Source organism: Oncorhynchus masou, unplaced genomic scaffold (assembly GCF_036934945.1).
Source record: "Oncorhynchus masou masou isolate Uvic2021 unplaced genomic scaffold, UVic_Omas_1.1 unplaced_scaffold_1509, whole genome shotgun sequence".
Classification (NCBI taxonomy): Eukaryota; Metazoa; Chordata; class Actinopteri; order Salmoniformes; family Salmonidae; genus Oncorhynchus; species Oncorhynchus masou.
In genome coordinates this window covers 1-65,000 of record NW_027005108.1, presented here as the reverse complement: position 1 = coordinate 65,000, position 65,000 = coordinate 1, and the positions used below count along the sequence as shown (strand labels likewise).

Below are 65,000 nucleotides of genomic sequence, written 5' to 3'. Positions count from 1 at the left end.
TGCCTCTGGTGCAAAAGGTTTGAATCAAGTGATAGAAAGTTGCTTTTGAGATTTTAGTTTAAAGCCAATCCCGAACCTTAACCCTTACCTTAACTATTATAAGTTAATTCCTAACCTTAAGATTTCGTCGTCAATACCTAAAGTTAACCCAAACCTTATCCATTATGAATTAATGTCTAAACTTAACCTTAAACACTTCGAAATTTGACATTTGGAACATCTTCTAAAATGGATGAACGTCTGATTGCGATGTGAGACTGTAAAAGCTTGTTGATATTTCAGTTGCCTTCCATAGTTTCCCACATTGGCTTGTGAAGATTGGGGCAAACGTGGGGTGTTATGTGGGAAATGTTCATTTGTGAGTATGTACTGAATAAGTGTGTTGGATATGTGTGTGTGTGTGTGTGTGTGTGTGTGTGTGTGTGTGTGTGTGTGTGTGTGTGTGTGTGTGTGTGTGTGTGTGTGTGTGTGTGTGTGTGTGTGTGCGTGCGTGCGTGCGTGTGTGAGTGAGTGCGTGCGTGAGTGAGTGTGCGTGCGTGAGTGCGTGAGTGAGTGTGTGTGTGTGCGTGCGTGCGCGCGCCAGTGTGTGTGAGTGCATGCGTGTGTGAGTGCGTGTGTGAGTGCATGCGTGTGTGAGTGCGTGTGTGAGTGCGTGTGTGAGTGCGTGCGTGAGTGCCTGCGTGCCCATGAAAAAGAGAGCCTCTACTCACCCCCTTCTCTCTCCCAGCTCTGATTACTGCTGTTTTGGCAGCTGACTCTAAGTAATGGACGCCTGGCCTGTCAGGGAAATTTGTAGCTGTCTCCTTTACAGAGGCTCTTCATTCCAATCAGCAACTGTCACCTCAGCCTGCATGTCTCATTATTAATGACCACTGGCCAAGAAGTGCAGCAACCCAGTAGACTGAGGCCAGCAGAAAGACAAAGGCCCTCTGCTTAAACCAACGGTAGAAGTCAAAGACATTGGAACATGGAAGCAGTTAGTTTGCTCAGTGTGTTCGTTTCCACGTAGATCTACAGTAGGATGACGTAATGTCAGGTGATATACTCTGGTTTCCACACCTGATATTTGGTCAAGGCCGAGGAGTTCATCGCTGAACAATGTCCTTCGTGAATCCTTATCTGATGTGATTGTGCTAGTAAATCTAAGGGTATTAATGAAAGATGGCCTTCGAGGGAGGAGACTACTAAAAGAAACGTTTGAAAGGCCAACATTTGTGCCTGTGACAGAAAAAGAAACAGTTGAGTAAGCGACTGGTGAGAGTGTGTGTGTGTGTGTGTGTGTGTGTGTGTGTGTGTGTGTGTGTGTGTGTGTGTGTGTGTGTGTGTGTGTGTGTGTGTGTGTGTGTGTGTGTGTGTGTGTGTGTGTGTGTGTGTGTGTCTGTGTGTGTGTGTGTGTGTGTGTGTGCGTGCGTGCGTGCGTGCGTGCGCGTGTGTGTGCGCACGCGTGCGTACGTGATATGGGGGCCATATTTCGACCAGGACATGGGCCCACAGCTGCACTGTAAATCACTCACCTCCGCTCATCAGGAGGGACCAAAATGGCTGCCATCCTTACCATGAACTAAGGAGGGGGGGGGCTCTGCACCTGTCACTATATAACAAACACCTTTCTTCTCAAGTCCTTTCAACAAGTCACACTTATGGCTAAGAAAGACAAGACACACACCTAAACAGTACTAGTGTTACTCATTCACAATGGAGTTTCTAAAACCCCCACCATGATGTGGATTTATCATTGTGCATTATCAAAATACTATGACACTAATGTTTTCAGAATTCCCTACACTTGACAATCATGGACTATCACACGAGACACTGTTAATTAAATGTATCCTGATTGGTGCATTCAACTATGTAGCACAAAACACTTCCTGTCCATTTCCTGAATCAAGACGTAGCTTTTAGGACAGCTGAAATGAGTTGTATAAATGATACATAACACCATACCCTTGAAAACGTGTCACAGGGTAGTTTAATCCCCCACAGGCCTCAAATTCAAATCTGGACGTCAAAGCCAGTTCCACTGCTTTTGTTCATTCTTCCCCTCTAATCAGGGACTGATTTAGACGTGGCACACCAGGTGGGCCATTAACTATCAAGTAGAACAGAAGACCAGCAGTACCCGGGACCTCGTAGGGTGAGATTTGAATACCCCTGCCCTACAGGTATAGAGGGCTCTGTAATTCTACTAATCTGATTATACATACAGTACCAGTCAAAGGTTTGGACACACCTACTCATCTTTATTTTTAAAATGTTCTACATTGTAGAATAATGGCAAATATAGAATATATTTTGATTTGTTTAACACTTGTTTGGTTACTACATGATTCCATCTGTGTTATTTCATAGTTTTGATGTCTTTAGTATTATTCTACAATGTGGAAAATAGTAAAAAATAATGAAAAGCCCTTGAATGAGTCGGTGTGTCCAAACTTTAGACTGGTACTGTATACGTCAACTGAAGTTGACATATACACATTTAGGTACTGCAATGCATTATGGTATTTAGGCATTGTGGGTCGCTCATTTGCGGTGGAATCTTCAAAATAATCAGAGTCCTGTTTAGTACAAAGGCTCATTAGATAACGACGTTTACATTTTTAGGAAGTCTTTCATCATTTACATTCCACTCCAGCTTCCTCATACTATTGTACTCAGGTTTTCCCTTTCCTCTAGCCGAATGTTTTGTAATGAGTTTCAATAGAGCAGAACTCGAGTTCACCCACATCAACGTTACGCCTACCAAACATCAATACTGGTACTTTATCTACGTGGGGTTAAGGACACTGAAAACACGGTCTGGTAAAATAAGAGGAAAGAGACAAACAGGTCTGTCTGGAGAATGTGTCTGCTGACAGACCATACGTTTGTGGGGAATCTGTTCTACTGCTGACAGACCATACGTTTGTGGGGAATCTGTTCTAATGCTGACAGACCATACGTTTGTGGGGAATCTGTTCTAATGCTGACAGACCATATGTTTGTGGGGAATCTGTTCTAATGCTGACAGACCATATGTTTCTGGGTAATGTGTTCTAATGCTGACTGACCATAGGGGCACGTAGGGTGATTGTTTGTGGGGAATGTGTTAATGCTGGCAGACCACGTAGGGTGATTGTTTGTGGGGAATGTGTTAATGCTGGCAGACCACGTAGGGTGATTGTTTGTGGGGAATGTGTTAATGCTGACTGACCATAGGGGCACGTAGGGTGATTGTGGTGGATGTGGTGCACACGAGATAGAGTCGAGCAATCAGAGATCCTTGTAGTCAGCTTGTGAGTGGTGATAAGATACAAACATTTCTACAAAAGTCTCCGTAGAAATAGACTATTTTTTTTATTTAACCTTTATTTAATAGGCAAGTTAGTTAAGAACAAATCCTTATTTGCAATGACGGCCTTGGAACAGTGGATTAACTGCCTTGTTCAGGGGCAGAACAACAGATTTTTACCTTTTATCAACTCAGGGATTCGATCCAGCAACCGTTCAGTTACTGGCCCAACGCTCTAACCACTAGGCTACCTGCTGCCACAGACATCTTTATTTAAAGGGTTTTAATCCTGTGTGTAAATACTTGTTTTTTAGGTTGAGTATCCAGAATGAAGGCGGTGAGTATAAGGTATGCATTTGTTCACTGATCTGTCGATGGGATTATCACAACCTACTATTAGGCTTTTTACCATTGATTACCCCACAGAAAAGGTTAAATGACACAATTAAGCATTGTATTAAGCCAAGTAATAAAGGCCTCATCGTAGGGTTAAACCCTTCCTTATATGGGTTTAAATCTACAAATGAACATCCATCACACTTTTGAGTGACTTTCTGTTAAATTGTTAAATCCAAGCAGTCCCTTCCATTCATTGTAATTGTTGTATTTCTTTGTGTGTTTACCTGCAGTGGAGCGGTCGGTCTGTGTGGGCCGCTCCTCCCACTGCCAAGTCATCACTCATTAGATAGAGCAAGGCGCTGTTTTGGCAACCGCCGCCTACCAGCAGCCAAACAAACTCATTTAATAATAGAAAACAAGACGAGAGAGGGGGAGGAGGGAGCAGGGGGCTGATGATAATCTGTGTGGGTACAACAGCAAACCCTCCTCTAGAGGGGACTCGCCGCGGTTCAGTGAGATCTGAACCGGCATCAGTCAACAAGCGGGGCGCATTCCAGCGTGCTTCCTAGCGTTTGTGTTTATCAGTGGTTTTGGGTGTGTGTGTTTGTGTGAGCGTCAGTGGTGCATGGCCAGATAGCACATACCATGTTTCTATGGAATATCGCTTTAAGTTGAGTGGCCATTGTGTGTGTGTGTGTGTGTGTGTGTGTGTGTGTGTGTGTGTGTGTGTGTGTGTGTGTGTGTGTGTGTGTGTGTGTGTGTGTGTGTGTGTGTGTGTGTGTGTGTGTGTGTGTGTGTGTGTGTGTGTGTGTGTGTGTGTGTGCGGCAGTGGTGCAGGGCCAGATAGCACATACCATTTTTCTATGGAATATTGCTTTAAGTTGAGTGGCCATTTATGTGTGTGTGTGTGTGTGTTACTCACAGCAGACAGAGCAGTGTGTTTTTCTTCAGGGGCGTTGGTGACCTCAGCTGACGCGGGCCAGGAAGTGGTGTGTGACCATTGTCACCTGCATGTGAGAGGCCAGGAAGGGTGTGAGTGTGTGTGAACGCGCACACATGTACTGGGAATCACGCTCCTGTTCTAAACACAAAACAGTTATGGTGTCTTTCCCTTCAGCCATGTTGTGAAAATCACAACAACTCATTCACCTCTCTGACACCTCAATCACTCCATTTTTCAACAACCATTTTCCTCAGCCATTGAAACCAACGCTTTACGACAGAGCTCAGTATCCAACTACATTGAAAAAAAGAGACATTCTTCCCCCATAGGCCCAGGGCCACTCAGAGGTCAGGGTCACGCAGAGGTCATGCAGCAGGCTAATGGGAGAGTTATGTGGAGAGAGAACATACTCAGAAAGAGCCAGCAGGAGGGCAAGTCTGGACAGGTCCTCTGGGAGGGAAACTAGTGTAGGTGGAGAGAGCAGGGAGGACAGGTAAGGGGAAGGTTAGAGTGCAGGGAGGACAGGTAAGGGGAAGGTTAGACTGCAGGGAGGACAGGTGAGGGGAAGGTTAGACTGCAGGGAGGACAGGTGAGGGGAAGGTTAGACTGCAGGGAGGACAGGTAAGGGGAAGGTTAGACTGCAGGGAGGACAGGTAAGGGGAAGGTTAGACTGCAGGGAGGACAGGTAAGGGGAAGGTTAGACTGCAGGGAGGACAGGTAAGGGGAAGGTTAGACTGCAGGGAGGACAGGTAAGGGGAAGGTTAGACTGCAGGGAGGACAGGTAAGGGGAAGGTTAGACTGCAGGGAGGACAGGTAAGGGGAAGGTTAGACTGCAGGGAGGACAGGTGAGGGGAAGGTTAGACTGCAGGGAGGACAGGTAAGGGGAAGGTTAGACTGCAGGGAGGACAGGTAAGGGGAAGGTTAGACTGCAGGGAGGACAGGTAAGGGGAAGGTTAGAGTGCAGGGAGGACAGGTAAGGGGAAGGTTAGACTGCAGGGAGGACAGGTAAGGGGAAGGTTAGACTGCATGGAGGACAGGTGAGGGGAAGGTTAGACTGCAGGGAGGACAGGTAAGGGGAAGGTTAGACTGCAGGGAGGACAGGTAAGGGGAAGGTTAGACTGCAGGGAGGACAGGTGAGGGGAAGGTTAGACTGCAGGGAGGACAGGTAAGGGGAAGGTTAGACTGCAGGGAGGACAGGTAAGGGGAAGGTTAGACTGCAGGGAGGACAGGTAAGGGGAAGGTTAGACTGCAGGGAGGACAGGTGAGAGAAAGGTTAGACAGCAGAGAGGACAGGTAAGGGGAAGGTTAGACTGCAGGGAGGACAGGTAAGGGGAAGGTTAGACTGCAGGGAGGACAGGTAAGGGGAAGGTTAGACTGCAGGGAGGACAGGTAAGGGGAAGGTTAGACTGCAGGGAGGACAGGTGAGAGAAAGGTTAGACAGCAGAGAGGACAGGTAAGGGGAAGGTTAGACTGCAGGGAGGACAGGTGAGAGAAAGGTTAGAGAGAAGGAGGTCTATTTATGGTGAAGGGCTTTCCTCTGATGTACAACATTAAGCTAATTTTGTTAACCAATCATTAATCTACTTATACTCGGAGATTGTACCCCAAACAATAACTGTTAGGCCTTCCCATAATACCTTACCAAGTACCATAGCCAAGACCTTCCAGACCACACACTGTACTGTGGGTATTATGCATATACATGATTGAACATATCGTTTGTACACATTAAACCCACTCACCTTGAATTAATCCATGTAAAACTCAAATGTATGCCAGAAGGCTCTGTCAGTGCTGTGAGCCAGCGTTGGATTGATTTACAAGTGATGTTTTGCCAATTCCTTAATGTGTTGTGAATTAGAAAAGGGGAAACAAGATGGCCCTCTCTGGGGAGCTGTTCCTTTGTCTGACCAACGATAATGTTTAACACGTGTTTCAGTTTGTTATCTTCCGTCAGCATAGTTGACTGTGTGACCAATAATAATGTCTGTTCACTTCAGCTTTACCTCCCTCTGCTAGTCATCTGAGTGGAGAGGAGGAACAGCTGGGCGTGGTTTTATTCTCACTCACTCACCCTCACACACTAACTCACTCACTCACACACTCACTCACTCACTCACTCACTCACTCACTCTCACACTCACTCACTCACACACTCACTCACTCACTCACACACTCACTCACTCTCACACTCACTCACTCACTCACTCACTCACTCACTCACTCACTCACTCACTCACACACTCACTCACTCACTCACTCACTCACTCACTCACACACTCACTCACTCACTCACTCACACACTCACTCACTCACTCACTCACACACACACACTCACTCACTCACCCTCACATACTTACTCACTCACTCACTCACTCACTCACTCACACACTCACTCACTCGCTCACTCACTCACTCACTCACTCACCCACACTGACATTTGTGGTGAGACACACACAGACAGATACAAGTCAGGTTTGGTTTGGGTCTGTTTGTGCACAGCTGAGATGACGTTACAAGGCCAACAGTAAGAAAGTCCTGGCAGGTCGTACCTTCAGGGAGGAGAGGAGGACTGGAAGAAGGGAGGAGGAGGAGAGAGGAAAGGGTGTGGGGCCCTCCAGACTTGTGTAACCTGTGGTTTGCACCATGTCGACATGACAGAACAGAACCACCTCTTGGTATTAGGTACAGTATCTCACATTTCATCAGAGTAACCCTACCTGCTCTTCACCACGCACACACACACACACACACACACACACACACACACACACACACACACACACACACACACACACACACACACACACACACACACACACACACACACACACACACACACACACACACACACACACACACACACACACACACATACATATACACACACACACCTCTTTGCACCTTCACTCCGTACACACACAGCTCCTTCATCCCCAAAAACCACACCAGCACCCTCCACACCCCTCCTTTTCACACTCTGTCTCCCCTCCCAGATTTCAGGAATTACACACTGTTGTCTTTAGTTTGTAGAATGTATGCCTGGCTGCCTCTGGCTGGAGCAGAGAGCTAGTGATAATAAGGTCAATATAAATTCATTATAGTATCAGTTGACGCAGCAGACAGCAGAAGAGTGTATGTCTGTGGCAGTGGTCATCTCCACGGGGCTGGAGAGTGGAGGAAGGATAGGTGGGTTGAAGTGTATGGCAGCTGGCCCCGCCTCCTGCACAAGGCCAACCAGAAAACTCATCTCTTATGCCTTGTCCGGGTTCCTCCGTGATTTAACTAATCATCATCACTCTTTTATCCAGAGCTTGTCAGGGGACCAGCAGAACCAGCTTTCATTGGTTGTCAGCGCTACAATAATTAATGCCGTCTGTGTCATCAAACTGTTTTTCCTGTTATCTCTCCTCCTGTTATCTCTCCTAAATGTCGGCAGAGAGGACAAGATGGTTGTTGGGTTTCGGGGCTCGACCACAGTGTTGTCCTTCTGGAATGGGTGTAATAAATGTCAGTGTGGGTCTTTATTCCGATGACTGAGCGTGGTGGTTTCAGAAGGTCATTTAACCTTTATTTAAGCAGGCAAGTCAGTTTTAAATTAAGAACAAATTCTTATTTACAATGACGGCCTACCCCGGGTGACACTGGGCCAATTGTGCGCCGCATTATGGGACTCCCAATCACAGCTGGATGTGATACAGCCTGGATTTGAACCAGGGACTGCAGTGACACCTCTTGCACTGAGATGCAGTGTTTTAGACTAGTGCACTACTGGTGGTCAGGGTTTATACACATACTGAGTATTCATAGATAGATATGGGACACACACACACACACACACACACACCCAGTCACATGGTGTTACCAGATATGTGAATGTGTATGTTACTGTTGCATACATTGTACAGTATACATTGTACAGTATGTGTGGATGCACACTGACATGTTTATGGGTGAGCATACATCTCCTTTCTCTTTCTGGTCTCTCTGCAGTGTCCCTCTCTCCCCTTCCCTCCCCCCTGCATTCACACTTTTTCAAATGAAGGCTGCTCTTTGGCCCTCACATTTATCCGGCAGCTTCCCCACAACACCACACCCCACCACACCACACCCCACCACACCACACCACACCCCACCACACCACACCCCACCACACCACACCACACCACGCCCCACCACACCACACCCCACCACACCCCACCACACCACACCACACCCCGCCCCACCATGCCCCACCACACCACACCACACCACACCCCACCACACCACACCACACCCCACCACACCCCACCACACCACACCCCACCACACCCCACCCCACCACACCCCACCACACCACACCCCACCACACCCCACCCCACCACACCCCACCCCACCCCACCACACCACACCACACCGGCCGCCAGGAGACGGATAACATTACAGTGACAAATCCTTTTCTTCCACTTGCCTTTGTGTCTCCGTCCAAACAGTCCCTGTCAGTGGTTTTATGAGAGGGATTACCCATAATCCTCAGAGTCATCTGGACGCCTGCAGTCCCTGTTCCACAGTCCTCTGGGCTCCCATGGTGCCGAGTGGCTGGAAACTTCCTCAGCAGCCAGCCAATCAGCTGTCCTAATGAAGATTAGCATGGCAATGACATTGTAATCAGACTGGCTGGATCTCTTCACATCTTAGTCCGGAGCCATTGCTGGAAATAAGAGCCTGTTATTGGGCACTTGTTAGACAGATAAAGAAGATATTTAGGTTAATTACAAACACACACAATCACATTCAGACGCATGCACAGTACAAGTAAATACACACACACACACACACACACACACACACACACACACACACACACACACACACACACACACACACACACACACACACACACACACACACACACACCTCTACGGAGTGATATAAATACATGGTCCAGTACAGTATTGAATATAAATGTATTTTTATTGACAGTACCGTCATGGATTGGGGTTATAATGTGGTATTTCTATTGACAGTACTGTAGTGGATTGGGGTTATAATGTGGTATTTCTATTGACAGTACTGTAGTGGATTGGGGTTATAATGTGGTATTTCTATTGACAGTACTGTAGTGGATTGGGGTTATAATGTGGTATTTCTATTGACAGTACCGTAATAGATTGGGGTTATAATGTGGTATTTCTATTGACAGTACTGTAATAGATTGGGGTTATATAATGTGGTATTTTTATTGACAGTACTGTAGTGGATTGGGGTTATAATGTGGTATTTCTATTGACAGTACTGTAGTGGATTGGGGTTATAATGTGGTATTTCTATTGACAGTACCGTAATAGATTGGGGTTATAATGTGGTATTTCTATTGACAGTACTGTAATAGATTGGGGTTATATAATGTGGTATTTTTATTGACAGTACTGTAATAGATTGGGGTTATAATGTGGTATTTCTATTGACAGTACTGTAGTGGATTGGGGTTATAATGTGGTATTTCTATTGACAGTACTGTAATAGATTGGGGTTATAATGTGGTATTTCTATTGACAGTACTGTAGTGGATTGGGGTTATAATGTGGTATTTCTATTGACAGTACTGTAGTGGATTGGGGTTATAATGTGGTATTTCTATTGACAGTACTGTAGTGGATTGGGGTTATAATGTGGTATTTCTATTGACAGTACTGTAGTGGATGGGGTTATAATGTGGTATTTCTATTGACAGTACTGTAGTGGATTGGGGTTATAATGTGGTATTTCTATTGACAGTACTGTAGTGGATTGGGGTTATAATGTGGTATTTCTATTGACAGTACTGTAGTGGATTGGGGTTATAATGTGGTATTTCTATTGACAGTACTGTAGTGGATTGGGGTTATAATGTGGTATTTCTATTGACAGTACTGTAATAGATTGGGGTTATATAATGTGGTATTTCTATTGACAGTACTGTAATAGATTGGGGTTATAATGTGGTATTTCTATTGACAGTACTGTAATAGATTGGGGTTATAATGTGGTATTTCTATTGACAGTACTGTAGTGGATTGGGGTTATAATGTGGTATTTCTATTGACAGTACTGTAGTGGATTGGGGTTATAATGTGGTATTTCTATTGACAGTACTGTAATGGATTGGGGTTATAATGTGGTATTTCTATTGACAGTACTGTAATAGATTGGGGTTATAATGTGGTATTTCTATTGACAGTACTGTAGTGGATTGGGGTTATATAATGTGGTATTTTTATTGACAGTACTGTAGTGGATTGGGGTTATAATGTGGTATTTCTATTGACAGTACTGTCATGGATTGGGGTTATAATGTGGTATTTCTATTGACAGTACTGTAATAGATTGGGGTTATATAATGTGGTATTTTTATTGACAGTACTGTAGTGGATTGGGTTTATAATGTGTTACTCGGTAGGGTCATAATTGTTTTGGACAGTTCCGAGCTGTATTGCTGACAGCTGCTCTTGGGCACAGGTTTGGGGCTGGATGCAAGCAGGCTGTTAGGAGGGCTGTCAGCTGAGGGACAATAGACTGGTAGACTGGAGCCCTTCTCCCTGAAGGAGAACAAATCTTCCCTGTCAGAAAGAGACAGCGCAGAAAACTTCATCCCGGGCCCTGACAATACACTCTTAACAGCTATGTCTTCTGGCCCTGGCCTGTGGAAAAATCCCCCATTCGGTCATGCATGAATGAGTCTGAATTGGCCCTGAAATGTGGATTTATGAAATGTGAGGGAAAATGCTGAATGATACTGAGGACTTTGAATGGAGCTGTGTAGCTGTGTAGCTGTTTTGGATGTTAATGGTTTGGTAATGATTCTGAGTGAACCAGGTGGCTGTCAAGGAATCTGCAAGGGAACAGAATGTCATGAGGGAACCAATCTGATGAAGTCCCTCTCGGAGGGGGAAGACTAAGGCCCATGCTCTCAATTGAGACGGCCGTGTGCCGAGCCACAAGCTGGGCCAAATGGAATTAAGGGAACACGGAAACGTTTACCGAGAGGTTGGTTTAGGCAGCGATGTCTGTGTGGGACTCAACAAAAATCAATTTGCCAACTTCCAAATCTAGTCCATGATTAATGAGAGGTTAATTTCATGGTCGCAGCGTCAATTTCCTCTCCGAAAATGAGATCTATTCCCCGATGCCAGCAGACTGGTGGAATATAGAAGTGTTCTGAAACCTTTGGGAACTTACATGATATGTCTTTCCACCACACATTGCTCTTGCTCTTTCTCTCTCAACCCGTGGGAGGGCGAGGGAAGAGGGGGGAAAAGGTTCTTGGATCAGGTTGTATCCTGTTTAATATTAAATCCTGCACCTTCAGAAAGTATTCACAACCCCTTGTGTTACAACCCCTTGTGTTACATCCCCTTGTGTTATATCCCCTTGTGTTATAACCCCTTGTGTTACAACCCCTTGTGTTACAACCCCTTGTGTTACAACCCCTTGTGTTATAACCCCTTGTGTTACAACCCCTTGTGTTACAACCCCTTGTGTTATAACCCCTTGTGTTACAACCCCTTGTGTTACAACTCCTTGTGTTACAACCCCTTGTGTTATAACCCCTTGTGTTACAACCCCTTGTGTTATAACCCCTTGTGTTACAACCCCTTGTGTTACAACCCCTTGTGTTACAACTCCTTGTGTTACAACCCCTTGTGTTATAACCCCTTGTGTTACAACCCCTTGTGTTACAACCCCTTGTGTTACAACCCCTTGTGTTACAACCCCTTGTGTTACAACCCCTTGTGTTACAACCCCTTGTGTTATAACCCCTTGTGTTACTACCCCTTGTGTTACAACCCCTTGTGTTACAACCCCTTGTGTTACAACCCCTTGTGTTACAACCCCTTGTGTTACAACTCCTTGTGTTACAACTCCTTGTGTTACAACCCCTTGTGTTATAACCCCTTGTGTTACAACCCCTTGTGTTACAACCCCTTGTGTTACAACTCCTTGTGTTACAACCCCTTGTGTTACAACCCCTTGTGTTACAACCCCTTGTGTTACAACTCCTTGTGTTATAACCCCTTGTGTTACAACCCCTTGTGTTACAACCCCTTGTGTTACAACTCCTTGTGTTACAACCCCTTGTGTTATAACCCCTTGTGTTACAAATCCTTGTGTTACAACCCCTTGTGTTACAACCCCTTGTGTTACAACCCCTTGTGTTATAACTCCTTGTGTTACAACCCCTTGTGTTACAACCCCTTGTGTTACAACCCCTTGTGTTACAACCCCTTGTGTTCTGTTAAAGCCTGAACTTAAAATGGATTACATTTAGATTTTTTTGTCTTTGGCTTTAACACAATGCCCCATAATGTCAAAGTGGAATTTCGTTTTTTGAAATTTGTACTAAATAATAAAGAATCAAAGCTCAAATGTCTTGAGTCAATAAGTTCAACCCTTTTGTTATGGCATGCCGAAATATGTATGTTTAACATGATTTATGAATGACTACCTCATCTATGTGTGCCACACATACAATTATCTGTAAGGTCCCTCAGTTGAGCAGTGACTTTCAAACACAGATTCGACCACAAAGACCAGGGAGGTTTTCCAATACCTCGCTGATTGGCACTGATTGGTAGACATTGAATATCCCTTTGAGCATTCACTTTGGAAGGTGTATCAATGCACCCAGTCACTACAAAGATACAGGCCTCCTTCCTAACTCGGTTACCGCTCAGGGATTTCACCATGAAGCCAACGGTGACTTTAAAACAGTTACAGAGCTTAATGGCTGTTATGGTGAGAAATCGGAGGTTGGATCAACAACATTGTAGTTACTCCACAATACTAACCTAAATGACAGAGTGAAAAGAAGGAAGCTTATACAGAAAAAACATTTTCCAAAATATGCATCCTGTTTGCAACAAGGCACTAAAGTAATACTGCAAAAAATGTGGCAAAGCAATTCACTTTTTGTCCTGAATACAAGGTGTTATGTTTGGGGCATATCCACTACAACACACTACTGAGCACCACTGTTATCACGACTTCCGCCGAAGTTGGTTCCTCTCCTTGTTCGGGCGGCATTCGGTGGTCGACGGTCTACTAGCCATCGCCAATCCACCTTTCATTTTCCATTTGTTTTATCATGTTTTCCCACACACCTGGTTCACATTTCCCTCATTACTTGTTTTACCCCCCATGTCTGTGTGTGATATTGTTTGATGTAAGTTCTTGTGCACATTGTGACTGGTGCGCGATGGGTTTTGTACCATATTTAGTTATTCTGGATGCCGTTGGTTTATAGAATTAAACTGCTCCTGTTATTACCCAGTTCTGCTCTCCTGCGTCTGACTTCCCTGCCACCGGTTACGCACCCCTTACAACTCTCCATATTTTCAAGCATAGTGGTGGCTGCATCATGTTATGGGTACACTTGTTATTATTCATTCTGAGGAGTTTTTGAGGATAAAAAATAAACGGAGCTAAGCACAATCAAAATCCTGTAGGAAAACCTGGTTCAGTCTGCTTTCCACCAGAAATTGGTAGATTAATTCACCTTTCAGCAGGACAATAACCTAAAACACAAGGCCAAATCTACACCGGACTTGCTTACCAATAAGACAGTGAATGTTCCTGAGTGGGCAAGTTACAGTTTTGACTTAGATCTGCTGGCAAGACCTGAAAATGGTTGTCTAGCAATGATCAACAACCAATTTGACAGAGCTTGAAGTATTTTGATAGGAATAATGGGCAAATATTGTACAAATCTGGTGAGGAAAACTCTTAGAGACTTACCCAGAAATACTCACAGTTGTAATCGCTGCCAATGGTGATTCTAACATGTATTGATTCAGGGGTGTGAATACTTATGTTAATGAGATATTTCTGTATTTTATTTTTAAGAAGAAAAAAACAACAATGTTTTCACTTTGTCACTATGTGGTATTGTGTGTAGATGGGTGAGGGGGAAAAAAACAATTCAATCCATTTTGAGTTCAGGCTGGAACAAGTAAATGTGTAATAAATCAAATGGTATGAATACTTTCTGAAGGCCCTCTACGTCATGTGGCGTCGCACACGAAAACACGGTTAATTAAATGGAACCACTGGCACGTTCATGACTTCCCCTCTTCACAGCTGGAGGAAATATGGAGTGCTGCTGTTACACCCCGGACTACAGGTCCAGAGTAAACAGGAGGGTAAGTGTGAGAGTAACACCATGGATGGAACGTTTCAGTGTGACGGGGAGAATGAGTTCATACAGAACGAGGTGGCTGATTACAGAAGGAACACAGGAATAAAAACATGCAATAACTCAATATCTTCCTGTTTTAACCTCCAATAAGATCCAAGACGCTGATCCTCTGATCATCAACACGAGGGCCCCACAGGGGTGCATGCTCAGCCACCTCCTGTACTCGCTGTTCACCCATTGCTGTGTGGCCACGCACGTCTCCAACTCAATTATCAAGTTTGCTGACAACACAACAGTGCCAGGCCTGATTACCAACAACGACGAGACAGCCTACAGGGTAAGAGGTGAGAGCCCTGGTGGAGTGGTGTCAGGAAAATAACCTCTCCCTCAACGTCAACAAAATGAAGGAGATGATCGTGGACTACTGGAGACAGCAGAGAGAGCACACCCCCATCACATCGACAGGGCCGCAGTGGAAAGGGTCAAAACTTTATATTCCTCGGTGTGCACATCACTGACAACCTGAAATGGTCGCTTCACAACCAACAGCATGGTGTAGAAGGCACAACAGCGCCTCTTCAACCTCTGCAGGTTAAAGAAAATTGGCTTGTCACCTAAGACCCTCACAAACTCCTACAGATGCACTATCGAGAGCATTCTGCCCGGCTGTATCACCGCCTGGTATGGCAACTGCACTGCCCACAACCACAGGGCTCCTCTAGAGGGTGGTGCTCTCACAGTTGATTTCTTCAAACCAAGCTGCTTACCTATTGCAGATTCAGTCTTCCCAGCCTGGTGCAGGTCGTTCGCGTGGTGGCTCGTTAGCTAACTAGCTAACTAACTAGCTAGCTAACATTGAACCTATTTGGTTAGCTCTTTAGCTACCTGCAGATTCCTACTACAGCTATGAACATGTTTGTATTGGTAGGAGTATGAGTTGGGATTATTCCAGTTCATTGTTTAGCTAGCTAGCTACATGTTTGAACAAAAGACTCCACTTTGCCAGATGATTGATTACATAACCCATCAAGTTTGCCAGGTGTGTCTGGGAGTGATTACGGCCATCTACTGTATTTCATAAACACGTGTACATGTCTAGACAATAGTGACCCATCCACTTAGCTAGATGTGGCTGGGGGTTGGTTATCGCATTTCCTTCACATGACCCATCGATTTATACAAGTGTGTCGGGTAAGTGTCATCTAATAACTATTAAATATTTTTATCTGGACACTTTCTGTTTTTGATATTTCTACTATGTAAGTAACCGTTTCACTGTACCATTTCCACCTTCTGTATCCTGTGCATGTGACAAACATCGTGTGTTTACCAGAGACAGTAATGTGAAGAACAACATGACCTAAATCAAAGTCAGATTAGGATATAGACCAAGGACTAGATAAAGTGTATTTTTACCTGGAGTTTATCCTTATTGTAAGCTACTACTTTTATCACTTTTAGTCTTGAAATCTGCGGATGTTTACTAAACTACTCACTCTGTTTAGCACATGGCCTCACATGTGAATTGCTTAAAGAGATTGGTGGGGATAAGGCTTAAGAGGGTGTGAATGATGCTGACTGGGTTTAGACAAAGAAGGGTTCACCATATACAGTGAGGGGAAAGAAGTATTTGATCCCCTGCTGATTTGGTACGTTTGCCCGCTGACAAAGAAATGATCAGTCTATACTTTTAATTGTAGGTTTATTTGAACAGTGATGGACAGAATAACAACAAAAATGTTATGAATTGATATGCATTTTAATGAGGGAAATAAGTATTTGACCCCTCTGCAAATCATGACGTTTCTTGTAGTTGGCCACCAGGTTTGCACACATCTCAGGAGGGATTTTGTCCCACTCCTCTTTGCAGATCTTCTCCAAGTCATTAAGGTTTTGAGGCTGACATTTGGCAACTCGAACCTTCAGCTCCCTCCACAGATTTTCTATGGAATTAAGGTCTGGAGACTGGCTAGGCCACTCCAGGACCTTAATGTGCTTCTTCTTGAGCCACTCCTTTGTTGCCTTGGCCGTGTGTTTTGGGTCATTGTCATGCTGGAATACCCATCCACGACCCATTTTCAATGCCCTGGCTGAGGGAAGAAGGTTCTCACCCAAGATTTGACGGTACATGGCCCCGTCCATCGTCTCTTTGAGGCGGTGAAGTTGTCCTGTCCCCTTAGCAGAGAATCACCCCAAAGCATAATGTTTCCACCTCCATGTTTGATGGTGGGGATGTGGTTCTTGGAGTCGCATGAACTTTTCCTCCTCCTCCAAACACGGCGAGTTGAGTTGATGCCAAAGAGCTCCATTTTGGTCTCATCTGACCACAACACTTTCACCCAGTTGTCCTCTGAATCATTCAGATGTTCATTGGCAAACTTCAGACGGGCATGTATATGTGCTTTCTCGAGCAGGGGGACCTTGTGGGCGCTGCAGGATTTCAGTCATTCACGGCGTAGTGTGTTACCAATTGTTTTCTTGGTGATTATGGTCCCAGCTGTCTTGATCATTGACAAGATCCTCCCGTGTAGTTCTGGGCTGATTCCTCACCGTTCTCATGATCATTGCAACTCCACGAGGTGAGATCTTGCATGGAGCCCCAGGCCGAGGGAGATTGACAGTTCTTTTGTGTTTCTTCCATTTGCGAATAATCGCACCAACTGTTGTCTCCTTCTCACCAAGCTGCTTGGCGATGGTCTTGCAGCCCATTCCAGCCTTGTGTAGGTCTACAATCTTGTCCCTGACATTCTTGGAGAGCTCTTTGGTCTTGGCCATGGTGGAGAGTTTGGAATCTGATTGATTGATTGCTTCTGTGGACAGGTGTCTTTTATACAGGTAACAAACTGAGATTAGGAGCATTCCCTTTAAGAGTGTGCTCCTAATCTCAGCTCGTTACCTGTATAAAAGACACCTGGGAGACAGAAATCTTTCTGATTGAGAGGGGGTCAAATACTTATTTCCCTCATTAAAATGCAAATCAGTTCATAACAATTTTGACATGCATTTTTCTGGATTTTTTTGTTGTTATTCTGTCTCACTGTTCAAGTAAACCTACCATTAAAATTATAGACTGGTCAATTCTTTGTAAGTGGGCAAACGTACAAAATCACACATATATATATATATATATATATATATATATATATATATATATATATATATATATATATATATATATACAGTACCAGTCAACTGTTTGGTCACACCTACTCATTCAAGGGTTTTCTTTAATTTTAGTATTTTCTACATTCTACATTGTAGAATAATAGTGAAGACATCAAAACTATGAAATAACACATATGGAATCACGTTAGTAACCATAAACATTTTAGATTTTCGATTCTTCATAGTAGCCACCCTTTGTCTTGATGACAGCTTTGCACACTCTTGACATTCTCTCAACCAGCTTCATGAGGAATGCTTTTCCAACAGTCTTGAAGGAGTTCCCACATATGCTAAGCACTTATTGGCTGCTTTTCCTCACTCTGCGGTCTAACTCATCCCAAACCATCTCAATTGGGTTGAGGTCGGGTGATTGTGGAGGCCAGGTCATCTGATGCAGTGCTCTATCACTGTCATTGGTCAAATTGCCCTTACACAGCCTGGAGGTGTGTTTTGGGTCATTGTCCTGTTGGAAATTCAAGTGCAAACCAGATGGAATGGCATATCACTGCAGAATGCTGTGATACAGTAGCCATGCTGGTTAAGTGTGCCCTGATTTCTAAATAAATCAGTGACAGTGTCACTAGCAAAGCACCACCATACCATCATATCTCCTCCTCCATGCTTCACAGTGTGAACCACACATACAGAGATCATCCGTTCACCTACTCCGTGTCACAGAAAGACATGGCGGTTGGAACCAAAAATCTCAAAGACCAAAGGACAGATTTCCACCGGTCTAATGTTCATTGCTAGTGTTTCTTGGCCCAAGCAAGTCTCTAATTATTATTGTGTCCTTTAGTAGTGGTTTCCTTGCAGCAATTTGACCATGAAGGCCTGATTCACACAGTCTCCTATGAACAGTTAGTGTTGAGATGTGTCTGTTACTTGAACTCTGTGAAGCATTTATTTGGGCTGGAATCTGAGGTGCAGTTAACTCTTATGAACTTATCCTCTCCAGCAGAGGTAACTCTTTGCCTTCCTTTTCTGTGGCGGTCCTCATGAGAGCCAGTTTCATCATAGCGCTTGATAGTTTGTGCGACTGCAATTGAAGAAACTTTAAAAGTTCTTGAAATTTTCCGCATTGACTGACCTTCATATTTTAAAGTAATGATGGACTGTCATATCTCTTTGCTTATTTGAGCTGTTCTTATCATAATGTGGACTTGGTCATTTACCAAATTGGGCTATCTTCTGTATACCACCCCTACCTTGTCACAACACAACTGATTGGCTCAAATGCATTAAGAAGGAAAGAAATTCCACAAATTCACTTTTAACATGGCACACCTGTTAATTGAAATTCCAGGTGACTACCTCATGAAGCTGGTTGAGAGAATGCCAAGAGTATGCAAATCTGTCATCAAGGCAAAGGGTGGCAACTTTGAAGAATCTAACATTTGATTTGCTTAAAACTTTTTTGGTTACTACATGATTCCATATGTGTTATTTCATAGTTTTGATGTCTTCACTATTATTCTACAATGTAGAAAATAGTCAAAAATATTGAAAAACCCTTGAATGAGTAGGTGTGTCCAAACTTTAGACTGGTCTGTATATAAAAATATGTTTTAAGTGAGAAGTAGGCATTTGTCTGAAGCCTAAAAAGAAAGTAAATTCACATGAGCACCCATGCTCTACCAAAGTTTTCCAGCACACAGCTTTGACCTACTACAGTAGCTATGTTGGTTTATTCTACTTCAAACAATGTGCATGCAGGTTGCTTGGGATTCAAACCTTGATGAGTAGAGGTGTCCAAACCTTTGACTGGTATAGTATATATTTACACTACCGTTCAAAGGTTTGGGGTCACTTTCCAGAGTCGCCTCTTCAATGTTGACGTTGAGACTGGTGTTTGCGGATACTATTTAATGAAGCTGCCAGTTGAGGACTTGTGAGGCATCTGTTTCTCAAACAGATGTCCTCTTGCTCAGTATAGTAAGAGACTGAGGTGTTTCAGAAGAAAGTGCTTTGTTTCTGGCCATTTTGAGCCTGTAATCGAACCCACAGATGTGATACTCCAGATTCTCAACCAGTCTAAAGAAGGCCAGTTTAATTGCTTCTTTAATCAGAATAATAGTTTTCAGCTATGCTAACATAATTGCAAAAGGGTTTTCTAATGATCAATTAGCCTTTTAAAATGATAAACTTGGATTAGCTAACACAACGTGCCATTGGAACACAGGAGTGATGGTTGCTGATAATGGGCCTCTGTACGCCTATGTAGATATTCCATTCAAAATCAGCCATTTCCAGCTACAATAGTCATTTACAACATTAACAATGTCTACACTGTATTTCTGATCAATTTGATGTTATTTTAATGGACCAAATTTTTCCTTTCTTTCAAAAACAAGGACATTTGTGACTAAGTGACTCCAAACTTTTGAACGGTAGTGTATATATATTACAGACTCTAACATTGCTCATTCTGACATGTCTAATTTCTTGTTATTTAAAAATAAATGTTTGACTGTGTGTGTATTGTTATTGTATTGCTAGATATTACTGCACTGTTGGAGCTAGAAACATAAGAATTTGCTGCACCTGAGATAACATCTACAAAACTGTGTACTGCAAAACCAATAAACTTTGATTTGAATTGACACCAAAAAAAAAAAGTCAACATTAACACACGGTTTATCAAATCAAATCAAATTTATTTAAATAGCCCTTCGTACATCAGCTGATATCTCAAAGTGATGTACAGAAACCCAGCCTAAAACCCCAAACAGCAAGCAATGCAGGTGTAGAAGCACGGTGGTTAGGAAAAACTCCCTAGAAAGGCCAAAACCTAGGAAGAAACCTAGAGAGGAACCAGGCTATGTGGGGTGGCCAGTCCTTTTCTGGCTGTGCCGGGTAGAGATTATAACAGAACATGGCCAAGATGTTCAAATGTTCATAAATGACCAGCATGGTCGAATAATAATAAGGCAGAACAGTTGAAACTGGAGCAGCAGCACGGCCAGGTGGACTGGGGACAGCAAGGAGTCATCATGTCAGGTAGTCCTGGGGCATGGTCCTAGGGCTCAGGTCCTCTGAGAGAGAGAAGGAGAGAATTAGAGAACGCACACTTAGATTCACACAGGACACCGAATTGGACAGGAGAAGTACTCCAGATATAACAAACTAACCCCAGCCCCTGACACATAAACTACTGCAGCATAAATACTGGAGGCTGAGACAGGAGGGGTCAGGAGACACTGTGGCCCCATCCGAGGACACCCCCGGACAGGGCCAAACAGGAAGGATATAACCCCACTGACTTTGCCAAAAAGCACAGCCCCCACACCACTTTATGTTTATGTAGCCTATGGAACACATCAATGGGAATCAACCAGTGGAGGCTGCTGATGGGAGGATATAATAATGTCTGTAATGGAGTACAGTGGATGGAATGGCGTGTAAGGGATGGAATGGAGTGTACGGAATGGAATGGACTGTAATGGAGTGTAAGGGATGGAACGGAGTGTAAGGGATGGAACGGAGTGTAAGGGATGGAACGGAGCGTAAGGGATGGAACGGAGCGTAAGGGATGGAACGGAGCGTAAGGGATGGAACGGAGCGTAATGGATGGAACGGAGCGTAAGGGATGGAACGGAGCGTAAGGGATGGAACGGAGCGTAAGGGATGGCGTAAGGGATGGACGGAGCGTTAGGGATGGAACGGAGCGTAATGGATGGAACGGAGCGTAAGGGATGGAACGGAGCGTAAGGGATGGGACGGAGCGTAAGGGATGGGACGGAGCGTAAGGGATGGGACGGAGCGTAAGGGATGGGATGGAGTGTAAGGGATGGAACGGAGTGTAAGGGATGGAACGGAGTGTTCACACAATTGGCCCAATTGTAAATAAGAATTTGTTCTTAACTGACTTGCCTGGTTAAACAAATAATAATAAAAGAGTAATTTAAGTGTAATTGCTAAGGAGTCGACAGGAGCCAATGAAGACCTGGCCAACTTGTAATAAGGATGTCTGTTTGCTCAAATGGAGAATGGCTGAGTCAACATTGTGGTGTCCATGGATGGTAGCACATAGAAAGGTAAGCACACAAACTTTTCTCTCACACACACAAACCGTCATGTTGGGAGGGCCATAATTCCCCATGTGAAGCGGTCCCTCCAGAGTGCTTATTTATATCCCTTGTCACTTCAGACCAGGGTCGTAAATCCTGCCATGCTTACCAAGCACAAATTTCCCCTTCATCAGGGATCCACACCCTGTGGAAGCACCAGTCGGAGCCCTGAAATACAGCCCAGTGACTAGAACAGGTTGTAACCTACTGGGAGCAATGCAGCAGACACAACATGTGAACACACACACACACACACACACAAAAGATGGATCCTATTACTAACTTAACCTGATTGTTACAGTGGAATTATAACTCATTATAACCTACATATTAAATACATATCTTTGTTATTACTATGGAATAGCATCACCTCCATATCATTGATAGTAGTGATTAAGTATTAGCTTATTCACTGTGTCTATCCTGCATGATCCAGAGGGTGGAGTAATGAACCACATCATTTATGGTCAAGTGTAACATAGTATATGCTTCTTCTCATGCCACACACTGCCGTCCTCTTTCTTCCCCACACCCCATAAAGGTTCCTCTCTGTCTGTGTGTGTGTGTGTTTAACTATACTTGTGGGGACCAGAAGTCCCCACAACAATAGTAAACAAACACAAAATTGACCAAATGGGAACATTTCGTTAGTCCCCTCAAGGTCAAATGCTATTTCTAGGGGGTTTGTGTGTCCACAGAGCTAATAGGATGTATCACTGTAATTAGCCATGAGAGAGAGAGGATGACTGCATTCAGTCAGACCCAGTTGTTGGTCTTAGCTAGCAAGCAAGCAAGCAGGCAGGCAGGCAGACAGGTCTCTGGCCTGGCAACAGTAAATATCTCCCAGTTACAGCTCTGCACTGTGGCTCACCTTCCAGTCTCAGCTCCCAGTCTCAGCTCTGTGGCTCTGCATCAGCTTTATCTGGCGCGCACACACACACACACACACACACACACACACACACACACACACACACACACACACACACACACACACACACACACACACACACACACACACACACACACACACACACACACACACACACACACACACACACACACACACACACACACACACACACACACACACACACACAAATGTGTTAACGCATACACACACACCCACACATAGCCTATACATATACACACATATGTACATTCTGTACACATTACAAACATGCAAGTGTGCAAACACACACACACACACACACACACACACAAACACACAGGAAAAGGTGTGAGCAGGAATCACACAAATATAATAATGCAATTCCTTCCACACGACTTACTTGCTGTGCTATCAGGGAGGTGAGAAAGCAGCTTGTCAGCACAGGCCGGGGGAGCAGCCTGGGGCTAGAGTTGGAGCTGCTCGGGCTTCCTGACGCTGTCTGGATCCAGTGTGACAGGTGAGGCCCCGAGGCTAACGGCAGCACCGGGTACATGTTTCCACAGAGGCCTGAGGGTAATGCGAATGTAAATTGACTTGGGTGAGCGTTAGATCAGCTCAGTGCTCATAATGTACTGCTGGAAGCACAGTTTAGTCCATCGACATGGAATGGTTGTTGCATTGCTATTAGCAGTGGTTAGCTATTAGCTTGTGGCAAACCAGCTGGCTTTTTTTATATTTTATTTACTTGAGTAGCATGAGTACTCAGTCTAAGGGAACACAGGCCTAATAAAGACCATTAGAAAAGGCAATTAACAAAGAGGAAAGTATGTAAATAGCACTCATTAAGAATAAAGATTGGATATTCTTTTCAAACAGTTACTGTTTAGTAGCTTAGTTGCTAGTGGATCTGAATCTGAGAAACGTCCTATAGCTTTGTGTATTGGATGGCAGGGCTGCTTTCCACGGGAGTTGGTTGTCACTGTGCTGTATTAACATCAGTGCGTTGCTGTGAATTGATGACAACATTTTAGACGAGGACAAACATGGACCTGTTGATGTTCAGGTACAGTTGAAGTCAGAGGTTTATATTTTGTAATTTTACCTTCATTTTACTAGGCAGGTCAGTTAAGAACAAATTCTTATTTTCAACGACAGCCTAGGAACAGTGGGTTAACTGCCTGTTCAGGGGCAGAATGACAGATTTGTACCTTGTCAGCTCGGGGATTTGAACTTGCAACCTTTCGGCTACCCTGCCGCCCCATGTAAGCTTAGGTTCCAGTGGGTCAGTGGTTCAATTCCAGTGGGTCAGAAGTTTACATACACAGCATGAAAAATTCCAGAAAATGATGTCATGGCTTTAGAAGCCTCGGATAGGCTAATTGACATAATTTGAGTCAATTCGAGGTCCTGTGAATGTGTTTCGAGGCCTATCTTCAAACTCAGTGCCTCTTTTCTTGACATCATGGGAAAATCAAAAAAGAAATCAAGATCTCAGAAAAAGAATTGTAGAATAAAATTGTAGACCTCCACAAGTCTGGTTTATCCTTGGGAACAATTTCCAAACTCCTGACAGTACCACGTTTGTCTATACAAACAATAGTACGCAAGTATAAACACCATAAACGCAGCCGTCATACCACTCAGGTTGGAGACGTGTTCTGTCTCCTAGAGGTGAATGTACTTTGGTGCGAATAGTGCAAATCAATTCCAGAACAACAGCAAAGGACCTTGTGAAGATGCTGGAGGAAATGGGTACAAAAGTATCTATATATATCCAGTAAAACGAGTCCTATATCGACATAACTTGAAAGGCCGCTCAGCAAGGAAGAAGCCACTGCTCCAAAACCGCTATAAAAAAAGCCAGACTATGGTTTGCAACTGCACATGGGGACAAAGATCGTACTTTTTGGAGAAATGTCCTCTGGTCTGATTAAACAAAAATAGAACGGTTTGGCCATAATGACCATCGTTATGTTTGGAGGAAAAAGGGTGAGGTTTGCAAGCCGAAGAACACTATCCCAACCGTGAAGCATGGGGGTGGCAGCATCATGTTTTGGGGGTGGCAGCATCATGTTGTGGGGGTGCGTTGCTGCAGGAGGGACTGGTGCACTTCACAAAATAAATGGCATCATAAAGAAAGAAAATTATGTGGATATATTGAAGCAACATCTCAAGAAATCAGTCATGAAGTTAAAGCTGGGTTGCAAATGGGTCTTCCAAATGGACAATGACCCCAAGCATACTTCTAAAGTTGTGGCAAAATTGCTTAAGGACAACAAAGTCAAGGTATTGGAGTGGCCATCACAAAGCCCTCAATCCTATAGAAGATTTGTGGGCAGAACTGAAAAAGCATGTGCTGGCAAGGAGGCCTACAAACCTGACTTAATTACACCCGCTCTGTCAGGAGGAATGGGCCAAAATTCAACCAACTTATTGTGGGATGCGTGTGGAAGGTTACCCAAAATGTTTGACCCAAGTTAAACAATTTAAAGGCAATGCTACCAAATACTAATTGAGCAGGAATGTCAGGAATTGTAAAACAAAAACAACAACAATAAAACAGAGTTTAAATGTATTTGACTAAGGTGTATGTAAACTTCAGACTTCAACCGTATATGTTCTATATCTTTGATGTTTTGGGGTTTCCATGAACTAAGCCGGTTGTTGCAGAGTGAAGAAAGAGGCATGCACTGTAAGCTATACTATCCAGATGTTACACTTTATTAATAGATTCAGCTCATTTCAATACTTTTCAACAGAGAAGTTGTATGTATGTACAGTATGTGTCATTGATATTATACATACAGTAAACAAACCATGAATAAAATAAACGGAGGCAAATTGAATAATATTACGAAGTATCGTTACATTTCACATTCTAATAAAAAATATTGTATATATTTCATGTTAGCTTATGAGATAAGTACTGTTATAATGACGTAAGAAAATGGCCAAAACACCAAGTAGGCAAACAGAGGCAAAGTGCTGCATAGACTCTTGATTTCCTCTAAAGAACATTCATCTAACACTTACACTAGTGAGTCATTTAATGGCAACAGAAAAGTCAAGCCAAGATTTCAGAAGTTAGTCAGTGTTAATCTTCCAAATGTCAGAGTCATTATCTTACATCTTCTCTGTGAAACCATTTCTTCAGACTACTTCTTGAATTCCACTCCATTTTCTTCGCAAACTTGTATACGCATCCAAAGAGATCAGGGAACATTGTCAATATGTCAACAGAATCCACATCCTCAGTGCTTCAGAGAAAGAGAGAGAGAGACAAAATATTCAACCACCTTTAATGGTAAGAGAGTAAATAAAGTTCATGTACATGTTTTTAGACAAAACTATTAATATGTCTTACTGGTGCTCATGAAGGTTGCGTATGAAGCGCAACAAACCCAATGTGTTGTCTGGGTAGGCCTTCTTTTTACCATCCAACTTGTTCATCAACTCAGGCGGCATCTGTGTACACAAATAAATAACAGTAAGTGTGACTACTACTAGACTAGACACTACACTAGGACGAATGTACATGTAAATAAAATGTATAAAATGGCGTCTTGCTCACCTTGGACTTCCACTTTGTGAACGACCTCGCCTCAGCACACTGGTCCAAAGCATGAAGGAGTCTTGGGTCTGCTTTGCGACAGTTCTCTGCTTCCTTCTCGTTACCAATTTTTCGTAAGTACTCCACTCTCCTGAAAAACAACAGTATACCTTTAAATGCATTCAACTGTGTCAGTGTCAAACGGTGATCACATTTGCATTGAGATAAATCGTCGTTAGAATCTGAACCCATTAAAAAAGGTAAATGTCCAGTGGAAAAAGTGAATCACTAATCTTAACTAACCTTCTGATTGACAAGTGTTAGCACTGCTTCTCACCTCTCCTCTGACCAGAAGTATGGGTGGGCCAGTGTGTCCTCCACTGTAGGTCTCTTCTCTGGGTCTTCATTGATCATCCACTCAATGAGGTCCTTGGCCACTTCATCCTCAACATGTTCCAGTGTGTACTTCCCTTGAAAAATGTTAACTTCACAATGGATGCCTTTGCCAAATGGATGATGTCCACCAGAGATGATGTAATACATTAACATCCCGGCCACCTGAAAAGTATATAATCATAATTTATAATGTATTACATCTCTATAGCGCTTTTCATAACAATATCAAAATGATTCAATAGCAAAAAACAAACAACCAATACATCATCAAGAGTAGCCTAGCTATAGTCAGCTAGGTCAACCAATACATCATCAAGAGTAGCCTAGCTATAGTCAGCTAGGTCAACCAATACATCATCAAGAGTAGCCTAGATATAGTCAGCTAGGTCAACCAATACATCATCAAGAGTAGCCTAGATATAGTCAGCTAGGTCAACCAATACATCATCAAGAGTAGTCTAGCTATAGTCAGCTAGGTCAACCAATACATCATCAAGAGTAGCCTAGATATAGTCAGCTAGGTCAACCAATACATCATCAAGAGTAGTCTAGCTATAGTCAGCTAGGTCAACCAATACATCATCAAGAGTAGCCTAGCTATAGTCAGCTAGGTCAACCAATACATCATCAAGAGTAGCCTAGCTATAGTCAGCTAGGTCAACCAATACATCATCAAGAGTAGCCTAGATATAGTCAGCTAGGTCAACCAATACATCATCAAGAGTAGCCTAGATATAGTCAGCTAGGTCAACCAATACATCATCAAGAGTAGTCTAGCTATAGTCAGCTAGGTCAACCAATACATCATCAAGAGTAGCCTAGATATAGTCAGCTAGGTCAACCAATACATCATCAAGAGTAGTCTAGCTATAGTCAGCTAGGTCAACCAATACATCATCAAGAGTAGCCTAGATATAGTCAGCTAGGTCAACCAATACATCATCAAGAGTAGTCTAGCTATAGTCAGCTAGGTCAACCAATACATCATCAAGAGTAGCCTAGCTATAGTCAGCTAGGTCAACCAATACATCATCAAGAGTAGTCTAGCTATAGTCAGCTAGGTCAACCAATAGAGGCCGAGTCTTTGAGCGCATGCATCCTCCAAAGATAGAGAGACCGTTCATGGCTTGATCAGAAGGTGGTGGTCAGGGAGATGGTTGATGAAGTGTCTGGTGTCGATCTTGTAGAGGGCTACTCTGGGAACCAGAGTAGCCACTGGACTTCTCCTTCACAACATAGTTTAGTATGCATTCTATGAATTTGGCAAATAGGCCTGGTAATCAAAGTATAGTGAATTATTTAAAGTTGAAAACTAACCTGAATATCGGTGCTCCTCTTATATCCGATCCCACTGTCTTCATCTAAAGTTTCTCTGGCCTTCCAACATTTTGTTCCTGCACTGATTGTATGTAGAGTTGTTTGTCCCATGTTCAATTGTCGACTTATACCGAAATCGGCTAATCTCGCTCTGCCTGTAACATCTGAAGAGAAGATCATATAAAGTGCAGCATTGAAATGTAGGTTAATAAATAAAACATCAAAATAATATTTCTTTAGCCCACATTTTTGTTGAATAACTACATGGTCTGGTCTTACCTATTAAAACATTCTGGGGTTTGATATCCCGGTGCAGAATTTTTGTGTTTAGACTATGCAGAACACTTAGACTGCAGAGCACCTCGTGCACTATTTTCTTCAGGACAGGGGTCTTGTCCTCTGGTAGGTGGTCTTTGATGTATTCATCAAGGGTGTATTCACAGAGCTGAAGAACAAGGTAACCGAAGTGCTCGTCCTCTGCAAAGTCCACGTATCTCACAATGCAGGGACTATCCAGCTGAGGTAGTCTTAAAAAACCCTCTTCTCTCTTCAGATCTTGGTAGTTTGACTTGAGCATTCTCTTCACGGCTACCTCAGTACCATCATCCTTCAAGCCCAGAAAGACTTCAGTTCCATCACTTCCTTTGGCTATTTGGAAATCTGGATGGACGACAAGATTGAGATTTCCCAATCTGTAAACCTTGCCTGCATCTATGTTGCTGAGTTCCTCCAACTGAGGCCTCCACCGCTCACTAACTTTGTGCCATTTCCGAGGTTTCAATTCTTCGGTGGTGGAGGGAAATGGTTTAACACTGGAATGTTCACCATGTACACCAGATTCTTCAACTGGAATTGATGAAGCATCAAGATCTGGCTTCTCAGTCATGGCATGTGTACTTTTCTCTACCGACAACTCTTCCTGAATTGTCTTCTTCTTTTTCTTCTTCTTCTTCTTCTTCTTTGATAGATTCATTCCCTGCAATTGTTCAGTTGTATCCGTTGGTGGGACTGGACTTCGTAGGGACATATCTAATTTCCTTAGCTTTTCTTTCAGATCTTCATCCATCTCCATTTCGGCAGTAACAAGTATTTTCTCCGGCACAGAGGTTATCCCTCGCGATGTGATAATCGCAGGTACACAGTTGAAGGTGTACAGATCTGCAAGCAGACCAAAAGTTAAAACACCTAAGTTTGAGGTCTGAGGATTGGCGAGATATGCTTGATCAGTGAATGAGATGATCCTCTTGCATAACTCCTCAACAAAAGGGAGGGTCCAGCCATGTTTGTGATTTGAAGCTTTCTGAGTAATCACATACAGTAGTCTGACAACTGAAATGTTGCGATTTAGTCCTTGAGGGGTACTTTTGGATTCATGTGTGAGGTATTTCAGAAGAGGGGGTATTACTACCAGTGACAGTCCAAGAGATATTTCTTTCATAATGTTAAAAACAGCTGTCAAGCAATTCACTACCATATCTTGTAAATGTTTGGGAATTTTAGGCAAACGATTGGTTGCCTCCTCAATGTAGAGATCAATTTTCTGAGATTCTCTCAGCCACTTTATGGATGCTTGACGATACTGATCCGCATTTTGTCCAATGGCGTTAAAAGACATGTCATATAGTGTGAGATGATTCACAGGGTTCACCACCAGCATGTGTTTGCCATATTCATTGAAAACATCCTCCACTGATTTGAGTCCTATTGCACAAGAAAAATCATAAAAAATCTTCAATTTGACAAAATTCTCACTCTCTGAAGAGAATTTCTGAATCATGCTTGCTATCTTTTGGTCAGTAGCGGGATATGCTTTGAGATTTCTTTCAGCAAATGCTCCAGACATCATCAACTGTTTCACAATGTCTTCTCTGTCATTGTTAGCTGCCAATTGAAGTGGAGTTAACATTTGGATTGGTGCCCCTTCTGGATCTGCTTTTGCTGCGATTAATCTACTCACTAAACTGACAGGAGCTTTTGACATTGCGGCATAATGCAAAGGAGCCCAACCATTTGTTGATTGGATGTTGGGGTCAGCACCTTCTTTCAGAAGAAATGTACAAATATTGTCATTTGTAAATGCAACAGCAGCAATTAAAGGGGTAACATCGTCATTCCACTCAGCACAAGGGTACTGTCTATTCAAGTCCTTGCCGCCTCTGATCAATTTCTTTAGTTTCTCCAACTTTCTGTCAATAATGCATTTTATAATTGGATCCGTTTTCCTTGGAACCACAGATACCGTTGGTAATTGTAATTGGAACTGGATTTGACCTGGGACGATATTCATTCTTCAAACATCTGCTTCTACAGGTACAGTAGATCTGTGGGATGACATCTCTGTTATTACCTCTGTTAACATGTTAAGTCAGGTACAGTCATAAGCCTTGCCCTATTCTTGTTCATAACAATTGCAAAGACATTGGTAACGTTGTACTGTAGTCAACTTTGTTCTGAAGTGATCGGCGGCCGTAGAGACAGATAAACGTCTTGATTCTATGTTTGGTGGAGAACTTCTGCTTATAAAGTGATGCTGAAGGGCAAAAAAGCATCTAACGACCCAGTTAGCTGTTCTACTAGAGGTTTGAGAAAGTCGGTAAATAACAAGTGTTGGGAAACAGGTCTGAGATTTTACGATGAGACTATGAAGGTTCTAGCGATGAACTTAGCAAGATGCTTTCGGGAAACCATACCCTGGACAATAAATGAACACAATTTGAAAGACACCTTTTGCATGTGGAAATGTTATATAATTTTGTATAAATCACCTTCCGGTGAATAAACCATTGAATAAACCACCAAAAAACATGTTTTAAGTGAGAAGTAGGCATTGGTCCGAAGTCAAAAAAGAAAAGAAATTCACATGGGCATCACCATGCCTACCTCACCCATGCTCGTCCAAGGTTTTCCAGAATACTGCTTTGGCCTACTACAGTAGAAATGTTGGTCTGTTGTACTTCAAACGATGTGTATGCAGGTTTCTTAGGATTCAAATCATCTCAAACAGCCTAATTCATACTCTTCAGAGGAATAAAGGACTTTACAGTGTTCTGCTATTAAAATAGTGTACAGCGCATTCGGAAGTATTCAGATGCCTTGACTTTTTCCACATTTTGTTACGTTACAGCCTTGTTCTAAAATTAATTAAATGTTTTTTCCCCCATCAATCTGCACACAACACCCCACAATGACAAAGTAAAAACAGTTTAGACATTTTTTCAAATTTATAAAAAATGAAAAAAATTGAAATATCACATTTACATAAGTATTCAGACCCTTTACTCAGTCTTTTGTTGTAGCACCGTTGGCAGCGATTACAACCTTGATTCTTTTTGGGTATGATGCTACACGCATGGCACACTTGTACTGGAGGAGTTTCTCTTCTTTGCAGATCCTCTCAAGTTCTGTCACGTTGGATGGGGAGTGTCGCGGCTCAACTATTTTCAGGTATCTCCAGAGATGTTCGATCGGGTTCTAGTCCGGGCTCTGGCTGGGCCACTCAAAAGATATTCAGAGACTTGACCCAAAGTCACTGCTGCATTGTCTTGGCTGTGTGCTTTGAGTCATTGTCCTGTTGGAAGGTGAACCTTTTCCCCAGTCTGAATTCCTGAGTGCTCTGGAACAGGTTTTCATCAAGGATCTCTTTGTACTTTGGTCCATTCATCTGTCCCTCAATCCTGACTAGTCTCCCAGTCCCTGCCGCTGAAAAACATTCCCACATCATGATGCTGCCACCACCATGCTTCACCGGATGGATGGTGCCAGGTTTCCTCCAGATGTGATGCTCGGCATACAGACCAAAGAGTTCCATCTTGGTTTCATCAGACCAGAGAATCTTGTTTCTCATGGTCTGAGAGTCCTTTAGATGCCTTTTGGCAAACTCCAAGCAGGCTGTCATGTGCCTTTTACTGATGAGTGGCTTCCGTCTGGCCACTCTACCATAAAGGTCTGATTGGTGGAGTGCTGCAGAGATGGTTGTCCTTCTGGAGGGTTCTCCCATCTCTACAGAGGAACTCTGGAGCTCTGTCAGAGTGACCATCGGGTTCTTGGTCACCTCCCTGACCAAGGCCCTCCTCCCCCCTGATTGCTCAGTTTAGCTGGGCTGCCAGCTCAAGGAAGATTCTTGGTGATTCCAAACTTTTTCCATTTAAGAATGATGGAGGCCACTGTATTCTTGGGGACCTTCAATACTGCAGACATTTTTTGGTACCTTTCCCCAGATCTGTGCCTCGACAGAATCCTGTCTCAGAGCTCTACGGAAAATTCCTTTAAGGAATGATTTGTACCAAATACAATGCTCTTAGTTTTAGAGATGTTCAAGAGCACTTCAAAGCACTTCATGATGACAGAAGTGAGTGCTACGGGATGAGAGTCATTTAGTTCAGTTACCTTTGCTTACTTGGGTACAGGAACAATGGTGGACATCTTGAAGCAAGTGGGGACAGCAGACTGGGGTAGGGAGCAGCCAGCTGGTCTGCGCATGCTCTGAGGACACGGCTAGGGATGCCGTCTGGGCTGGCAGCCTTGCGAGGCTTAACACATTTAAATGTCTTACTCACATCAGCCACGGACAACGACCTTCTATCTTTGAGGATAACACAGTGCCATAAACGCAGCCCGCTCCACTGTGTTATGTTATCCTCAAAGATAGAAGGTTTTGCCTGTTTGATTGCCTTACGGAGGGAATAACTACACTGTTTGTATTCAACCATATTCCTAGTCACTTTGCCATGGTTAAATGCGAAGGTTCGTGCTTTCAGTTTACCGCGAACGCTGCCATCTATCCATGGTTTCTGATTTGGGTAGGTTTTAATAGTCACAGTGGGAACAACATCCGCTATACACTTCCAAATGAACTCAGTCAACGTGTCAGTGTATACATCGATGCTATTCTCAGAGGCTACCCGGAACATATCCAAGTCACCGAGCTCAAAACAATCTTGAAGCATGGATTCCGATTGGTCAAAACAGCATTGAATAGACATAGCTACTGCATTAGGTCAAAGTCGTGTGCTGGAAAACCTTTGTAGAGCATGGGTGCTAATGTGAATTTCCTTTATTTTTCGGCTTCAGACCAATGCCTACTTCTCACTTAATACACATACATACATACATACATACATACATACATACACACACACACACACACACACACACACACACACACACACACACACACACACACACACACACACACACACACACACACACACACACACACACACACACACACACACATACACACATACACACATACACACATACATACATACATATACACTACCGTTCAAAAGATTGGGGTCACTTATGGACATGTTTTGTCTATTACAATAACATCAAATTGATCAGAAATACAGTGTAGACATTGTTAATGTTGTAAATGACTATTGTAGCTGGAAACGGCAGATTTCTAATGGAATATCTACATAGGCGTACAGAGGCCTCACAAGTCCTCAACTGGCAGCTTTATTAAATAGTACCCCGCAGTCTCAACGTGAACAGTGAAGACTAGACTCCGGGATGCTGGCCTTCTATGCAGAGCTCCCCTGTCCAGTGTTCTTTTGCACATCTTAATATTTTCTTTTTATTGGCCAGTCTGAGATATGGCTTTTTTTTTGCAACTCTATCTAGAAGACCAGCATCCCGGAGTTGCCTCTTCACTGTTGACGTTGTTTCTGGCCATTTTGAGCCCGTAATTGAACCCACAAATGCTGATGCTTCAACTAGTCTAAAGAAGGACAGTTTTATTGTTTCTTTAATCAACACAACAGTTTTAAGTTGTGATAACATAATAGCAAAAGGATTTTCTAATGATCTATTAGCCTTTTAAAATTATAAACATGGATTAGCTAATATAACGTGCCAATGGAACTCTGGAGTGATGGTTGCTGATAATGGGCCTCTGTATGCCTATGTAGATTTTCATTAAAAATCTGCAGTTTCCAGCTACTATAGTCATTTACAACATTAACAATATCTACACTGCATTTCTGTATATAACATCAATTTAATGTAATGGACAAAAAAATTGCTTTTATTTCAAAAACAAGGACATTTCTAAGTGACCCCAATATTACGACTCAGCAATGTTCACAATCCAATGAAGTGATAGATGGCAGGATAATCTAACAAGACAAGGAAAAATGATATCCTATTAAGCATTAGCAATGTAAATGATAGTTAAATGTTCCTTCTATTTGGTCATTGTGATAATAAACCCATCCACATCTGCTGCTGAGGTGACTGTGTTTCAGGAACTGAAACTCTGATGTCTAACGGAAACTTTGACAGTCTAAGATGTGAAAAGTCTGATATTATGTTAGCGTTAGAAATGTAAACAATAGTTAAGATTACTTACATTTTGTCATCGTGATATCGGCACCAACTTGCTTGAGGAAGTGTCCACAGACTATAGGAAAACACACCTCTTTATCATGTGACTGTGTTTCAGGAAATGAAACTGATGGCCTTTTAAGAAGATAGCAACATCCCTGCCTGGTGTCTTCTTTATCACAAATCTTTCCCCTGCTATGCTTTGAGACTTCACTAAATACACTTCATCAGTTCTGTAAATATGTATCTCCTAATGTGAAAAGTGTGCGTCCACATTTTTAGATAAGTTCAGAAACGTTGCTTTCTATACTAGGAATAAAGTCTCTATTTGCATATGTCGTTGAAAAAAATCCCTGGCCACAGTAAACATTTTCCCAGGAAGTAAAATAGAGCAGCTTCACCTTGAACAATACTCAATAGAGGTAAACGTGTGTAACTGTAGTTATTATTAGAAAGTATTGTAATGACCTGACTAGATCATAAAGGAACAATTGTCCAGACAGAGGCTTGAGTTTGCGAATTGACGGTTTATTAAACCAACTTTACACAGGCTACTGTTTGGGCCGTAGCACACGCCAAAAAGATAACAGATAACCCATAAGCCAATCGTGACCTTCTCTTGGGCAGCCCAGACGTAAGAGAGAGAGAATAAAAGCTGAACCTGGTCTTAACTTCCAATCCTCACCCCCCTGCCCAACCCCCCTCCACGCCACTCCGCCAACCACCAGGATGCCCGGCATCAGAACATTCCAGGCATTCCCGTGATTGGCAGATAGCAGGTTGACTGACATGTCGGACCCCGCGAACACCGGGTACTGGTCAGTACAACACAACCACATCCTAGCCTAAGACATAACACACAGCTGTCTGTGCGGGTCGCTACACAGCCCCCCCACCACAAAGTCCCTCGTCCCCGAGGGAACAAACAAAGTCTCGGAAGCGACCCGGAGGTCTCCTTTGCCTGCGTGGCCGTGATGGTCGCAGAGTGCCCCCTGGGAACCAGGGGATGAAGGCAGGGATATGGGGGACAAGGAAGCGGGGAACGGGTAATACAGTCCGTGGCTCTGGGGAACCACGCGGTGACACAGGGGGAAACAGGGGGAGTGGGCTGTCTGGAGCCTTGTCTGCGGCACCTGAGGGTGGGTGCCTGGAGAATGTCATTGCCAGAGAGGGGAATTGTGGGGGTTCCTGGGGTTTGGGGAAAAGAGGCCCCTCTGTATGGGGCTAACCTGTCCCGGTGCAGTGCCACCTTTCTCCCCCTGGGAGGAAGCTGCACCCGGTACACAACCTCCCCTACCCTCTCCAGGACACTGCAGGGTCCCACCCAGTGACTGTCCAACTTGGGGCATCTGCCTTTTTTTCTTAGGGGGCTGGAGACCCAGACCAGCTCCCCAGCCACAAAGTGCCTTCCCCGGGTGTGCACGTCATAGTTCCTTTTCTGCCTCACACCTGCATTCACCAGCTGCTCTCTGGCGAAGGTGTGGGCTGTCTCCAGGCGGTCCTGGAGTCGCCGGGCATACTCCGGCCCCGGAGGAACATGAGGGCTATCCAGGGGCCGACCAAACGCCATCTCCGCAGGGGTGCGGATCTCTCCCCAGCATGAGGAGGGCAGGCGTGCAGGAGGTGGAGTCTTGGACAGCGGAGCGGCATGCCATGAGGACCATAGGCAGGTGCTTGTCCCAGTCACGCTGGTGTTTGGAAGAGACGATGGCCAGCTGCTGTCCAAGCGTTTTGTTGAAGCGCTCCACAAGGCCATCACTTTGAGGATGGAGAGGAGTAGTGCGGGTCTTGTGCATACCCAGCCTCTCACACATGGTGGCGAACACACGGGACTCAAAGTTTCTGCCTTGGTCGCTGTGGATGGACTCTGCAGCTCCAAACCTGCTGAACATCCCCGCTGTCAGGGCGTCGACGATGGTCTCTGCCTCCTGGTCAGGCAGAGCATAGGCCTCGGGCCATTTTGTGAAATAGTCCATGGCCGTGAGCACCCAGCGGTTTCCACTGTCTGTGGTGGGGAACGGCCCAACTACATCCACTCCCACCCTCTCCATGGGAGCCCCCACTGGGAACTGTTGGAGCTGAGCATGAGAGCGGCCTGGGGGCCCTTTCTCGCTGTGCAGTTGTCACAGCGGCGACAAAAGTCCTCCACATCCCTCTTGTGCTGCCCCCAGTAGAAGCCCTGACGGAGACGGCGCAGTGTTTTTGTGACCCCAAAGTGTCCAGTCCCCACCCCCCATGAGTACTCTGGAGCACAGCCTCCCGCAATGCTTTTGGGACCACCACCTGCCACCTCTCCTCTCCCGTAGCTGACTCCTTCCATGCCCGCTGTAGCACGCCATCAGCCAGCCGCAGTCTCTCAAACTTCGACCACAACCCTTTGGTCGCGAGTGAGAGCGCTGTCACCTCTTCCCATGGTGGCCTCACCTGCGCCTCTACCCACTGTAGCACTGGCTGTAGGTCTGTGTCCCGTCCCTGCTGCTGCCGCCATTCAGCCACGTCGACAGTCTGCAGCTCGCAGCAGACAGGCCCGCCGCCCGACACACTGTGGCACAGACACCCTCCTCTGCCCGCAGCTCTCTCTCCCGTCCCTCTCTCCGTTCACAGTGGCGGCAGCCGTCTGCAGTACAGGGCCGACGGGACATGGCGTCGGCGTTTGAGTGGCGTGCCCCTGCCCTGTGCACCACCGTGAAGTCATACGGCTGAAGCTCCTCCAACCAGCGTGCCACCTGCCCCTCTGGCTCTCTGAAAGACATGAGCCACTGGAGAGCAGAGTGGTCAGTCCTTACAGTAAAGGGCAGACCACCCAGGTAGTACTTGAAGTGTTTGACGGAAGCCACAACAGCCAAGAGCTCCCGCCGGGTGACACAGTAGCGGCGCTCATGTTTGTCAAATGTTTTGCTGAAGTACGCCACCACTCTCTCCCCCTCTGGCCCCACCTGGGCCAGCACCCCACCCATGCCCACATTGCTCGCGTCTGTGTCCAGGATAAAGGGCAAGGTGAGGTCAGGGGGCGAGCACGGGGCCTCGATCAGTGCACGTTTGAGGGTGTTGAACGCCTCCTCACACTCCACTGTCCAAGTGAAAGCCTTGTCCTTCGGCAGCAGGCGGTTCAGTGGAGCAGCAACGCTTGAGAAGCCCCGTACAAACCTCCTGTAGTACGAGGCCAGGCCCAGGAAGCTCTTCAGCTGACGCTGGTCGGTGGGGGTGGGCCAGTCTCTGACAGCCCCTACCTTGTCCTCCATGGTGCTGATCCCCTCCTTCCCCACTCGGTGGCCCAAGAAGGACACCTCTCTCCTCATGAAGTGGCACTTCTCGGGGTGGAGCTTCAGACCTGCGGCAGCCACCCTCTCCAGCACACGCCGTAGCGCCTCCAGGGCTGACTGGAAGGAGCTGCCATGGGCCAGGATGTCATCGAGGTATACCAGACACTGCTGTCGGGGGATGCCATCCAGCACCCTGTCCATCAAACGCTCAAAAGTAGCTGGAGCGTTGCACAGGCCAAAGCACAGGACCTTGAACTGCCAGTGTCCTCTGTTAGTGGAGAACGCAGTTTTGGCTCTGGCCTCTGGGGAGAGGGGCACCTGCCAGTAGCCACTTCGGAGGTCTAGTGAGGAGAACCAGGAGGACCCCTAACCAGGTCCAGCGACTCATCGATACGTGGTATGGGGTATGAGTCCTTCCTGGTTACCTCATTCAGCCGCCTGTAGTCCGCACAGAACCTCAGCTTGCCCCCTTCTTCGGAACCATGACGACTGGCGCCGCCCAGGGGCTGTCTGAGGGCTCAATGAAGTCTGCCCGCTGCATCTCCAACACAGCCTTGTCTGCCGCCTCCTGGCGTGCCAGCGGGATACGGCGGGGACGCATCTTGATGGGTCGAGCATCACCTGTGTCGATCTCATGCTGCACCAGATGAGTCTGACCCACCTCTCCCTCACTCAACGCAAAACTGTCTCTGAATTCAAACAGCAACTGCCACAACCGTTCCTGCTGCTCGGGGTCAAGACCAACACAGTTCCTCCCCCATATCTCCCTCACTGCAGACAGTGTCCTCTCCTCTCCCATCTGGGGTAGCTGGGCTGGGGGGTTGCGGCCCGGGCTCACAGAGGGCTGTGTCATGGAGGTAGCTGGGGGAATGTAACACACCGCCGTAGGTGACAGGGGGACTGGGGAAAAGTCACACACAGCTGTGGGGGAGGGGGCGCAGCCATGAGTCTCTGCTGCTTTAACTGTTGGAGTAAAGGGTTTGTTGGGTTGAGTGAATGTGACATTAGGGGGGGCCATGGTGACTTCCGTCCCTCCCTGGAAGCTCAGTGTGCCCCTATTTAGGTCTAACTGGCAGCCTGTGCTCCTAAGAAAGTCCAACCCCAGGATACAAGGGTCCTGCACAGCCGCCACCCACACAGGATGACGCACAGTCCTGCCCCCTACTGTCAGAGTCATTATTCCCTTCCCTTTCATGGGTGCCAGCTCACCTGTGACTGTGCGGAGCTGCACAGTTGTAGGCTCACACTGAGTCCAACCTGGCACAATATCTGGCCTCACCAGGGTTACTGTGGACCCAGTGTCCACCAGGGCGGAGCAGGGCACCCCCTCCACAGTGACAGGGACATGACAAAAGTCCCCAACACAGGTCCGGCCCACCACAACAACAGGCTCCATCCGCTTGCCCTCGTCTGCTTCTGGGGGAAGTGGAGCCTTGCTTCCCGTCTGTGCAGGTGGGCTCCTCCTGAAGATGATGGTGGTTGGGATAGAAAGCCAGGGGTCCGCACTACCCGGTCTTTGCGGACCCCGAGCCGTTTCCCTGAGCTCTGGGGGACATGGGGCAATCTCGGCGCAGATGGCCTGGCTGGCCACAACCCCAGCAGACCCTGGGACCAGGGCTTGTGTTTCGTGCCGCCTGTAGCGACACAGCCCGAATGAGTTTTGTCATTTCGGCCACCCAAGCAGGCTTTTCCGGCTCCGGGCTGCTCTGCCCCCAGCTCGCACAGAGGGTGTGTCTCCCTGCACCCCCACCAAAGCCCCAGCTGAAGCCCCAGCCCACACCAGCTCCCTCTCCAAAGCCATCTCCAAGGCTATCTGCAATGACTCAGGATGAGCCAGCTGGGTCTGTATGCGCAGCTCCGTAGGAGAGAGCGCCCGTATGAACTGGTCCCGTGCTAGCTCGCTCTGCACGGAGGGGGGCATGTGAGCATATGCCCGCCGAGAGAGGCTCTCAATGTCATTAGCTAGCACCCGTAGAGGCTCTCCAGGCTGCCTGCGTCTATTACTCAGTTCGGAGCGCAGTAGCCCGGGCTGTGCACACTGTCCATAGCGCCTCCTCAGTGCTCCCACTAAAGCACCATAATCATGCCTGTCCTCGGGGCTAATCAATATCAAACAGGCCAGAGCTTCATCCGTGAGGCATAAAGCCAACTGCAGTGCCCTTTCTTCATCCGACCACCCCTAAAATGAGCTAACAGTTCAAACTGAGCATGAAAAGCTTCCCAATCCGCCTTACCGGAATACTTCGGGGTCTTAACAGATACGGACGCAGCCGGGAACTGGGCGCCGCCATGTTTGTTTACATCCTGAGCCCCAGATTCCTCGTCACGCCGCGTCGACGTCGCCACTTCGGTCCGCCCACCAGAATCCGCGCGAAATACAGTCGACGAAGCACTCATGCCTGCTTCAGCCGCCATCGCTCTAACGTCCTCCCTCAAGCGGCCTCTGCGCTCCGACGCCCTGGCGATCTCCTCAGACAGAACCCCCGACGTCCATTCACACGCACCTCCTTGGCCATAATCGTCCCTTACCTCCACCTTCACTTTCGGATTCCCTCGACACATTTTCAACCCCCGTTCTCACCTACGGTAGCTAGCCACATAAGTCAGCTAGCTAGCTGGCTAACTTGTATCAACGTTTTTACTTCTGACACCAATGTAATGACCTGACTAGATCATAAAGGAACAATTGTCCAGACAGAGGCTTGAGTTTGCGAATTGACGGTTTATTAAACCAACTTTACACAGGCTACTGTTTGGGCCGTAGCACACGCCAAAAAGATAACAGATAACCCATAAGCCAATCGTGACCTTCTCTTGGGCAGCCCAGACGTAAGAGAGAGAGAATAAAAGCTGAACCTGGTCTTAACTTCCAATGCTCACCCCCCTGCCCAACCCCCCTCCACGCCACTCCGCCAACCACCAGGATGCCCGGCATCAGAACATTCCAGGCATTCCCGTGATTGGCAGATAGCAGGTTGACTGACATGTCGGACCCCGCGAACACCGGGTACTGGTCAGTACAACACAACCACATCCTAGCCTAAGACATAACACACAGCTGTCTGTGCGGGTCGCTACAGTATCAACCTCTCTCACTTACGCACGTAATATATATATATATACAGCCATTAGAATATACAGCAGTAGGAAGGGAGTTTATAGCCATTAGAATATACAGCAGTAGGAAGGGAGTTTATAGCCATTAGAATATACAGCAGTAGGAAGGGAGTTTATAGCCATTAGAATATACAGCAGTAGGAAGGGGAGTTTATAGCCATTAGAATATACAGCAGTAGGAGGGAAAGTTTATAGACATTAGAATATACAGCAGTAGGAGGGGAGTTTATAGCCATTAGAATATACAGCATTAGGAAGGAGAGTTTATAGCCATTAGAATATACAGCAGTAGGAGGGGAGTTTATAGCCATTAGAATATACAGCATTAGGAAGGAGAGTTTATAGCCATTAGAATATACAGCAGTAGGAGGGGAGTTCATAGCCATTAGAATATACAGCAGTAGGGAGTTTATAGCCATTCGAATATACAGCAGTAGGGTGTTTATAGCCATTGGAATATACAGCAGTAGGAGGGGAGTTTATAGCCATTAGAATATACAGCAGTAGGGAGTTTATAGCCATTCGAATATACAGCAGTAGGGTGTTTATAGCCATTAGAATATACAGCAGTAGGAAGGGGAGTTTATAGCCATTAGAATATACAGCAGTAGGAAGGGAGTTTATAGCCATTAGAATATACAGCAGTAGGAAGGGAGTTTATAGCCATTAGAATATACAGCAGTAGGAAGGGAGTTTATAGCCATTAGAATATACAGCAGTAGGAAGGGGAGTTTATAGCCATTAGAATATACAGCAGTAGGGAGTTGATAGCCATTAGAATATACAGCAGTAGGAAGGGAGTTTATAGCCATTAGAATATACAGCAGTAGGAAGGGAGTTTATAGCCATTAGAATATACAGCATTAGGAAGGGAGTTTATAGCCATTAGAATATACAGCAGTAGGAAGGGGAGTTTATAGCCATTAGAATATACAGCATTAGGAAGGGAGTTTATAGCCATTAGAATATACAGCAGTAGGAAGGGGAGTTTATAGCCATTAGAATATACAGCATTAGGAAGGGGAGTTTATAGCCATTAGAATATACAGCAGTAGGAGGGGAGTTTATAGCCATTAGAATATACAGCATTAGGAAGGGAGTTTATAGCCATTAGAATATACAGCAGTAGGAAGGGAGTTTATAGCCATTAGAATATCCAGCATTAGGAAGGGGGGTTTATAGCCATTAGAATATACAGCATTAGGAAGGGAGTTTATAGCCATTAGAATATACAGCAATAGGTAGGGGAGTTTATAATAACAAAACAGTATATAAGGGATTCCTCACATTTCTTAGGCTTGGAACCCTAAAAACAACAGGTCCCCTGATGCAGCAGTTTGTTTGCTTGTCTAGCCTATCAGTTACACTGTCTCTCTCTGACCAGGCCCAGAACAAACAGTGAGACAGAGGGGTGTCACTGGAACAGTGAAGTGTTTGCTTGTCTTTCCTCCCCACTGGTGAGGTAAAAGTCTCCGTACATTTTCCCAGCTGCTCACTTGACTTCTGCCCATTTGTACACTTTACAGAATTGCTTTGAGACTCAAATCTTTCACTTACAATGTAGGCCAAACAAAACCCATTGATTTCAAATTGTAACAAACCATACAACTCTATGCACTCTATGCACAAGCACTACATTTAATCATTTACACTGAACATTTTTTACAAAAACACATCTACGAGAAGAACTGTGCAGATGCAAACGTTTGGTAACGTTTTTCAAAAACTGTCTTAAATATCTGCTCAGAATTAATGTTCAACGATGTCTGCAGAAAGAATGGAGTGTCAGCTATGACATGACACAGGGACACAAATCTCTTTTGGTTATTGAACTACAGTAAGTGAAGTGGATGTAACAGAAGTGCATTAAGGGAAATGCATGCTGGGGTCTCTGATCTGTACTGGACAGAAAAGCAGAGTTATGAATATCATTATCTTCATGGTGATGTATCCTGAATCGGTACACAAAGGTAGAAACATGCAAACAATTTGGGGGTATTTTTCTACACATTATCTATTATTTTAATGAGCTTTGCCCCCAAACAAGACTAAATTTGGTTGGTCGGATCAGACCAAATCTGAACCAATCATAGAAGTCTATGTTTCACATGTGTGGATATCAAAGTACAGCACAGAAAAGCTCAGTAGAGTACAGTAGAGCAGAGTACAGTAGAGTACAGTAGAGTACAGAACAGTACAGAACAGAACAGTAGAGTAGAGTACAGTAGAGTACAGTAGAGTACAGTAGAGAACAGAACAGTAGAGCAGAGTACAGTAGAGTACAGTAGAGAACAGAACAGTAGAGCAGAGTACAGTAGAGTAGTGTACAGCAGAGTACAGTAGAGTACAGTAGAGAACAGAACAGTAGAGCAGAGTACAGTAGAGCAGAGTACAGTACAGTAGAGCAGAGCAGAGTACAGTAGAGCAGAGTACAGTACAGTAGAGTACAGTAGAGCAGAGCAGAGTACAGTAGAGTACAGTAGAGCAGAGTACAGTACAGTACAGTAGAGTAGAGTACAGTAGAGTACAGAACAGTACAGTACAGAACAGAACAGTAGAGCAGAGTACAGTAGAGCAGAGTACAGTACAGTAGAGTACAGTAGAGTACAGAACAGTACAGTACAGAACAGTAGAGCAGAGTACAGTAGAGCAGAGTACAGTACAGTAGAGCAGAGTACAGTAGAGTAGAGCAGAGTACAGTAGAGTACAGTAGAGTAGAGTACAGTAGAGCACAGTACAGTACAGTAGAGTACAGTAGAGCACAGTACAGTAGAGTACAGTAGAGTACAGTAGAGTACAGAACAGAACAGTAGAGCAGAGTAAAGTAGAGTACAGAACACTACAGCACAGAACAGAAAAGCTCAGTAGAGTACAGTAGAGCAGAGTACAGTAGAGTACAGAACAGTCCAGAACAGTAGTGCTCAGTAGAGTAGAGTACAGTAGAGTACAGAACACTACAGTACAGAACAGTAGAGCTCAGTAGAGTACAGTAGAGCAGAGTACAGTACAGTAGAGTACAGAACAATAGAGCAGAGTAGAGTAGATTACAGAACACTACAGCACAGAACAGAAAAGCTCAGTCGAGTACAGTAGAGCAGAGTACAGTAGAGTACAGAACAGTCCAGAACAGTAGTGCTCAGTAGAGTAGAGTACAGTAGAGTACAGAACACTACAGCACAGAACAGAAAAGCTCAGCAGAGTACAGTAGAGTACAGAACAGTCCAGAACAGTAGTGCTCAGTAGAGTACAGTAGAGCAGAGTACAGTAGAGTACAGAACACTACAGTACAGAACAGAAAAGCTCAGTAGAGTACAGTAGAGCAGAGTACAGTACAGAACAGTACAGAACAGTAGAGCTCAGTAGAGCACAGTAGAGTACAGAACCGGACACTACAGTACAGAACAGAACAGTAGAGTAGAATACAGAACAGCAGAGTACAGAACAATACAGTACAGCACAGTACATTAGAATTCAGTACATTAGAATAGAGTTCAGTACAGTAGAGCAGAATACAGTAGAGTAAAGAAGACTACAGCACAGAACAGAACAGTAGAGCTCAGTACAGTACATTAGAGTACAGAACTGGACATTACAGTACAGAACAGTACAGTACAACACAACACAGTAGAGTTCAGTACATTAGAATAGGGTTCAGTACAGTAGATTAGACAATGGGTGGGTTGTCACGCCTTGGTCTTAGTATTTTGTGTTTTCGTTTATTAGTTGGTCAGGCCAGGGTGTGACATGGGTTTATGTTGTTGTATTTCGTAGTGGGGTTTTTTAGTTATTGGGATTGCGGCTGAGTAGGGGTGTTGCATAGGTTTGGCTGCCTGAGGCGGTTCTCAATCAGAGTCAGGTGATTCTCGTTGTCTCTGATTGGGAACCGTATTTAGGTAGCCTGGGTTTCACTTTGTATTTCGTGGGTGATTGTTCCTGTCTCTGTGTAGTTTCACCAGATAGGCTGTAATTAGGTTTCACGTTCCGTTTTGTTGTTTTGTATTTGTCTCAGTATTTTTATGTAATCGTCATTTTGTTTCATTAAAAAACATGAGTAACCAACACGCTGCATTTCGGTCCGACTTTCTTGCGACAAACGAAGAACGTCGTTACATGGGTCTAATCCTGGATGCTGATTGGTTAAAACCGCATTCCAGCCGGTGTCTATTCCAGTAACGACCACCGGCTGAATCTATGACGTTAAAATGCCTATTTTCTCTGTTCCATCTGACTGGACAATCCACTGTCTCATCTGCCCAGGCAGGGAAGTTAAAAACTTGATCACCACTATAAAAAGCATCTAGACATTATCTCACGTATATTTTGTTTTCAACAGCGGAGATTTGCAACATTGTTTCAATATTCAAATGTCGATTGAAAAAAGGTCAAACGAAACAAAGTGCAGTTAGTTTGCAGTCTTCCCAGCTTCAGTTAGAAGTGATTGTGTGTTGCTGTGTTGTTGGCTAGCTCCTCTGAACCACAGTGTCCTGACTAGAGAACACATTTTCTATGCCAGGCGACAACGTGCCTCATTAGCTCATTGTTATGGATGGATCCAAATGGAACGTCACTAGAAAACAGCTTAAACCAATGCAGCCAGTGTTGTTATTCTGTCTACAGTGTTTGACGTAACTGGAAGTTAGCCGTTCAGTCACTGCTAACTTACAAAGTGGTGGAGTACAGAGCCAAAACAACAAAACATGTCTGTCCCAATACGTCCCGAGCTCACTGTATATACCTAAATAATAATAATAACAATGGTCTTTGCTTTCCTTTGCCACCCAATTTGACATGCACCCATCAATGTCACGTTGGTGCTCATGGGTCCTTTTACATGGAAATGACCACCAACCAACCAACCCCTCCCAACTCAGCTGTTTGTTTGAATAGCTGTTATTTGACTCTTTCCACAAACCCAACTTCTCCCCACAAAGACATGTAAACATTGGCACTTCCCCTTTTGTGGTGGCATAGCCAGTAATCATTGATCTGCGCTATCTGTATTGACAAAGGGTGTCCTTGACTTGGCCGTCCACTTCATGGTCACTGAACCTTTCCACAAAACCTCGACAGATGCATGGAAGCCCAGTGGAGAACAGTCCACATTCATGCCGTGAGGTCGTACGTGGTCAGAACAACAAACGTCAGGGGTCAAATACACTTGGGCCGAATTGCATCATATTCCAATAGAGCACTACTTTTAGCCAGAGCCACATTAGGGTAGTGCACTGTTTAGAGAATAGGGTGCCATTGGAGACGCACACTTGGTTAGACAATTTCCAGGAATAATTGTTTAGCAGAACAGGTCAAACTTTGCCACAGTCAGTCATGATATTTGCACTTTGCCATTACATGAATCTGGGCTCTGAATCGGAATACTTTCCAGGTTTATCTCTACCATAACAACATAGAAGAAAAATATTAGCTGGCATTCGTAGGGACAAAAATCCTCCACAGCTGGCTCAGTTTGCCTCAACAAGTCAGCCAGTGTAGACATAACAGAGAGATAATGGTAAGAATTTGCTGCACAACATAAAAAGGGTAATGAAGAGAGGAATGTGTTTCTTTGTCAAACAAGGAAGCGCCTGAAGCCGCAGCGAGACTGAATTCCTCCGCCTTTGTTCTTTTCTTCTTTCCACCAACTTTATTGTTGTTGCTGCTCCCCCCCCTCCCCCACCCCCCCTCCCCCACCCCCCGCTCTGTGTGGCCAGAGTTGACAGAGTACACTTAGCACACGGCTACACACATAGCAACCGCCCCCCTCCCCACTCTGTGTGCTATGATAATATTGACACTGCAGCCTAACACTGCCACTATTGAGTTTGGCCATTCTAAATGATGTTTGACCAGCATTACAACAACAGTGAAATAACACAGCCTCGGCCTATAGGGCTAGTTCCCCTCAGGTTATGACCCAATAGGTGTGTGTGTGTGTGTGTGTGTGTGTGTGTGTGTGTGTGTGTGTGTGTGTGTGTGTGTGTGTGTGTGTGTGTGTGTGTGTGTTATAGGGTTAAAGGAAGTGATGATGGCATCCTCTCACACTGTGTCACACTGAGCAGGTGTCAGGTTGGGGCACTGCTGTCTCCAGTTTCTCTGTGTTAGCATTTCAAGTGGTATACAATAGCAAAGTGGCTAACGTCCACCTTTCATGTTATTGCTACCTATTACACAGCAACTCGATAAGCTAATAAGTAATTTACTTTTCTCTCTCGTATCACCATTTTGTCTCTATCGTGTTTACTCCTGGTTTTTATCGTGAAAAGCCTTGCTGTAAGAGGAATAGCTGTGTGGCTGTAAAACATTAGCCTGAATTTGTGTTTGCTCAGATAAGTATTTACGATCAGCGATAAGCACAAGGTGGGGGCTGTTGTCCGTAGGTCTGTCATCACAGTGGACCAACAGGTTCATCAGTACCTGGTGTGGTCCTAGGGAGTGCTGACTAAGACAGCTTGTTCCCAGTAGTGTGTGTGTGTGTGTATGTGTGTGTGTGTGTGTGTGTGTGTGTGTGTGTGTGTGTGTGTGTGTGTGTGTGTGTGTGTGTGTGTGTGTGTGTGTGTGTGTGTGTGTGTGTGTGTGTGTGTGTGTGAGTGAGAGAGAGAGAATGAGACAGTGATAAGGACAAAGAGAGAGAAAGGGTGTGAGAGAGGGAGAGAGATAGGTGGCTCTGGGTAGGGATTAGAACCTATTTTTTCACTTCGAGAGAAACCGTCTGTGATAGGCAGTACTGCCATCTCCTGGTCATGTGTGCTTGTCCTCTTTATCCTGATTGGTTTACAGTATGTAAAGCATGTTGACTGTTGTTTCAGCTTGAGTGGTCAGACTGAATGTAAATCCCAGGGTTTACAGCAACTTAATGGCAACATTGCAGGGTCGACTAGGGGTCTAACATCTGCTGTGGAACACACCATGACCCCTCCTTGTCATATTGAAGACACACACACACAGGTACAGGCACAAACACACACACACGATAACATATGCACTATACACACGCTAACATATGGATTTTGTATTGTAGATATGTGGTAGTAGAGTTGTGGCCTGAGGACACACACTTAATGTGTTGTGAAATCTGTGGTGAAATGTAATGTCGTGTTTTTGATGGTTTAGAACTGCCTTCATTTAGCTGGACCCCAGGAAGAATGGGGATCCATGATAGACACAAATACAAAAAATCCTAATATTGACATAAATCTATGCATCTGCACACGAGACACAGGGAGTACACGATTATGTGACTGCTGTTTGTATATGACTCTTGGCCGTGTTGCTCCCATAGTGGCTGTGAGTTTTGACTACATGGATACTTGGAAAGAGACGACCTGTAATTGACGTTTGCTTGAATATCCAGCGTATTTATGTTATTGCTCTGAGGAAGGTCGAATGATGGAAAGCTCAGCTACTATTAAAATCCTTTTGCATCTGACTGGAGGTGTGCAGAGACTTTTTCCTGCTTCTATTCAGAGAAAGCAAATGAATGACTTTTTGAAATGTAATCTAAAACTGTGAAGTAGGAATGTTTGTGCTTGGGGATTAGATTTGTGTTCACATGCCCTTTCAGTGGCCACGTCATAAAAAAATGTAGGAACTTCCTGTCCATTTTGCATGGTCATCCACTTCCTCCATGACCACCCCCAAACCCCCCTCCACCGCATCGCATAGCCTTGGATGTAGCGAAGCTAAATGTCCCCCGGCCCAATGTCATCTCTGTGGGACAAAGTCTCATCAACGGACCTCTACATCTCTCGTTGGCCCTGGGCCATATTCAAATCCACCGAGTGGATCTGTGTGAATGACAGCATCATATAAACGCCAGCCAGCAACAATAATGACATTGTTTGCTATCGCTGCCCTACATCTCCTGCTGCAATTATCCCATTTAATTATCCCATTCTCTTGAACTTGGCACCGTGCGACAGGCAGCCTTTATTATTGTCCTCTTCCACATAGTTTTTTTCCCGTCGTTGCCCCCACCTTCCTCCTTACGGTTTCCAACAAGCCCCAGCCAATAAAGTGTTAGATAAATATTAGCTTTGGCAGGACACGCCTCGGCCTATCAGATCAGTGAAAGTCATTGGCCGCATTGATTGGTTTATGGATTCAACTGCTGTGTGGAAAAAGGAAGAGGAGGGCACAGGAGGGAAGGAGCAAAGTCTGTTCTCTATTAGAATCCACTAGGTGTTTCAGCAAACAGAGGTAATGCTTGGCAAACAAGGCGATTGGAGGAGGTTCCTCGGCAGTGTTAGCTTAGCAAACGTGGGTTCTGCGCAAACAGCTTCAAAGAATTTGACTCACTAGCTACCTCCACATAACCTTTGATGTGGGTATCGATTGAGGCTGAGAGTGGCGAGACACAGTGGGGTGGGGGGTGGGTGTTAGTGGGGGCTCCAGAGGGATGCACAGGGGCACAGGAGGTGGGTCGAGACGAGGATGTAGCCTGCTGGGGAACCAGTGTGTGTGTCACAACCTCCCTTGGTAACTGGCTCGGCTTGTGATCAAAGTCAGACTGTCCCCTGCCCACCCTACATGTCATGCACACATAAACATAAACACACGTGTATACACACATACCACATATGTTGCACACACACTCTAATGTTGGCATGCTGTCATTTTGCCAAAGTGTGGTGTAGCACAACTGATCGTGTGTTTGAGGAACGAAATCTATCAGAAACACAATATTATAATTACAGAACACAATTTAAGCAACATGAAACATGATACATTTAAATGTGAACATTATCATAAATGTTTATAATTATACACTACATTATATTCCCAAAGCATAATAACCAGACGTAGCCTGGTATTAAATCGAACCCACCATATCAATGTTTACTCAATGTCTTTGTTTACATATTGAACACACACTGAGAAAATGGGAAGCCTCTTCCTAGGGAATCTACCTATAGGAGTTCCTAAAATCATTCTGTGATGTGGTTGTCCAAGACAAAAAGAGCCTTTCTTTGATATCGAAAATGCAAATGTCGTAGGCATGAACACACACACACACACAAAGACCTCCTCTGCTTCAACTCTCTTAGAAAGCTGGCATGACAGAGGTAAGTTGCTACTTTCATTTGAGAATAATCAGAGCTCAGAGACAAAGGCCCTCTCTATCTCAATGGATTCAGTATTAGAGGAGAAGAAAGGCCCATGCACTAAGAGCTCTCCAAGCTGTCTGGACGCCTAAAGACAGACCTCAGGCCTGGCAAACAACGTTCATGTATTACATCAAAGCATGGTATTATTAGGGGGCATAAATAACACAGAAATGGCATGGGGAGTATATTTGAAACCTGGCTAACCCAAGTATCCAATCATTTCTCTTCTTCTTCACCCCCTTTGTAGTTTTTCCCCTCATCTCTCTCGGCAACACTTATCTCACACGACTGCCATACTTCCAACATTACATCTGCATATTCCACAGGCATCAATGGTAGTGTACTCAAAAATTTATGCCAGTTGGGTTTGAAGTTATAGGATTCAAAGCTAAGAAGACATACATAAGACAAGATAGTGACATGTAATGCCGGTCAAGGGGTGTGTAACTGGTGGCATGAAGTCAAACGCAGGAGAGCAGAACTTGGTAAATAGCCGGAGGCGTTTAATGTACATAACTACCAGTCTACAAAAATAACAAAACACATGGACACAAGAACCAGTATGGCACCAGTCACATAACGCACACGTACTTACAATAAACAATTCCCAACGAGGACATGGGGGGAAACAGAACATATACAACATGTAATTAGGGAATTGAAACCAGGTGAGTACGACAACCAGACAAAACAAATGGAACATGAAAAATAGATGGATGATGGCTAGAAGACCGGCGACATCGACCGCCGAACACCGCCCGAACAAGGAGAGGAACCCACTTCGGTAGAAGTCGTGACAATGCTGTTGCCGTCATAACAGAAGTGTAAGGTTGCTTGAAGGAAACCAATCACGCTGTCTTTTGGAAGGCACTAGTCATATGATAGCCTCTGAGTAACACTGTGATCTCTCTCTCTCTCTAATTCCTGCTTGCAGTGTCAATTATGTCTCCCGTCCGCTCCTCTAGTCACTCTTACCTTCTCAATCTGAACACAGATCAGCTCTTAATAACCTTATGTGATAACAGCTGGGGACCTGACATTGTCCGTTGGTTCTAGTTGAAAATGGGCCCAGAATAGATGACATGCACAGGGAGCTGGGTGAAGTGATTTGTGAGAAGAAGCCATGACTGGGAAGGTATTTTATATTAAATATCCACTTCACGGAGAACACATCACGTGACCTGGCTCCGATAATAACAACAACGTTTAGAATACAGGCCTCGACAACTCAACCTCGCAGGGAAGGAAAGAGATGCTTAAAAAATACACTATATGACAATTGGCAAGGAACTTCATAGTGTAATCAATATTACAACCCATTGACATGTTCAGCAAAATGAGCACAACATGGATAGTTGTGATCGTTGGCTATGGAACTGTGACATGGATGGAGGATTGCAGATTGTATAGCTTGACCAATTTATTTGCACAGCTCAGATGAGTAAACAGCAACATACGGATCGACACATACATTCCTCAAGCAAGGACACACACCCACCCACCCACCCACACACCCACCCACCCACCCACCCACACACCCACCCACCCACCCACCCACACACCCACCCACCCACACCCACACCCACCCACCCACCCACCCACCCACCCACCCACACACCCACCCACCCACCCACACACCCACCCACCCACACCCACACCCACCCACCCACCCACCCACACACCCACCCACCCACCCACACACCCACCCACCCACACCCACACACACCCACCCACCCACCCACACACCCACCCACCCACCCCCACACACCCACCCACCCACACCCACACCCACCCACCCACCCACCCACACACCCACCCACCCACCCACACACCCACCCACCCACACCCACACCCACCCACCCACCCACCCACACACCCACCCACCCACACCCACACCCACCCACCCACCCACCCACCCACCCATACCCACCCACCCATACCCACCCACACACCCCCACCCACACACCCACCCACCCACACACACCCACACCCACCCACACACACCCACCCACACACACACCCACACCCACACACACCCACACACACACACACACACACACACACCCTACTCATTCAGTAATGTGATGGACAGCTTATAGGTGACGAGACGCAGAGTGCTTCTCAGAGTGGTAGTTCCCCAGAAGCCAGTTAAAGATGGATATCGGTAATGTAAGCGTGGTTGTCACCGGGCCCGGTCCTGTTGGCAGTGCGAGTGTTAAGACCTTGGCCACTGACTAAAGATTCCACCTCATGCTGAGAGGATGAGCTGAGGCCTCTAGTAAGAGACAGATAGGGGGGGGAAAGACATGGAGGGTTTTAACAGAGACGTCGTTGACCAATATTCAGACGACAGAATAACCACAGTACATGAAATCCCAGATCAGAGGAGTATCAGACAACTGCTGTTATGTAGTGATAACACTGACAAACGTGTGTGTGTGTGTGTGTGTGTGTGTGTGTGTGTGTGTGTGTGTGTGTGCGTGCGTGCGTGCGTGCGTGCGTGTGTGTGTGAATCTGCTTAATAAGCTACAATGTTTTATCTTATAGAACGGTTAACTATTACATCTAAATTACTGCAGAACAAAGCCACTTTCTTCATACCTCCTACAGACAAATGAGAACTAGATAGTTAATCAATTAAATAAGGTAATCAACAGATTGTCACAAGGAAGCCGCCATGCCCTCGCCCCCATATCCTCCTTCTCAGAATCCCTGACTCAGTCAGCCATAAAACCCAAGGCACTGTTGACAACAGCACAACAGAGCAACCAAACAGCATTGACAATCTCACTTCCACTGTCAAGAATATGTGGGGCCAAAGCTTGCTTAGATAAATCGTGTTTCTTTCTCTTAATGTAGGATTATCTAGCAGTTCTCACTCCACTTTCCTCCCTCCCTCCCTCTAGCTCTCTCCGTCTTTGATTCCCGCCCTCTCTCTCAAGCCCAATGAAGCTGTAAATCAACCATAAAGCAGTCTGCCTATGAACCAATGCATATCAGTGAGGCTTTTACAGCCAACTGTGATGATTTTCCCTTTTTGAAGAGATAAATAGATGACTTATTCCATGATTAAAGAGACGTTGGCACTCTGGCATTTTCTAATGAGGGGAATTTTGAATGGTCAAGCATTCACATCAAAGGAGCATGAGGTGAGCCCTGGAAGACTTTATTGTATAGCAGGCTACATTTTCTGTTTTTGTTATATTAGCCAGCTAAACTAGGTTACGCTACAGAGGCAGATAAGAAAACGTCTGTTGGGTCAGTGTGGCTAGGCTAGCTTCACACCTTGTCAGGGGCGGGAACATTTGGTTTGTGTCATATTAGCCATCTAAGCTAAGCTAAAGAGGAGCGGATATGAACATGGTTAAACCTGTAGAGAAGGTTAATGTGGCTTGGCTAAGTTAGGCTTCAGTGGCTAGGCTAGACTACCGTGGTTTAGCTAGGCTAGGCTTCAGTGGTTTAGCTAAGCTAGGCTTTAGTGGCTTGGCTAGGCTAAGCTTCAGTGGCTTGGCTAAGCTAGGCTTCAGTGGCGAGGCTAGGCTAGGCTTCAGTGGCTAGGCTAGGCTTCAGTGGCTTGGCTAAGCTAGGCTTCAGTGGCTAGGCTAGGCTTCAGTGGCTTGGCTAGGCTAGGCTTCAGTGGCTAGGCTAGGCTTCAGTGACTTGGCTAGGCTAACCAGATTCTCCCCCGGTCGGACCAATTAGAATGGAGGAAGCTGGAGGGGGCTTCAAAGCGCTCAGGGCTTTGGAATCGCATTAAGTGTTTTTCTAGACATCAAAAAGGGCCAGTGCAACGCTGTAAGCTTGTTGAGTTTCTTAACTGCAGCTGGGTTCTAGAGTGCTGCTTTGGCCCGGGCATGCCTCTCAATCCCATTTTAAAATGACAGAATCCCCTGGGTGGGAGGGTGGGAGGGTTTCACATCCTTTCTTTGCATTGAAATCACTGCTTTTACTGTGACTGTTAGACCTGGAAATTGTGGGAAGAATCATGCAGAACTTTTGGCAGTGACAGTCAACAGTACCAGCTGTAGTAGTTGTTGTTGTGGTAGTAACAGTCAACAGTACCAGCTGTAGTAGTTGTTGTTGTGGTAGTGACAGTCAACAGTACCAGCTGTAGTAGTCGTTGTTGTGGTAGTAACAGTCAACAGTACCAGCTGTAGTAGTTGTTGTTGTGGTAGTAACAGTCAACAGTACCAGCTGTAGAAGTCGTTGTTGTGATAGTGACAGTCAGCAGTACCAGCTGTAGTAGTTGTTGTTGTGGTAGTAACAGTCAACAGTACCAGCTGTAGTAGTCGTTGTTGTGGTAGTGACAGTCAACAGTACCAGCTGTAGTGTTGTTGTTGTGGCAGTGACAGTCAACAGTACCAGCTGTAGTAGTTGTTGTTGTGGTAGTGACAGTCAACAGTACCAGCTGTAGTAGTTGTTGTTGTGGTAGTGACAGTCAACAGTACCAGCTGTAGTAGTCGTTGTTGTGGTAGTGACAGTCAGCAGTACCAGCTGTAGTAGTCATTGTTGTGGTAGTGACAGTCAGCAGTACCAGCTGTAGAAGTTGTTGTTGTGGTAGTGACAGTCAACAGTACCAGCTGTAGAAGTCGTTGTTGTGATAGTGACAGTCAGCAGTACCAGCTGTAGAAGTCGTTGTTGTGGTAGTGACAGTCAACAGCACCAGCTGTAGTAGTCATTGTTGTGATAGTGACAGTCAACAGCACCAGCTGTAGTAGTCGTTGTTGTGGTAGTGACAGTCAGCAGTACCAGCTGTAGTAGTCGTTGTTGTGATAGTGACAGTTGTAGTTTTGCTGCAGAATTTGCTGCAGCAGTAGTGGTAGGAATAGTAGTGGGTATGGGTGATATATGGAGTGATAATGGTAGGAATAGTAGTGGGTATGGGTGATATATGGAGTGATAATGGTAGGAATAGTAGTGGGTATGGGTGATATATGGAGTGATAATGGTAGGAATAGTAGTGGCTATGGGTGATATATTGCGTGATAATGGTCGGAGATACACCATTGAAGATGTATCTGTATCCATAGTGAATATTCATCCATCCATCGTGGATATTCATCCATCCATCGTGGATATTCATCCATCCATCGTGGATATTCATCCATCCATAGTGGATATTCATCCATCCATTGTGGATATTCATCCATCCATCGTGGATATTCATCCATCCATCGTGGATATTCATCCATCCATAGTGGATATTCATCCATCCATAGTGGATATTCATCCATCCATCGTGGATATTCATCCATCCATCGTGGATATTCATCCATCCATAGTGGATATTCATCCATCCATAGTGGATATTCATCCATCCATAGTGGATATTCATCCATCCATCGTGGATATTCATCCATCCATAGTGGATATTCATCCGTCCATAATACCCTGGATTAGTTTTTCTTGTGGTATATGAGAGCTTTAAACAGCATGTTGCATTGCTAAGTTACAGCCAGAGGAGAAGAGGGAGACTGGGCTTTAAGGTTAGTTACAACCAGAGGAGAAGACGGAGACTGGGCTTTAAGGTTAGTTACAACCAGAGGAGAAGACGGAGACTGGGCTTTAAGGTTAGTTACAGCCAGACTAGAGGAGAAGAGGGAAACGGGCTTTAAGGTTAGTTACAGCCAGACTAGAGGAGAAGAGGGAAACAGGCTTTAAGGTTAGTTACAGCCAGACTAGAGGAGAAGAGGGAAACAGGCTTTAAGGTTAGTTACAGCCAGACTAGAGGAGAAGAGGGAAACGGGCTTTAAGGTTAGTTACAGCCAGACTAGAGGAGAAGAGGGAAACAGGCTTTACGGTTAGTTACAGCCAGACTAGAGGAGAAGAGGGAAACGGGCTTTAAGGTTAGTTACAGCCAGACTAGAGGAGAAGAGGGAAACAGGCTTTAAGGTTAGTTACAGCCAGACTAGAGGAGAAAAGGGAAACGGGCTTTAAGGTTAGTTACAGCCAGACTAGAGGAGAAGAGGGAAACAGGCTTTAAGGTTAGTTACAGCCAGACTAGAGGAGAAGAGGGAAACAGGCTTTAAGGTTAGTTACAGCCAGACTAGAGGAGAAGAGGGAAACGGGACCATGCCTGGCTCCTAATGAGCCTGTTGTGGGCTGAGATCAATCCCAGTACTCTGTCAACACAAAGACACCACGGCCAGTTAAAAAATGAGAAGCGGGATTCACGAGGCCTAGCAAAACCACACCACTGACAGCTGCAGATAGTCCGGGCGCTTGCCAGGAACACGAGGAAAACATCCAACCCACTTTGGCTGCAACTGTTATCCCTCCACAATGCCTTCCAATATTTTCTGTGGAACCAAAACTCCGAGCATTCATTGTTCTTGGCAGGGACGGGCGCTTTTCAGAAAACAGCCCCGCTGGTGTTGACGAGGAATCGGCTTAACGACAATCGCTTGCAAATGTATTTATCTTTTATAGCTCATGATCGCCCTGCGCTTTTCGCCTGGGTGCCTTTTGTCATACCCGGGGACCATGAAGCCATTAGGAGCGACTCTGCCATGATAACTACTAGGACAATGACTCCCATCTTTCCTGCACTGTTTACTCACTAATATGGGGGAGGCAGGCGGCGCGCCAGGCAACCTGCCCCGTTACAATGAGGCGTTTCACGGGCCCAGCGGAGCGCTCGTGCTCGGCACGGCGCTGGGATGACAAGGGGACCGCTGGCGTTTACTCAAAAACAAAAGCCCGGATTAACAACGTTTCCTCACTGTGCACACAGAGCTAGTCTTTGTGAGGATCAGGCTGAGGCCTACTGTAATCTAGTTACAGTAGTTACAATGTTTGTGCTGTGACAGACCGTGTTAACCCACTCGGCGGTATAGTGGGGTAGAGTGGCATTGTTCACTGTGGAGTTCTATGGAGGATATGGATACCTTAGGCTCTGTGCCACACAGGGGCCAACACCATTCCTGAGCAGGCTCTATTTGGCACTGTAACCAAGCCGGTAGTGTGTAGTCTACTCTACATAGGGTAATGGAAGGATCATGGCTAGAGCTGAAGGGCTTCTGATTCATGCTTGTGGAAAATGGCTAATGAGCTTGTTTGTTGTCACAATGGGCCTTCCTCTGAGGTAACAGACTTCCAACACAGAGGACAGACAGAGGTACGGAGGGCGCACATGAAACGGATGTGAAATGGCTAGCTAGTTAGCGGTGGTAAGCGCCAATAGCATTTCAATCGGTGACGTCACTTGCTCTGAGACCTTGAAGTAGTGGTTCCCGTGGCTTTTGTGGAGCAATGAGTAACGATGCTTCGTGGGTGACTGTTGTTGATGTGTGCAGAGGGTCCCTGGTTCGCGCCCGGCGAGGGGACGGACTAAAGTTATACTGTTACACACACATGCACGCACGCACACACACACACACACACTCAGAATCAACCCTCTAAACAGGACAGTAGAGGCAGCAGATTGTTGGATTCATATTTGCTGTCACGCTCCTGTTTTCTCATCACATTAATACGCATGGAGGAATAAGAGTGTGAGAGGTGAGAGAGGGCACAGAGAGAGGCAGCTCATCACCACACCAGCCGAGTATTGCGCTGACGGGGAGACATCCCCTCCGTGAATGACAATGGTCTAATTGCCAAAGCTCATCTGCATTTCAATGTCTTTCTGTTCCGACACATTAGCTCCGAGGCGGTCACAGCCCTGACATATTGAGATGTAGTGCAAGAGCTGTTCTCTGGGCACCAGGCGCTGTGGCTAATGCACTTTGCTAATGTATTATTTAGAAAGTGGCCCCGCTAATTGAGTTTTAATGTCAGCGACTGCTCTCTCGCATACGTTTGACCGAGCAGGGGAAAGTTTAGATGCTGATAGATGATCGCAGGCTGCTTGTGGCTGCTCCAAAGGTCACAGCGTCGGCAGGTGAACTGCTGTGACCTCGGCTACTCTTAAAGGAGGCACGGCTGCTTCTCCCCACCCCTGTCCCCTGTGTTTTTCAGTCTGCGACATCATACACGGTGGGCTGGGTGACCAGAGGTCCACTGGATTGGAGAGATCTCCTTATTTCTGAATGTTGTCAAGAGACCTCTGGACATGCTACTCCTTCACATACAGCACTCCCCCTGCAGGAGATACTGAGAGCTACAATATTGTTGTAGCTGTTCGCCATGGGAAAACGATTAACTAGATGAACATTTTAAACATGCTTTCTGAAGAATAAAAATGACCTTGATACTGTTTCAGTAATTCATTTCATTCAAATAACATCTCTTAATAACATCTCAGTTTGAAGGGTGATTTAGGGAGACTACAGGCCGAACTGCAATGGTTGGCAAACCTACATACACCATAAAGAGTCAGTCATAACATCATCCTTGATAGACACAACTAAAGGTTATGAGCCTGTTTTGTCACCCATTAACAACTGAAGGTTATGAACTTGTTTTCTCAATGCTTAGTAACCAAAAGGTTATGAACCTGTTTTCTCACTCCTTAACACTAGACAAAGTGAGACTATTAGAAGTGATTTTATGCAACCGAGCATCGGTTGAGGAACAATACGGTGGCTCTTTGTGCAAGTTGGAATTTGAATGTGTATAAACATGCAGCAATTTGCATTTTAAACGGCAAGATATTATGTGCTCTGTGGAATGCTGCTCTGTGGAACTCATTAGCCAGACTCTTACTTGGGATGATTTTGCGCGTCCACCCCACCCCGTCGCCAGAGATAGAAGGACTACGAGTTGCTCACCCAGAGCGCAGATAAAGCAGAGCAATAATTTATTTCAAAAAATCCCGACAGGCTAATTAACATTGTGAAATCAAGCAGAAAGGCAGTATTCCTCCGACAAGTTGAATTGCATTGATGTGCACACCCCAATTTACCAGCTCAAATAGAGAAGTGCTTCAGCTCCCATAAATGACGCTGTATTTCCCTCACCCCTTGAAGACTCGGAACAGATCTTTTTTCTCTCTGAGCATAATCAAGTTGGGTTTTACCTGAGCTCATTTCATGATTTAATAGACTTAAATGAGCTTACACCCCCAAGGTTAATTATGAAGCAGCGAATTAAATTCTCTCCCGTGCTGATTGCTTATTTATAGAAATGTCTTCTGTTCAGCTGAAAGGTAATGTGATTATTGGCTGGACTGACTAGGAGCCCGAACGAACCGTGCTGAGTGATACGGAAACGCCGTTGAGTTCAAGGGTCATTGAGACCAAGTGTCTTCCGACCCATGGCTAAATGACACAAACATAAACTATATGATTGATGCCTGACTGTAAAGTGTAATGTTCATTATCAGGTCACACAACCTCAACACTATTTCATCACAGTATCAATAAATCCACCGCAATGTCAATGATGTCATAGGTTTGGAAGACATTCAACATTTCCCAGAGAAGATCCATAGTTTGTACATGACACCAAGCCCTAACAGCATGTGTACTGTACAAGTGCAGTCTGTAGATTTTGTGGGCGGAGCTATAGGAGGATGGGCTGCTTCTAAATGGCTGGAATGGAACACATGGAACGGAGTCAAACGTGGTTTCCATATGTTTGATGTGTCTGATGCCGTTCCATTTCTTCCATACAGCCATTTCAATGAGCCCGTCCTCCTATAGCTCCTCCCACCAGCCTCCTCGTATGGATTCTAACTAAACAATCAGTCATTCTACTACCAAGCAACCATAATACAAACTTTTTTTAACTTCACATAATTTCAGTCTGAGTCAATTCTGCTCGGATCCATAGGAGGCTAAATTGCCAATGCACAGAGTGCTTTTACGTGACAGCAAGCCTAAAATTAGATTTCAATCTCCCCGTCTGCCTTTCTCTCATCCTCTCCATCACTCCCTTTCATTCTCCCCCTCTCCCCCTCTAATGGAGGCCTATCCATCTCTCTTTGACAGGCTTTTTTAAATCTGGAGTTTTATAACACCTCTAATGTTCTGGGCCCCATCCGCCGAGCCCCACTGGTGCCGAGAGCAAGTGATTATATTGTAGTGCGGCTCATCAAACACTACACGGTCAAAAAGCAGAGCACTCGATATCTCAGACAAGTGAGTTTAATGGCTGCCAGTCCTTGACCTTCTCCATGGGGCTGCATGTTAGTCACTCTCCAGCAATTTACAATTGAAACAGAGCCGCAGTAGCAAGAGAAGGGGGGGGGGGGGTTCTGTTCCCTGACCGTCCCTACTTACCTACCTACCTACTTACCTACCTGCCTACCTACCGTCCCTACTTACCTACCTACCGTCCCTACCTGCCTACCTACCTACCTACTTACCTACCTGCCTACCTACCGTCCCTACTTACCTACCTACCGTCCCTACCTGCCTACCTACCGTCCCTACTTACCTACCTACCGTCCCTACCTGCCAACCTACCTACCGTCCCTAGCTACCGTCCCTACTTACCTACCTACCGTCCCTACCTCCCCATCTATCTTACCTTTCTTAACTCCCCTTCACTGGCTGGCTCTCTCTCCCCTCGCCTCTTCCCCAAACGTGTTGACTGTGGATTGGTGTAGCCCAGGAGACCACATGGAGATAGGAGAGAAGAGAGTTGTCTCTGGGAGTGGTTCACGGTGCACTTGGTTGGGGCAGATGTGTGTGTGGGTGCAGGGGACACAGCCTCCCTGCTGGGGGCTTGGCTGAAGGCTCCCTCATGCATGGAGCCCAGGAGACCACATGGAGATAGGAGAGAAGAGAGTTGTCTCTGGGAGTGGTTCACGGTGCACTTGGTTGGGGCAGATGTGTGTGTGGGTGCAGGGGACACCCCTCCCTGCTGGGGGCTTGGCTGAAGGCTCCCTCATGCATGGAGCCCAGGAGACCACATGGAGATAGGAGAGAAGAGAGTTGTCTCTGGGAGTGGTTCACGGTGCACTTGGTTGGGGCAGATGTGTGTGTGGGTGCAGGGGACACAGCCTCCCTGCTGGGGGCTTGGCTGAAGGCTCCCTCATGCATGGAGCCCAGGAGACCACATGGAGATAGGAGAGAAGAGAGTTGTCTCTGGGAGTGGTTCACGGTGCACTTGGTTGGGGCAGATGTGTGTGTGGGTGCAGGGGACACAGCCTCCCTGCTGGGGCTTGGCTGAAGGCTCCCTCATGCATGGAGCCCAGGAGACCACATGGAGATAGGAGAGAAGAGAGTTGTCTCTGGGAGTGGTTCACGGTGCACTTGGTTGGGGCAGATGTGTGTGTGGGTGCAGGGGGACACAGCCTCCCTGCTGGGGGCTTGGCTGAAGGCTCCCTCATGCATGGAGCCCAGGAGACCACATGGAGATAGGAGAGAAGAGAGTTGTCTCTGGGAGTGGTTCACGGTGCACTTGGTTGGGGCAGATGTGTGTGTGGGTGCAGGGGACACAGCCTCCCTGCTGGGGGCTTGGCTGAAGGCTCCCTCATGCATGGAGCCCAGGAGACCACATGGAGATAGGAGAGAAGAGAGTTGTCTCTGGGAGTGGTTCACGGTGCACTTGGTTGGGGCAGATGTGTGTGTGGGTGCAGGGGACACAGCCTCCCTGCTGGGGGCTTGGCTGAAGGCTCCCTCATGCATGGAGCCCAGGAGACCACATGGAGATAGGAGAGAAGAGAGTTGTCTCTGGGAGTGGTTCACGGTGCACTTGGTTGGGGCAGATGTGTGTGTGGGTGCAGGGACACAGCCTCCCTGCTGGGGCTTGGCTGAAGGCTCCCTCATGCATGGAGCCCAGGAGACCACATGGAGATAGGGAGAGAAGAGAGTTGTCTCTGGGAGTGGTTCACGGTGCACTTGGTTGGGGCAGATGTGTGTGTGGGTGCAGGGGACACAGCCTCCCTGCTGGGGGGCAGCTGAAGGCTCCTCATGCATGGAGCCCAGGAGACCACATGGAGATAGGAGAGAAGAGAGTTGTCTCTGGGAGTGGTTCACGGTGCACTTGGTTGGGGCAGATGTGTGTGTGGGTGCAGGGGACACAGCCTCCCTGCCGGGGGCTTGGCTGAAGGCTCCCTCATGCATGGAGCCCAGCAATGAGGCTTTTCCACATCAGGGGACACGGGTGTCGCTGTAGATTGGGCTTCGATGCTCCACACGGTGACAGTGCACCAGACCGTCCCATCGCACGGCAGGTGAGAATAATCCATCACCCGCTACTGTGATTTATCGAGGCTATTCCTCTGGCGCGACAACGGCCGTGGAGGAATCGTCATAGGAGTGAGGGTAGTAGATAGTGTAGGAGGCCCAGACACATGGAAAAATATACAATGTAGCTTTTGTGGTTAGCGGCAAGTCAGTTGACAGGAGGAGCTGAGCTGACGATGAACCTGACCATGTAGCCACGTGAATACTAGCCTGTAGAAAGCATACACATAGCAAGCAATCACCTTGTTTTGTCACATGACATATTTTCATCACTGAATGCAGTGAACAAACTCCTTTCCCTCCCAATGTGGAATGTCTGCTCGTTTCTATCTGATATGTCCGTACCTGAACCTTCTTCATCAGTACCTCGACATCCCCGACGACCTCATCACTTCTCCTCCACTGATCCGCAATTACCCCTCCGTCCGCCCATCGCAGCCGCCGCCCCTTCGCTCGTTAGCGAATCTATCAACAATTATAATTATGGGGATTGATTTAACTCATCCCTTAAATTCCAAGCGCCTGCATGTGAAACATTCGTCAGGTTCTCTATAAATGGAGCAATTAAGATAATTGACTGTACAAGCCTCATTAACATATTCCTCTCCGGCGGTGCGATTAGATTCATTCCCATAATGGAAAAGCTGTTGTGCCTCCATTGTTCTCTATAAGCCATTTTCACGGCTGGCCCCCTGGCTGCTTCAGGCCCCTGTACCTTGTCCTGTCTGTGACATGGACAGGATGGTGGTATTATAGGACAGGCAGGGTGAAGGCCAGCCGTGTGACAGCCAAGGTGACTGACTGGGGAGATGGTTAGATGGTAGTCTCAGAACAACCCAGACCTAGGACAGCTGGGACTTGGGTTCCATTGTGGGAGGGAACCCGCCGGTCTAGAGAAACTAGGTGAATGAGGAAGAGGAAGTGAGGGGTTGGTGGGGGTCTTTACATGTGGTATGACAGTGTGTATTCATTGTATGCACTGCCCTGATGTCTCCATCCAGAAAACTGGCGTTTTGGTACAGGAACAGTATAGGTCAAACGGAATGCTTAGACTACAGGGTAAATCCACATTTACACTGACACGTGAGTCTAAAGAGTTTATGAAATTATTACAATTATTACCGCAACAAATTCTGAACCCATTCACCCATTCATGAGTAGCCCTGTAATATGTTACTAACACGGAGCATTGGGGAGCATAAAAAGACTGCCAATGTGCTGGAGTTTCCTTCCTCTTGTCAATGAGCCCTGTGTGGCAGCCATAGAGTTCCACTGGTGACAGCTAGACAGGTAGTTGGCACACAGCAGCAGTCATATCCTGAGTGGGAGGAAGGGAGGGTGACTGGCCTTATGGAAGTCAGCAGTGTGGCTTAGTCAGTGGCCTCTGGTCTGGGCTCTGTGTGTGTGTGTGTGTGTGTGTGGCCAAGTGGCTTCCTCTTCAATCCTGACTCTGAACCAGGGGACGTGTTATGTTACTGCAAAAGCAGCATTCTCTCTGTGCTGCACCAGCGCCAGCCAACCCACATTCACTGTGGTCCTGGGACTTTCTACATAAACATATGTCAAACCATATAGATCAGTCCATACAGTCAAGTGTAAAGCAGTCTTCTCAACGCCTGGCAGAAGTCTCCTATCCTCCATGCCTCTGTCCAGCTTCAGGGTGGCACTGAGGCTTTTGGCTATTACCTTTTCCCTTTCTCAAGATGTTGTTACATGGAATATTGGGCTCTCTCTTTCCGTGGTCTGGCATGTCCAATCCAATCATGAACGATATGCATTCCTCTCTCGCGCACCGCTAGCCGCAGCCCTCCAGATCAGAGTGCCCTCAGAGCTCTGGGCCAAGCTGCAGGTTGCAGCGCCGAAGGTAGGAATGTATGAAACGGACGAGTGCACCCGTTGGCCCGCGGTTTAATAAAACACTGGAGAAACGACTTGCAAAACCACAGTAGCAAATTATTCAATATATTGCTTGGCCAAGGCACAAATATGGAGTTTTTAAGGATGTTTCAACAACAACAAAAAAAACAAGAATGTCGGTGCACAGCTGCTTTGAGTTTGTCAAGTTACCATCTGTAAAGACAGAGAAGAGCTTCATGACGTCCATAACAAGAGACCCCACATACCTACTGTGTCAACACAACCCCAACACACCACATATCTACTGTGTCAATACAACCCCAACACACCACATATCTACTGTGTCAACACAACCCCAACACACCACATATCTACTGTGTCAACACAACCCCAACACACCAAATATCTACTGTGTCAACACAACCCCAACACACCACATATCTACTGTGTCAACACAACCCCAACACACCACATATCTACTGTGTCAACACAACCCCAACACACCACATATCTACTGTGTCAATACAACCCCAACACACCACATATCTACTGTGTTAACACAACCCCAACACACCACATATCTACTGTGTCAACACAACCCCAACACACCACATATCTACTGTGTCAACACAACCCCAACACACCACATATCTACTGTGTCAACACAACCCCAACACACCACATATCTACTGTGTCAACACAACCCCAACACACCACATATCTACTGTGTCAACACAACCCCAACACACCACATATCTACTGTGTCAACACAACCCCAACACACCACATATCTACTGTGTCAACACAACCCCAACACACCACATATCTACTGTGTCAACACAACCCCAACACACCACATATCTACTGTGTCAACACAACCCCAACACACCACATACCTACTGTGTCAACACAACCCCAACACACCACATATGTACTGTGTCAACACAACCCCAACACACCACCTACCTACTGTGTTAACACAACCCCAACACACCACATATGTACTGTGTCAACACAACCCCAACACACCACCTACCTACTGTGTCAACACAACCCCAACACACCACATACCTACTGTGTCAACACAACCCCAACACACCACATATGTACTGTGTCAACACAACCCCAACACACCACCTACCTACTGTGTTAACAC

The 65,000-nt window shown here is 45.7% G+C and overlaps 1 protein-coding gene across 3 annotated transcripts; it reads right to left on the bottom strand.

The window, feature by feature from the left end:
- Nucleotides 1-25,534: 25,534 nt before the first annotated feature.
- On the bottom strand, nt 25,535-34,517 carry LOC135531084 (uncharacterized). Of its 3 annotated transcripts, XM_064959204.1 has the most exons (7): nt 34,455-34,517; nt 28,379-30,420; nt 28,100-28,263; nt 26,724-26,944; nt 26,408-26,537; nt 26,201-26,301; nt 25,535-26,093 (listed from the first exon to the last, which is right to left on the bottom strand). In XM_064959204.1, exons 2-7 carry the CDS (start codon nt 30,384-30,386, stop codon nt 25,955-25,957), a joined length of 2,763 nt encoding a protein of 920 aa, XP_064815276.1. In that variant the 5' UTR covers nt 30,387-30,420; nt 34,455-34,517; the 3' UTR covers nt 25,535-25,954. The 3 variants fall into 3 exon arrangements, with proteins under 3 accessions (XP_064815276.1, XP_064815278.1, XP_064815277.1); XM_064959206.1 differs by lacking the exons at nt 28,379-30,420; nt 34,455-34,517 and having other exon boundaries at nt 28,100-28,361; XM_064959205.1 differs by lacking the exons at nt 25,535-26,093; nt 26,201-26,301 and having other exon boundaries at nt 26,459-26,537; nt 26,690-26,944.
- Nucleotides 34,518-65,000: the final 30,483 nt, after the last annotated feature.

Coding starts and splice junctions, on each gene's coding strand:
- LOC135531084 (XM_064959204.1), bottom strand. CDS start 30,386: ATGAATATCGTCCCAGGTCAAATCCAGTTCCAATTACAATTACCAACG. Junction 26,945..28,099: donor AGAGGAGCACCGATATTCAG/GTTAGTTTTCAA, acceptor TATACTTTTCAG/GTGGCCGGGATGTTAATGTA. Junction 26,094..26,200: donor CGCAACCTTCATGAGCACCA/GTAAGACATATT, acceptor CTTTCTCTGAAG/CACTGAGGATGTGGATTCTG.